At 37.8% G+C, this 72,089-nt stretch overlaps 1 long non-coding RNA gene across 9 annotated transcripts; it reads left to right on the top strand.

Moving 5' to 3' along the window:
* Window positions 1-13,697: 13,697 nt before the first annotated feature.
* LOC137488714 (uncharacterized) lies at window positions 13,698-45,912 on the top strand. Of its 9 annotated transcripts, XR_012396257.1 has the most exons (7): window positions 13,698-13,818; window positions 15,210-15,245; window positions 17,891-17,975; window positions 33,539-33,713; window positions 42,671-42,884; window positions 43,904-43,995; window positions 44,081-45,912. It is a non-coding gene; the product is annotated as an uncharacterized lncRNA (long non-coding RNA). The 9 variants fall into 9 exon arrangements; XR_011007894.2 differs by lacking the exon at window positions 33,539-33,713 and having other exon boundaries at window positions 42,671-42,949; XR_012396256.1 differs by lacking the exon at window positions 33,539-33,713 and having other exon boundaries at window positions 43,866-43,995.
* Window positions 45,913-72,089: the final 26,177 nt, after the last annotated feature.

Here is a 72,089-nt window from a genome sequence, read left to right on the forward strand (position 1 = left end):
TGAGAACCTCACCTTCTTTTTCTAATAGATGGACAAACGACCTCTCTCCCAACAATCTTTATATATATATATATATATATATATATATATATATATATATATATAAGATTTGTTTGTAAATAAAATGTACCTATTGTACCAAATTGGTGAATTATATGGGGGAAATTATGTTTGTAAATGAATTGCCAATATAAAAGAACCTGTTTATCAAATTCTGATCATTTAAGAGGGAGTTTTTGTATTGAAAAATCACAACGTAATAAGAGATCTGTTCCACCTACCCTCTTGAAAATATTCTTTGGGACATAAAACCATGAACTATTATCACTTAGCAAAAGGTTATTAGCCAATTACTCTTAAACATGAGATTCATACAATCAGAATCTATGGCCTGCAGACCCCCATCCTTATAATCCTTCACTATTGTCCCTTTTTAACATAAACTTTCCTCTTCCAAACAAAGTTAACATTCAACTCATTAATTAATTTATTTTTTGTAAAAAATGGGAAGTGAACCTGCAGGGTAAATACATCTAGAAAGAGATTCCCCTTAATAAAACTCTACCAAAAATAGAGATGTCCCTTTGCATCTATCATCTATCCAATCTACTTTTACATTCGGAAATACATTTAGAAATATAAAGAGTATCACTAAGTTCTTATCTTTATAAGATATTACAATGAGTACAATGCCAAGATATTTAATACTAGATTTAACTGGGATCTTGCAAATTTGAGTGAAATCGGAATCTTTTAATGTCATTATTTCACATTTACTTATATTTAGGTTTAAAGCAGAGGCCTTGGAAAAACTACTGATTATTTGGAGAACATTTGGTACCCGATCAGAATTCTTTAAAAACAAAGCTGTATCATCAGCCACCTGACTGATTATTATAGAATCATCAGCAATGTTAAGCTGTTCAACATCAGAAATTTTAATTGCAAGAGCAAGCATTTCAGCAGCTAAAATAAAAAGTAAAGGCGAAATTGGACAGCCTTATTAATGCCTCGGCTTATATTAAATCGTGGGGTGGTCCCTTCAGGTAATGATACAGAGCAATTTGTGTGCTGATATAAGCTACTTATTTTTTTTTTTTTTATTTACCCCAAACCATAAACTTCGGTTTTGGGTGCTCGAGCGTATCGGACACCTTATAAAAATGTAGGAAAAGCATGATTCCAGGATCATTATATTTATAGCTATAATCAGGGATTTACATTAACACCCCCCTAATGCGCGTAGATTTCAGCTTTGCCGGGTTAGACAGTCACTCCCACTAGCCACTTTGGCTGGTTGAAAATAATTTTCAATTTTCGTTTTCTTAAAGCAGGGTTCGACAATAAGAATGACCCAATATGCGTACAGATGTGATCTCAGAATGGAGTGTTGGAATATCAAGCCAATTCCATGCGTGTTCAATAAGAAAAGGTCTGGAGAGTTTTTTCTTCAATGCCAAAAATATTAGTAATTTATTAGATACAAATGAACAATTTGATGACAGAGCTCTGGGTTACATTACCCCAATGCAATACAAGAATTACATTCAAGAGTTTCGCAACTATCATACATTTCCTGACTCCAGCATATATACACAACTGATATTAACAGGTGGAGTTTTGGTGTAACGTCATTTGTCAGTCATTGTTCAGTCCTCCATTGGCCACACCTTCGACATACTTCCTCTTTTTCTACGAATTCTCTGCACAACAACAAAGCATACATCTTTCTGTGTTCAGTTGTAACACCTCTCTTCAGACAGGAAGTTTCTGCAGAGGTGAATTTAATTTTGGACCTGCATCTATCTACTTCTGCAAAAATGCTAATTAGTATGCACAGCACTCACCCACAACATTAGAAGTTCAGTTAATATATGACCCTTACATGACCAATACAAATAATTGTTTGATTAAAAGAAAAAGAGACAAAAATAATAAAAATGATTCCTATTTTACAACAGGAGAAACAGCACGACTAACAAAAAAATTGCAATCACATGATCAGAAGAAAGCAGATGAATAGCGAATGAGAGGATAATCACTTGCGCTAACAGCTGATGTGATGCGCGCGACTGTTTAAAGCGTGTGCGCGCTTGTGTCTCCTTCCTTGAAGCACGCGTGCCTGGAACGCAACTGTGATCGCATCTCTTTCAAATAGTCAAGCAAAAAAGTAATGCTAATGCACACACAGTCTTGCTGCTTTCAAGAGCTCCAAATGTGTCTTTGTAAGCAGCACCGGTTGCTTTCGCTCTGAACAGATTATTAATTGGCCTTAACCGTGTGATCATCCTTCCATTATCACACAGTTTGTTTTTCACCTGCTTTCTTTTGCTTACGGCTATTTTTGCTTATATGGTTTGATTTTTTTTTTTTTACAACATTTGCTTTAATATGAGATTAACTCCATTTATGTGTAGTCTTCTGGTGATCTGAGAGACCTTTAGCGAGGACAGATTACTGTGCATATTTTTGATACATGACAATATTTATTTTTCAAAGTCAATTGTTTTTCTTTGGTTTTTTAAAAGAAATGTTTTGTTAAATAAAAAGTATAGTATACGGCTATATTTAGCTTGTTTGACACATTTAAAATTAGTGGCAAAGAAATAATAATTGTTTGGAGTGGTCAAAGATTAGGTAAATCCTTAATTTTGAGTTCTGAGAAGTGATGTGAAATAAAAACTGATTGCACACTATGAAACCATGACCCATTCGCTCATACACGACACAAAAAATGTAAAAATGCATGTGGACAGAACACAAAATCTAAATCAAGTCATTTTAGCATGTCACAGTCATATTTATGCATATAACAATATTTTCCCAACAACAAAATTGTGGCTAGTGAAAATGCAGAGTGGCTGGTAACGTTGGAAAACTACTAGCCACTGTGGCTGGGGATCAAAAAAGTTAATGTAAAGCCCTGGCTATATTCAATCAAATCTTAAACTAAACGCAAGTTATTATGAATTGAACAACCCCTCATAAAACCTGACTGTGTATTGCAAATAATCTGTGATGAACCATCCTTCAAATGATTGGACAATACATGTGCTAACAGTTTATAATCATTGTTTAAAAGTGTAATGGGTTGCAGATTATCTACATTTTTAGGATCTTTGCTGGGTTTTGGAATGAGGATTATAACTCTTTGCTTCATGTTATTGGAGAGAGAAAATCCTTCACTAATTTCAGTAAAGGCCTTAAATAACAAAGTCTTTATTTAATGCCTTAAAATGTTAAAAGTTGGCCGTAACAATCGGAGCCGGGGGATTTGTCAGAACATAAAGATCGCTAGGACTGGGCGATATGGCAAATAAATAAATCTATGTTTTTCAGAAAGTTTGAGCGATTCACCATTTTGATTTTTTTTAATTGTGAAACTAGTCAACTTAAAACATTACAACAACATGACTGAAGTAACATTCTCTTTATAAGTAACTCGAAAAACCATCTGGTAAAGGAACATTGTATTTTAATGGCCATGTCATGCATAAATTAGTCAGCAAGGTGTAAATAAATGTAAAACAAATTCACAAGTTAAATATCAGTGCAGAAGATTTGAATAAGAAATATTTGTGTAAATATTGCAGTTGCAGGAATACAGAGGGATTTTTGCAAGTTTTGCTGAGTCTAGGACAGATTGGCTGTCAGCTCGGCTTTGACTTTGTCTTCTGATTGAATGTCAGGTTGTAAAGCTGCTGCCTTTTCTTAAACAGATACAGTGGAAGAAAAGCACTGAACATGGAAACTGTAAAGCCTGATTTAACCCAATGTGTGAAGCTGTGGACGTATAGCAGGAGCAAATACAAGCACCAGATGTGTGTCTAATATAAAATATTTAATCTATTTTTCTTTTTCCTCTTTTGAATATCGATCATTTGATGCACTTTACAGCTCTCTCTGTATTATGCTGCCTGCCTGCATGTCTAGGTTTCAACTAGGTCCGCTAAATGACGTCATGGACGCGGCTACTTTCATTTTCACTGCTACAGCTGCTCATGTTCAAACCAAACTAAGATCGGCGCGGTTTTTCACATGGCAGGTTTTTACGTCCTTCATCCATGTTGAGAGATTGAGTTTATCGACTTGATGAGGGAATATGTATTGATAATCCACACAGACATGACTCAGTAATGCGTGAAGTCATGTAGGATTTCACTTGTTGCATTAGTCTGAATGTAAATCCCCTCGTCAGGCAGTGCTGGAGTAGTGTGAGAGTGGACTAGGGTTGTAACAATATACCGGTATGACGGTTTACCACGATTTGAATGTGCACGATTATCATACCATGAACAATTGCATATCAACGGTTTTAACCCTTAAAGACCGAGACAGCCACCCGCGGCTAAAAATAAGTATTGCTCTTAAATGTTTAATAACTTTTGATCCGCTGATCCGATTCATACAATTCAAAGATTGGCATAAAGAAGAGAATCTCAGCTTTCCAGTGCTGTATCACATAACATTCGCGGACTTTCAGAGGCTCCGGAATCAGTGCGGTTACGTCATCAACATTTGACAACGCTGATTTGACAAAGAAACGCTCGTCACTGTTTCTCCGGACAAACCAGACACGATACATTGATGCATTGTCCCTCCTCCATGCCCAGATTGGTTCAAACTCGCTATATCACAACCAATAAGCATAGGTTTCGCTTTTGTTTGTGGACCAACAGTGAGCTTTTTGAACAACACGGAATGAGAGATAGGCATACATTTATGCGCGGCTAAATAAAACGCAAAAAAAAAAAGTTTTGCATGAAATAATTCTCATACTAAGTACTTTTGCATGCACGGCAGCACAGAAACATGACAAAACAGTGACACAGCAAAGACGAAGTGCTGCTCTTGCTGTTTTCAAAAGACGCAAATGAAGATGCAGCTGTTTGTCTGCATTGCAGACAACCATATCCAAATCCATATCCACAGACAACCATATCCATGCTGGCACATAAAACCTAAGGATGTTCCATATTGAATCTAGTTTCGTTATGTAACTATTTATAGTATAGTAAATATTTATATCTATTTTTACTGAGGATTTGCACCATGTTTATTTGGACTTTGACACATTATTTATTATTTTCTTATTTTTTTATTTGTTCATTGTAAGTGGTGTTGTTTATATTAACTGAAAATATATTATTTGGAAAAAGTCAAATTTGCTTCACTGTTCTATTATTTTGTAACATTTGTAACATACCGTATACCGCGAAACCGTCAAACCGTGGTATTGTTTTAGACGATTATCATACCGTGAAAAATTCATACCGTTACAACCCTAGAGTGGACCAAAGCGCGTTTGATGCAAGGGTATTAACAAAAGAAAAATACACACCTGAAGACACTTAGACGCCTGTATTTGTTGTATTTGCACCAGCTCTGCGATGCATGCCAATAACTTCATGCATTGGGTTAAATTAGGCTGTCCGGTCTCTGTGTTCAATTCGTCATTACCATGATTAAAGCAACGCAGTCAAGCAGGTCGCACACCAGAGCGCACATGACAGTTTAAAGTATCACACACCAGACGCGCACATTTGAATGATATTTAAAGGGCCATGACACCCCCCACTTTCAGTTAAAGTCTACTTCAGAATTTTTTCAAAAGATGCATGATTAATGGGCGTGGAGCTCTGCGAGCATAGGCCAGGAGTGGGCGTGGCCAGCAGGGGAGAGAACAACTGTTGTTGTCAGTTAGCTCACAAAATGAGACACAAACCGTGAGGAGACGCTTGAGTTTATAGTTCACAAAGTTAAAATGCAAAGAAATAAACAGTAATTTAATGCCCTGTTACTCGTGCTGCACGATTAATCATATCGCAATCGCGATGTCAGCCTATGCGATTACATTACAGCAAATCTTGCGATTATATTAAATAAACAAAAGCGAAAGCAGTGCGTGAGCAGCGCGTATGGAGAGCAGAAGCTATTCGGCAGCTGCTGCAGAGATCAATCTATCTCTGTCTATTCTATGTAGTTACATATATCTCTCTATATATACAAATACACCTTAAAAAAAACGTTTTATCTGCACTAAGGCCAGCTGCATAGGCAATATAGGCAAATGCTAAGGGCGCTGTACATTTAGGGGATCGCCAGAAATGAACGCAGTTCAGTTGGTTTTGTTTTCAATATTCATGACACATTCAGTGTTAGACGGCAATAACTCAAAAACCTCTTACCCTAAGAAGATCTAAAGTGTGTTTCCTACACAAAGACAAAGCTGGTAAAGCACTGCTCTGTTTAAGCAGTCGCATTATCTGTGTAGCCAGGAGAGCTCGCGCTGAGCGGAGCTCTCAGTAAGGGACCGTCGGAAAAGTGCTTCTTCTTTTTTTTTTTTCTCTCTCCGCTCAGATTCAGGTGTGTGTTTAAACAGACAATACACTTAAAAATATGCAAACATGTCCGTCCTGCGTGTTTTATTTTAAACACAACTAATTTTTTCTTAAATGAGCACAAACAGTTACTAAAGTAGTGGAATGCTTCATTATAGATCTGTGCTTTCTTACATTAACTCATCTGTTATCAAACAAAATAATGAGAGATTCATCTGCTGCTCTTCACTAAATAACTATAGCAACTTTAATCAATGTGCAAATACAATCGAAGATTTTATAGCTTTATTTAATTTCTGGATAGGCCATTGATTTTAATAGGCTAAACCTTTTATTTTATTGTCAATATTTTCTAATGTTTGCTATGTATTCTATCATTTGAAGCTATTTGTTGTCCCATATTTTTTACATCCCAACGTTGACAGATTGCTAATTAATAAATCGCTATAGTGCTATCTGTTAGTTTTAATGTCACTAAGTGTTATGGAAGGGCATAGATGTTATGTAAAATAGTAATAGTAATGTAACTACCCCCATCATTCCTTCCTCAAGCAAATGTGTAAATATTAGATCTATTCAGCAATAATGTGAATTGCATTGGCATGTTTATCTGATGTTTTTCCAGGTTGTAGTAGTCGATCAAAAGTCGATTTAGTTTCTTATGACTATACACTAGCAGTGGAGTTTACTGCGATGGGACGGGGTGCCACCTGAAATCTTGTCTAGAAATTGGTTAGGGCCAGGCCTGCCTGTGCTATCATGTCATTTGGTTTTTGATTGTCAGGATGTTTTAGGCCTAGTTATAATAATATTTATACAATAAAGTTACAATGATATTTATACATGATCAAACTACTGTTACTTTCTCCGCTTCAGTAACATCCAGCAGCAGAGTAACAGCTCGTGCAAAGGATGAGACGGACAAAAGTAATTAATGCATGCACTTATTTTACTTATTTCTTATTTATATACTTATTAACTTGAGTAAACATAAAACAAATCCGAATAAACCTTTCTTCCTCTGCTTCAGCTGCACAGCGAGCTCACATCATCCAGCATGCGTGTCGAACTACACTACCCACAATACACTTCGCTATGGACTACAACTCCCGTAGATATTCTATTCCCCCTCTCCTGCAACACTAGCGTGCAACTTAAGCAAAACTGACACAAATTGTTTTACATTTAGTTTTGTAGTTCGGGCCTAAATAAATGTTTCTTGCAGTTTTTAATCATTTAAGTTTATTTGATTGACTATATACAAGTCAGTTGATATCATTAATACATTTATTGGGTAAAATTGTCACTTTTTTCTGCCATTCAATGTGTTTTGGCCATTATTAATGCACTGTCACTTTAATTGAGCGTGAGCAGTGCAGAAAAAATAGACAGAACGCCAAAACTGCTGCTTCAGTGACGCTCACGCCTCGCTCTGACGCGCTGCTGCTGTGTGCGGTATGAACTTGGACGCCGAAAAACACGCGCTGCTCACGCTGTGCTTGTGGTCACGTGACTTCACGCAGCGCAGTGTGGAGACGGGAGAAAATGTATACAGAACAGACCAACACTGAACTTGTGCCCAGAAAAAATGCTACCTCTGTTATTTGGTGATATTTTGGCTTCAGGATATCGGACGCTGAGCAGAAAGAGGTACAGTGCAAAATTTGACAAACTAATACTGCTTCATCACGTGGCAACACGACAAATTTATATCAGCAGCTGAAGCAGCACAGAGAAAAGTATGATGAACGCATGGCAATAAAAGCCAAGAGTAGTAATGTAAAATATTTTTTAAATGCGTATTTGTTTTATTTATCTGTACATTTGACTTTTTAGTTTTATTTTAAAATTAATTTAATTTATTTCAGTAATGTAAATATGTTATTTATTTCATTTTGTACAACTTTTTTAATTTAAAAACATTTTTAAATTCTAGTTGTTGCTAGATTGCACTGTATACTGTCTCTCAGTTGAAAAATAAAAATTTCAGCATTATTAGTAATCTGTGTGTGCATTTTTCTTAATAACAAGCAAGTTGAGTCATACCACTTGTTTATCGTATCGCAATCACAAATCGCAATTTTTACCTTAATAATCGTAATGTGATATTTTTCTCAAATCGTGCAGCCCTACCTGCTACATTTGTTATTCATAATTTTATATATACAGACAACCACAATTTATATCATTATAAAGATATGTTTGTTGATGTAAACACTATAAATGAGGATTCTCCCTCGATCCCCGGGTCTATTATAGATCTGAATGCAGACTCAGTGCAGCAGGTCTCCTGACCGGTCTATTTTAACCATTAGTCCTGCTGGTAATATAGAGGATTTAGGCGAACACAGCAGCACAGCGATGTGTCTGAATGTGAACAAACTCCTGATAAAAGTCAATGTTCGCCATTCTTCAATTCTCGCACTGCTCTCCCGACAAAAATGCTTTGCTGTATGATCGGCCCTGACAGGATCCCGGGGAAAAAACATGCGACAAACCCCGTAGATCATGGAAACAAACACATACGAGCCTTCATGAACGGCTACGTGCCGTTGGTCTGAGTCTCACAGCTTGCTTGAAACTGGTAGGTCTGTCTTGCCTTCGGAATGCACATGCTCTCATGAATAATTAGGCAGCCGGCTCTTCTCATAGGATAAGAGAACTCCGCTATGAATAATAATGAGAAACCGACGCATCATCATTGCACTTGCAGTACTGCGATACGTCGCCGATTTTGATCCGCCCCAAAAATCATTTTAAACCCGGAAGCTGAAATCAGCAGACAAAAGCTCAACATTATCCAGTTTTCCCCACAATTACAGCTGACATGTGCTAACATCGTCTTCACTGATGCTCAACACACACACATCTGTTAATATAAAAAAAAAAAAAGTTCTCCAGGGTGTCCTGAACCTTTAACATGAAACTAATCAGATGGCGCTCTGTGGCGCGGCTGAAATATGAACAGCGTCCTGAGTCGTGGCTGGGCACCGCCGACCTGCAGCGCCGGTGTGTGTACCCTGACAGAAACCTGTGTTTAGAATTGTAAAATGCATGGTGCAGTGTGCTTCTGCTGTGCGACCTGCTTCATACAGAGAGTGAACCAAAGCCCATTGGTGCATACCTAATACTTTTATAAAATAATCGCGATGCCTTGATTAAATATAAAATTAAATCGTCTTAAAATGTAAATTCAAATTACTTGTAAAAATAAAAAAAACTAATAAAATAAATCGCACAGCCCTAAAGATCGCAAAGCATTTTCTAGTTCTTTTAATAAAATCTTCGCATCACAGCTGTCTTGAAACTCTGAACTGATTAGTGGAATGTGTGATTTAATGCTGTCATAGAAATCAGTAGCGTTAATTTTAGAAAATGTCAAATTCTATAAATTTCTATAAAAGTGGCATTAGCATTGGAAGATTCAGTATCATCAAAAATTTGAGTTTTTCTCTCTAATGTATTTTTATCTTGTCTGCGTTTTGCCAATCTATAAAAATAAGCTGAGTTTCTCTCCCCTTCTTCAAACCTTTTTGCCCTTCAACGAATATAAGCTAATCATTTTAATGTTTTTATTAGATTAAAATAAATTGTGCCTCGTCACAGTATGGATAACCCGCAGTACCTGCCTTTTGGGTGTCTGGTGGTGAAATGAAACTGTTATAGCTGACTGTGAGGGGGCGTCTGAACTAGAGCTGTAATCAGGCTATGATAGGTAGGCCCGATAGAGCCTGAACCCGACAAGAACATTTTGATTGACAGCTTTATAAAAGCCCGAACCCGTTTATAGCCCGACATTATCCAAATGTGCACATGCACACAGCTCTTTTGTCTTTTTTCATGAATGAGTTGTTTATATGTGTTAACAGTACTTATTAATAACATAGACTACAGGCCAAGTTGGAACATAAAAATAAAATAATAAAATAAGCCCTCTGTACCATCTTAACATCTCAACACTCTAAATAGGCCTGGGTACATACACTTAACCTTTAAATTGGCCAACACACCAATAAAAATAAGTCTTTCTTAGCAAATGAATTAAAATAAATGATAAATGATGACGGATATTGGGCAATAATGAAATTAAGATAAAGGCTCTGGGATTTGTTTTGCCACTTCTATTCACAATAGGGCGATGGTGAAGCTGAATAATGAAAGAATAATGCCAGCATTAGCCTGTATACTCTGACTACACTGTGATTTTATTAATATTTAGTTATAATTTGAAATTCTTTCCTCATCAAGATTAGGTTTTGTGTTTTGTGGGTGAACATTATTGAATCCATAGTAAATGGCTTTAGTGCAGTCCTGCGCTCACTGAGCAGCACTGAACACTTTCTCTGCTGCTGCTGCTGGCCGGGATGCACTACTGATCCGGCTAATTTAGCATGTTTTGGGTAGGATTGTTTGTTCATCTTCCACCAGTCAGGAACATTCATTTCATTTTCCATGACAGCGGTTTCAGTGCAGCGAGTGTCCTCGTCATGTCCTGTCAGCTCGCTGGACACTGCTCATAGGTGCTCTACCGTAATACACAGTGTATGAGCGACCGCCAAAATACCTTGATATACCAGCGGCTAGAATGACTGTTCGATTAAAACAGGCGGCTGGCCTGACCGCTGACATAACTCGCTCTTTTTGACATCTCTGTCATCATTTGTTTCACCTTTGCAGGGATTGATTTCAATGTTGTAACAAACAATTTGATTACTTCCTCGCGCTAATCGAAATGCATCACATGACTGTTCATTCACTGCGCAAGCCCGGCACGACCCCGTCTAAAACGATAGAAATAAAGTCCGAACCCAGCAAAGATCTTCAGCTGTAGTCTGAACTAGTAACATTGTTAGGTCGAGCTGCAAACAATGCAGGGATTAACCTGGACCCACTATGACTAGCTGCTGTGTATATATCTATGAGCTGCTGCCACGTCCAGTGGCTGCTTTCCTCCTTTCATGTGATACTCGATGACTTTGAGCCTCATGGTCCCTAACGAAAAGGTCTTTTTGCAGAATTTACACATTGCCTCTTTGCCACGTCGTTAAATTTACATTCTCCCATGTTTGCATTTTGAACCTCACATCAACAACCGCGTAATGACCGCACACAGGTGCAGACCGGCGTCAGCGTCTGTACTCTGTACCCGACCTACCGTAATAAGCTAATACATCACGCAGACTGTCATTTCTCTCCTGTTTCACATACTGAATTAATCAACTATTAGATGTTTTACGGTGGACCACTGTGCTTCCCTATCGTCATTAAGCAGACCGGCTAAATATTTAATACCTACAGCCACTTTACGGTAAAATTTAAGACAATTTAAGACCTTAATTTCCCGGGTTTTAATTTAAGACTTTTTAAGGACCCGCGGGAACCCTGTAGCATGTTTCAGTATAATGATTTACTGAAATATATTTTCTATTTTCTTCTCATCTCCTCCATGGGTCTGCTGTCGTCTGATGCAGCAGCTGAATTTAAACCGTTCGGCAATAATTGAGTTAACTGTATGCATTTGGCAGTGTCTGCTGTTACTTTCTTTGCTTTCTCTGACACTTTCGGCACCACCTTTGCTTGTTATACGGTCCATCTCTGACAATTATCTTGTGTGGCACTTCCTGTTAGTTTGACAATCTTGCCGGACGTCTGGGTAACCTCTGATTGAGTTGGCCCAACTCGAAACCAGCCAGCCGTCGCCGACTGGGCCAAATACTTAACATTTATTCTTCTTATTATTAGTAGTTCAATTATTATCATAATATCACATCTTGCAAAAAATCAAAGCTGCCTGCATGTAAAAACATTACATAGTTAAAAAATTCCAGATGAAACTGGATAGGTCTAATCATTTTTAGACAAAATTAATAAAAACAAAATAAATAATGAGCTGCAGAAAATGTGCTCTGCCCCTGAAACAGCTGTAGGTGCGCTTTTCCAGCCAAAATCCTATTAAAACATGATTACTATAAGCATACAGCTTGTGTTCTAACTATTCAGGCCTGTAGCCAGGGGCCTTCGGAAGAATTTGTCCCATACATGAGCTCATTTGTCCTATTTTGACTGATATGCCATCATAAATAATGAAAATAATCCATCGAAAAAGACCAAAAGAGCCAAACCGAATCTTCTGTCTGCTGTTGCTTTAGTGGGACTTTATAATCTGATGTGAGAGAAGTCTTCTGTCACTACTGGATTGTTTTTAAACAGAAAATGTATTTCAGGTAACTTCATTCTTATTTCTAAAATAAAAATGAGCAATAAAAAGGTGTGATGCCTTGGAAGCAACCATATTAAATTAATTTGAATATATTTATATATTATATTTAATAAATATTGTTTATATCCAGGAATTTTAAAATGTACTTTTTTAACCAAAGGTTAGAAAAATTCTGAAGAATTAGTTATTATTGTATTTATTATTATTATGTTTTAATTATTAATTTTTATTGAAATGGCCAAATTGGCCAGTTTGTTTTTTGTCTGATAAATGACAGTAGGCTACAGTTTTTTACTTTAAACCCCTAACAGATTGCTATTTTTCCTAATGATATAAAATGTGTGGTTATGATGACATCTGACTAGCTAATGCAGCAGAAAAATGTCACTAAAATGCAGCATTTAACCTCATAGATTAGCAGAAACTGAGGCGTATAACTGCAAAAGCTCCAATTTTGGAGGAAAAAAGAACCAGCCCTTTCCCCAGGCTGACTACGGGCCTGCAACAGATCCATTTTCCCCACACTCGCACTCACCTGCTCTGTGCTCTGCCATTAACTGTACAGTTGAGTCCAGTGTGGCCAGCTCTTAGTCTGGATAATACATTCTCCTCTGTCCTTTTCCCACTCGAGTGCCTCCCTTTACCCAGTGGCTGAATATTCTACATATGCCTTACATTTCCTCCTGCTTCCCAGATGTACTGCCATTTCCTCATTATCTGTTTCTTTATTACTGCTTTAACTGCACTTCTACTGTAAGTGTAGGAGAATTTTCCTTTCATAATCCAAAGTAAATAAAGTTATCCAGCATGTGCGGCCGATAGCTCCGCCCCTTCCGCTACGTGGGCAAAGCTGCGGTCGTTGTGTGTGAAGTGTCCAGCAATACACACTTCTGTTTACCGGCTGAATGAGTGCATCATCCGGCTAATTAAAGTGCACTAATTATTATTATTTAGAGTTTTCAGTGTAAACGCAATACTTACACTATTTATACTACAAAATGGCATAGAATAGTGCATAAGTGTACGATTTGAGACGCACCTAAAGAATGAATGAGATGCGCGACCGGAACAAAGCTTTCCCTACTTCCGGTCTCGATCGCCATTTTGTGAAATAGACCCGCCTGCCTCGCGCATGCGTGCCGTGGGGGGAACATGTTCAGACTTGTCGAGCGCGCTGTAACGGAGCTCTCCTCACACTGTCTATTCCTTCAACATCCGTCCTGTCTTCATGTGGAGTTGCTGTGCGTCAATCACTCAGTAAGTAGCCAAGTTCCTTATCATCGTAGATGTGTTTGATAGTGTCATTGTGTCTTGCTTTAAATCGCCTCAGGACAAATATAACATGCGCAAACATCACAGCAGAGTCGCACGCGCGCTGAACTACTCGCCGGGCTGATTGTCCTCTAATATGATCATTTGTTTTATCAACGCGTCGCTGCCGTGTGTTGTTGATGTGAGATTGTGTTCAGTTTGATCGGCAGTTTCATATCGATTAATAACGAGCGCGCGTGAGGGCTATCACCACACACACACACACACACACAGCGGCAGCACAGGGGAGAGGTGCTCAGTCACTGAATCCAGCATAGGGATTCTCCACTCACCGCCAGTCTGTCTTTATATTGTGCTCTGTGTCTGTCCTGGAGTCAGTTTATTGTTTCTCTATGGGACTCCGGGGGCAAACCTGGCTCCGCTTCGTGTGCACGCGCGTGACGTGTTACTCAGCCGCTGCAGGTACAGTTTGAAACTCCGCGGTTCATCTTAAACCTTTCATCGATCATTTCCTCGCATTTGACAGCAAGAATGACCACAGAAGCGTTGTCTGATCGACAGGCAGCAGCTACATTTGTTCCACAGAGTCTAAAAGGCCAAATATGATGAATTTATGCCGCATTTTCTGAAGTAATGCTAGCGTTAACTGTATTTAGCTGTTAGCTGTAGTTACTGTGGCTGTGATCCGTCAAAACATCTCCTAAAACGGGTTTTCGTTGTATTGTTTCGTTGTACAGGTTTGCATCACTGTAACACGTTATTTAAGAACATTTGAGCTGGTTTCAGCCCTTAGCTCTTGCATTTTTACTTTATGAAATATTTACTCGCTTTTAACACTCAGGATAAACAAATCATCAACTTTATGAAAGAGCGTGTGGTCGAGTAGAATAAAGAAATGCTAATACATTGTGTTTTACATTATTATATAAAAAAATTAATTATTTTCTGGCCTGATCCGAGACTCGCTGTTCAAGAGCCGATTCACGAACCGAATCACAGAGCCGAGCAGACTCGTTTTCAAACGACACCGTCACGAGGCCGCGCGCGAGTTTTATCGGTCATCAAACGGATTCGGTTGGTGTTGATGTCAAAATACGCCAGTTATATGATCATGTTCATATATTTATGATCACTGTATGTCATTTGAAAGTGTTCACCACATAACTGTCTGTGGTGCATTTGTCAGGCTATTTGTGGTTAGCCGAGTGTTTGCGCGCCATTTTAAGCTAACGTTAGAACTGAACGGACGGTGCCTGTAGTGCTAAGCGGGAGACTTTACAGACGCGGCGTGTTTTGAGCTTCGTTACGAAATAAAAAGGTCATATTGTCTTAATTATTTTACTCGATGTCAACTAACCGCGTCTGTTTTGCCACAGCATTGAAGTGAAGTGACGACTGACGGACAAAGTAAGGTAAGCTCAGTCCTTCACGTACATTTAGCATAATGGCCGTCATCGCCTGATAAATCATATAATCGAAATTACGAGAAATGCACTGTAGATTAACCACACTTATCATGTAGACTTTTAAAGAGTCTTTCGAATTACTGTAGTGATGTCCATTAGAGTATCAAATGCTTAAATTCCGGTTTATTTTCAAGCATTGATGTTTTCAGGTTAATCTGGCCTGCTACATGCGCGAGATGTAGATTTATAATGTTGTTTATTGGCCATGTTTATGTTTAACACTGTACAATCAGGCCAAGTTTGTTAGCTTTATTCAATTACCAAGAAAAACAACTTTTATTAAATAGTTTGTTATAAAATGCAGTTGTATTTGAACTCTTATCAGTAATTTAAAATGGTCTATTTTTCACTGTTAATTTCAGAGGATTAACTAACGTTAATGTGAGATCTTTATTGTTTGTGTGTTAATATTTTCTGTGCATGGGCACACACATGTACTGATTGTTATACCTGAAGTGCTGGGTGAATTTACATCCTCCTCATGTCAAATGTCTTAAAATATGTTAACCATACTACTAGGGTTCCTCGATTATGGGAAAATCTTAATCATGATTAATTTGATCTTGATTGTAATCACGATTATTCAAAACTATTATCAGTTGAAGTCAAAATTATTAGCGCTTTTGTGAAATGTATTTTTTTTAATATTTTCTTAATGATTTGCCTAATTACGCCTTTGAATTACACTTTGAATCTGAATGCTTGTATTTTGAAAAAATCTTTTGTAAAATATCATGTGCTGTCATCAAGGCAAAGATAAAAGAAATCAGTTAATAGAAATGAGTTATCAAAACTATTATGTTTAGAAATGTGAAAAAAATCTTCTTTCCATTAAACAGAAATTGGGGTAAAGAGTTGCTAATAATTGATGAGGGCTACTAATTCTGACTTCACCTGCATATATGCAGTTATTTTCCTCCCTGTAAATAAGGAAAGGGAAATAAACACAATAAAATAAAAATATGAAACAAACTGCTTTAAGCATCTTCACTGTAAGAATAAAGCTATCTACAAAAGTCCTTCAGTTGAGCAGTGAGGGGTTTTCTCCTTTTGTTTGATTAGTAATGATGAAAACAGGCGGCAGCAGGAATATTGCGCACTGTCACTTTAATTTTTTCTCTTTCGCGTGTCTTTTGATCTCAACTCGTTTATTACACAAATGAGGGTTAATATGAATAATCAATAAACACCGCGTTTTGACACCTATTTGAACATTAAAGAGCCCATATTATACATGAAATAGGGTCATATCTTGGTTGTAAAGGTCTCCAACAACAGTCTATTATGCATGCAAGGTCAAAAACACTTTCGTGGTCTTATAATCTGCATTTATTTTTACCTAATTATCCCAGCGACTCCTGTGTGAATCGTCCAGTGATTCATTTGTTCCCAAACCCCTCCTTAGTGCGAAGCTAATCTGCGCTGATTGGACCGATGACAGTCTGTCGCGATTGGTCGACTGCCTTCAGTCAGAGAATGAAATGCCCAACAGCTAATCAGCAATATAGAAAGTAATCACAGTTCATACACGCTCGATAGTGTAGGCGTGGATTTTAGCTGCCACACACACACAAAAACACACACACACCTCCAGACGACAACGCTCCCGCGCGCACCCGCCAGGTTTTCACTAACACACACAAGCACCAAGCAGACACACAGGCAAAGCTCTCTATTTCTCATTAGCATAGCAATATTCGTGATATTGCTAGCCAGCTCGCTCCCGTCCCAAATTAAACCCGTTACCGACCGCTCCCGCGATTTATTCGCAAATTTATTCACGCACCGCAGAAATCTGGCGTGGGGACAGCCGCGGGAATGCAGACCTCTACCACGGAGCTCCATAAACAAAGAAGCACGCGTCACGTTTTTAACGTGACTTTGCACGCGATAAGAGAATATAGCCAGTTAACCTGATACAGTACACTCGGTTACAAGTAATAAATCACAACTAAATACATTTGCAAGCTCGAATCAACGAGGCAACAACTTTAATCGCGTACTTACACTTGAGAAATGGAGGAAGAAACCCATCCTGACGTCCATCAGTAAGTTACTCTTTACTGATCCTTCCTTTAACAAACGCAGATGAAGTATTCTTTGTAGCATGTAGCTTCCAGAAGTTTCCAGTAGTTTCCAACTGCTTGGTTATAATGCTGAGGTTTCATCTTTGGGTAGAGACTCGATAATATCCATCTGCGGTGTGACTTTAATCGACCGGCATGTTTGTGTGCGTGTGTTTGTGGGTGTGTGTGTCTGGGTTTCTGCGTCAGAGATGCGCATCCCACTCTGCAGACGTTACATTACAGCACATGCTTTCAGCCATTTTCATGTGAATCTGAGATTTGTAGAGCAGCAGATGTGTACAACTGGAAAGAGGGCGATGGAATAATCGATTATCACCATTAATGATTTTCATAATTGATAGAAGCTGAAATCTAATTTTCGATTAATTGCACAGTGCTACATACTACCTACTGTAAGAAAATAGATGGGGAAAGAGATGATTTGTGCACAGACCTTGACTCCATGCAGATTGGTATGACAGTGCAAGATGTACAGATTGTGACAGTTTTATTTTCTCTCTTTAGTGTTCTGCCTTTGCTGTCTTGTGCCACAACCACTGATGGTGAAAACCCTGTGAGCTACCCAACACCTGTCGCTCCATTCTCTAAGGTAGCGTTGATGTCTTCCTCATGTTTAATGTGTTTTTATGGACATGTTTACACCTGCTCACTTCATTAGTTTTTTCTGATCATGTAGCTCTCTGATTTCAGAAAACTTTACATTGACCACATGCATGAATCTCTGTTAAACAGATATGATTCTGATCTTCAAATCCTGCACTTTATGCAGATGTAACTACTTTACATTAGAGCTGCACAATTAATGCTTAAAAGATTGCTATCTCGATTCGACCCCCTAGACGATCTTAATCCAGCATTTCTACAATTCTGTCAACCATATTTTCAAGTTCAGGAGAGAAGAAAAGGCGGCTGCGCGAGTCTGTTTATTGTTTCACATACGTTGCTCAGTGACATTGACACCTCCAAATGATGTTGAATGAGTCGCATACTGTATTTATAAGTTATAATTCACCTAAAAATGTCATTTTTGTGACGTGAAGTGAGCTGCTGGCCGTGAGCTGTTTTCACAAAGAGGGCGTGCGCTCTATTTAATGATAGACGCGCGCGCATCTACTTTAGTGAACAGAACCTGCATATGTTGCGAGTAACAGGTAATACAGTTGTAAATAATGTTCTGTTTGTGGCACAGAGTGATCATTTGGGAGCCGCGCGAAGTATGAACAAGCACTTAGCAGTCAAAATAAAACCGAAAGTGTGCACTTCATTTAAATGATCATGTCGCATTTTAGAATTACGATTGCGTCAATCATTTGATGTTTTTTTCTTTCATAGTGAACTCACAGTTGTGCATGAAAATAAATGTTTACACTGTCAGTTTAACTACTCTAGCCTATATATTGTTGTTGAATATAATCTGATAATGGCAAATGTCTGATTTTTTAATGACAGATTGCAAGCATGTCTCAAACATAATAATTCAACATCATAATTATTATAAGTAGAATAAAATTAAAACCAGTAGACCACACAATATTATTATCGATGTTGTGCCATATGTTTGTTTTTACCATACTTTTATTTCACATATACAAAATCGTGAGAAAATCCAGATTTTTATTTTAAGCAAAACAATCGTGATTCTCATTTTAGCCAGAATCGTGCAGTTCTACTTTACATCGACTAAAGCCTCAGATTTACCACATTTTATTTCATTAGTATTGTTATTTCAGTGTTTCCTCCAAGATATTTTTCCAGCTGTGACGGCAGGCCTTTTACACAGATCCTCCAACTACTGATGGTGTTATTTCAATGACAAATGTCGTGAGCACAGAATTACAAGTTGAGATTGCATTTATGTAATACGAGCTTGTGAACAGGAGCAAAGAATTTAATTGGTTTGAAACCGAATGTCTAATGAATATCAAACATCAAACTAACTTTAGCGTGGTCGTTTACCCAACGAGGATGTCTCCAACAGTTATTAGATTTGATAGAAATGTTTATGAATGTCTCCAACAGACCTTCAATACGGCATTAATGCACCCTACAGTAAAGTGAAACGGCTATAAACTCCAGCAAGATAAAGTCCTTGTATGCAGAACAATAGACTTTTATCTATAAAGTATAATTATGGAGACTGTTCAACTTGACTATAAGCTACGTTGTGTTTGCTGGCATCGCGCACCTGTCAGTCAGTCATCATGTCGCCTTGCAGGGTTAAACAAATAATTCACAGCACTACTACGGTTACAGGAAAGTTTGCTCTGTTATTATTCACTTACCTTTTAATAGGTTTTGCTGCAAATATAACCCGCTTATAAAAAACAACAGAGACGGAATGTTTTGAATGAGAAGCTGTATTGTAGCTGTGGCGGTACGGCTGCACGATTCTGACTAAAATGAGAATCACAATTTATTTTTGCTTAATTAAAAATCAGGATTTTCTCTGGATTCTGTCAGTCAAATACAGGTAAATATGAGTGAGTTATTACTATTGTTATTTCTCAAACATGGTAAAACAACAACAATAAAATTAGGCGTATGTGTACTGTTGGTTAAAATGCTAAATTTTGTGTATACTTGCCATGGTGGATTTTAATAGACTTTAAAAATGTCTTAGTTATTAATTCACAGTAAAGTGATGACATTAAAATATAACTGTTCATTATTCTGAAGTTGTGTTTGAGACATGTGCTTGTCATTTGCCATTGACATTATTAGACCATTTCTTTCCACTGGTAAAATAAGACATTTGTCATTGTCAGTATGTCCTGTTTGTTAATTCACAGTAAAATGAAGAAATCAGAATATAAGTATTCATAATTATTAAGTTGATTTATTATGTTTAAGACATGTGCTTGTCATCTGTCATTGACAACATTAGTAGACCATTTGTTTTCACTGGTACAATATAAAGTTTCCACATTATCAGATTCTGCTGACTGCGAGGCTGTTTGTTTACTGCCGAGAACGCACGCACATGAGTGCACACAGCACGCCAATGACAGCTACTTTAGTGAACAGAACCTGCATAGGCTGTGAATAACAGGTAATAAAGTTGCACATAATGTTCAGTTTGTTGCAGAGCGATCGTTTGAGGGCCGTGCGGGAGGTTTGATTTGCATGTGTTGTGTGTGTTTTCTCACAGTGACAGCACTCGGAAGTGAAAGTCAAACCTGTGCGCACATCATTTAAATGACCATATCGCATTTCACAGTTTTGATTACAACAAGCATTAGTTAACATGTTTTTTCTTTCATAGCGAACAAAAAGTGTTGTGCATGAGAATAAATGTTTAACAGTGTCAGTATAACTATTCTAGCTTATGTAATGTTAAATATAATACAAGAAGGAATCTGATAATGACGAAATTTTAAATTGTACCAGTGTAAACAAACGGTCTAATAATGTTGTCAATTACAGATGACAAGCACATGTCTTAAACATAATAAATCAACTTTATAGTTATGAATATTTATATTCTGATGTCTTCATTTTAATGTGAATTAACAAACAGGACATATTGAAAGTCTGTTAAAGTCCACCATAATGACTGTACAAGATTGAGCATTTTAAGCAACAGTAGAGCTACACATAGGCCTGATGTTATTGTTGTTTTACTATATTTTCACTTTAGAATTATAAGGTTCTATCTCACATATTTTGTCAAAATTGAGTTATTGACATTAATAAAAGACAGCTTATTGTTTACATTAAAACTTTTTTTTTAAAAAGCAAATGTTGCACACGCTATTTGCTATATGGATTGCACAAACCTTGAAGCTCAATATCTGAAAATCATTCAGAACGCGGAGAGAACCTTATAACTCCAGGCTCTTATAACTTTTTTATTTTTATTAAGTAAAAAAAAACAATGTTCACTTTTTTATTTGTATTTAGTCTTTACAAACAGATGAGTATATTCATAGTTTTGGTTACTTTTCCCCTTGAACATCCTTTAAGGGTTCTATCTGTCTGTTTATATTTGTGTATGTAATTGCCTAATTAAATTAAGGTTTAACATGAAATAGTTCTTATATATGTTATATATTCCATTTACAGGGGTGATAGCGTTCCGGCACCACGCCGGATTTCCGGCGTACTGTGACTGCGGGGGGAAAAAAAATCAGGTTCAAGGATATTGAGCTGTCATTTCTCTAGATTCACAGAATTCACTCACTGCTGAAAGCGCCGGATTGGTTTTTATTAAGTGCCATTTTGTGTGCTCGTGAATCATCTTTTGAGGGTAGACGCCATGTAAATAAAAGATTAATTGTGTAATTTAGAGAGCTTTATAAATTATAACGGATCTTTGTGAGATCTCTATGAACTAAGATTAGTGACGCTTTTTAGTGATAATAAGAGGAGCTGCTTTGCACTTTCCAGGCTATAATCCATTCAGAATTTGTATGAAACTTTCGTTTTCGGCACATATACGCTGATATGTTTTGGGAATGACATCTGCATATTTACGCTGGGTTTATTCTCGAAATAACGGTGAAGCAATAGACGGGACAAAAATATATTTCCCCCTTATCCTTAAACAACTTAAAAAACTTAAATTATAACTGTTTCAGCTATGAAATAGTTCAGTTTTGTATGTAGCCTAATGGCAAAGTGTTTATCCTTAGTTTCGTTTTTTAATCAGCTTATTTAGAAAAACGTTTGGAGCATTTTTTTATTCGTTAAAAATAAGTTTTTTTTTTTTAACGAACAGCGCCCAGCGGAAGACCATCATTGTCTGTTTGATCAGTTTGCCTTCTCAGATCATCACGACTTGCCTAAAATAAAAGATATAAAACAGTTCAAGTATAAAACAATGGTAGCTTAAACGTTAAAGAATGTGTGCTATTAGGCGCATAGTTTGCTTATAAAAAGCTTGCAGGACATCGAGGCGCCAGAGCAATCACTTGCATTTTTTCAGTGGGAGCAATTTAAAGTTATCCGTCATTTTTGCTCACAAAGTACGAGTAACACATCAAAAAACGTTACAGCGTTTTTATAAAATAAAGAAAACCAAAATTATGCGCTTTCTGTCGTCTGGTTTTTGAACAGGAGCGCTTAACAAAATGAAGCAAAATGTATATGCCTCACAGACATAATAAATATATTTATAGAAAGCTTTAAATTATTACTTAACGAAATAAAACTAATCGAAAACAAAAAAAGTCCTTCATGTAATCCGTAAAGATGAATTTCTAAAGGCGAGTCCAAGAGGAGGTTGCCAGTCAGGATCTTTGCGACACTGACTCAGAATAAGTTTATTAATAAATAATTAAGATATGTCCTTACTCTTTCCTCGACACATTCATTGTTATTTGTTTTTGCCGGTGCTTGGGGCGAGTTTTAGCTTATTGTGTGCGTTTGAACGCGGATTCACAGTAGCAGTTTTAACATAGTGACACGACATCTGACGTACAGATGACACTGGCACATGCCACTGAGTGTAGTGACACTTCCGGTGGCACGTCCGGTTTTCCACTGTCATGTGTCACTCGCTAGTGGCATGTGTAGTGACCTGTGTCACTCAGTGTCGCGCTGCATGTCACTGCAGTGACATCGACACCCGGCGAAGCTTATGACATTAATTAACACGAGCAAAACCATATTTAATCATTACGCGACTTTTAACCTAATTTATCGCGTCGCAAGTTAGTTTATTTGCTGAGCTACTCCACGATGTTTTAATTTAAACGCATTTATTTTATGTATTCGTAGTCATACTTCCGTACGTAATATAGTCATTTGACAGTACATGTCAGTCAAATTTATTGTGGCATGCTTATGTATGGGAGGGGTTACACTTATCTGTTGTACTGTATATTATTGCATCCTGGCAGTTCCTTTGTTCCCTACAATATGGACTTCTCTATGTTTTTAATTCATTCATTTATTTTATTATTTAACTTATTTTCAGTTTAAGGTATTTTAAATAATATCCTTTAAAAAGTTATAATAAAATGCATGTTGAAAACTCATAACATATATGCATGTAAGATAACAGGTGTCATTTGCCTAATGATTTTTAAATATTAAAGCAGAGACTTATAAGATTAATGTGCTTATAACGTGCTTATACTGACACCTACTGGCAAATGTCACAAGATCACTGACACTGGCATGTGTCTCTGACATTACTGGCATGTGTCTAAAAAGAGCCACTTGACAATAATGATGATCAGGGTTACACATAGGCTGTTAATATATTTGGGCCCAGGGGCCCACAAGTTATGTGTTAAAAGTGCGTTGCATACATAGTACCCCCACCCCTACTCACCTCAGGGGCAAGGAAAAAAAGTTCAGGCTCAGGAATTTTTTCCACTATCAGCCCTGCATTTATGTATACTAAAATTTTATATAACACATTTTCATTATTTAACAGATTTAATAACTATTTATCACATTCTTTCTATTTCATTCGCTTTGCGATAACCAGATTCCTGATGAATATGTTTGAATTTTATTTTGTAAGTTTGCTCAAGTGCTATACCAGCATGCAGTGAGTGTTAATTTGGGTGTTTATGCGAGGATCGAGTATATATGTATGTGCATATGTTAATGTGTAAGTATATGTGACGACCGATTTTATATGTATGTGGGTATATGCATGCATCAAGTTTGTATGTATATGCGCAAGTTTCATACATGTTTTGAACATAGTATAGGTTTATATGCGAGTAATTTATAGGTGTATATGCACATGTTGATAAGCGAAGTTTGATTTAAATCCTACACGGCGCCTTATAGCCATCTGTTTTGCTTTATTGCCTTCTCTTCTGACACCGCTGGTTTTAGTGTCGGAAGGTTTGCCTAAACTTTTATGATGCCTCATCTTCTGACTGTCAGTATGTTCTGTCACAGGGGTCGGGAACTTTTTTTCATCAAAGAGCCATTTTTAGGGATTTTTAGCAAATGCAGTTTTTTAAAGAGCCACGTGACAAATATATATACACACACACACACACAGTGTTGGTAGCATAATCTGATGGGTAATGTTAGTTACTATTATATACCAAGCAAAAATAGCTCACTCTGTGTAAACTTTAAGATAAGCCTCATGTACCTCTACCTTTTTCTGGCTGACTTGACTGAGCTTTGCTGCCGTCTCAAAATATCCAGATCCAGGGTGCAGTTTAATCTTCTCTTGATCAGGCTCATTATCTGATTTGCTCATGGTTTAATATATGTGTATGTATGGTTGACTGCCTCTGGCATTTTTGAAATGTTATTTAGTAGGCCACTATGTCATTATTTATTTTCACTGCGCACTAAACGATAATCACCAACCAATGAGAGTGATTGTAATCGTAGGAAAACTGATTAGACAAAAGTGACTACCTTTATGCGTGTGCGCGTGTACACAATGCGCTCAGGCTGTTTTGAATTTGATTGGGCGGTTGTTTTTGCATTTAGGTTTTGGATAGTTTTTGGGCTGGAATCAGTCAGCAACATCTGGCAACACTGCACACAGCTTTGCTAGCTCATTCACAGTCTCTCTCTCACATACATGCAGGTATTTACCACGCACAAGTTAATGCCGGATCAATTAATAAATATCGGAATGCAAAACACAAATATCTGACATTTACCGGAGCAAGATCAGGCTCAGATTAAGCAGTGCCACAAACAGTTAATTTGTTGTACTTATTCGCCATTTGTGAAAGGTTTGCAGTTGATCCTGGAGTTCCTCCAGGGTTTCCACGGGGTCTTTGTCTAAAAAGGCCTCAAAGTCTTAAATTGGCTGTTCTAGGTCTTAAATATTTTGCACAGGTCTTATTTTTCTGATGTCCATGTAACGCTACATCTAATGCTCATTTTACATGTTTCGTGGTGTTGTAGTTCTTTATTTCACTAGTCCAATTGTAATTTGCGGTATTATAACTACAAATGAGGTCAACATGCAATAGCCAATCATCTCTCTGTTATTGAACTCTGTGCGCGCGGTGAATGTGACATCGCTCTGTTTGCGGAGGTTCGCTGTGGGTGCGTGCGACATGACCTTGTTTCAGTGACAAATGTCGTAATCATAGTATTACAAGTCGAGAGCGCAATCATGTAATACAAGAGATGGAATTTCGTTGCTCACACACCGGTTTCCTCAAAACTGGTTGCAAGCTCCCAAAACTAGCTGATCACATGCACTTGATCTGCTCTCGCTCCGTCAGACTCAATTTGTGCCTTGTGTTTCCTCCTCTTCATGCTTTTGCTCTCCAGAGATTGTTCTGGTGATTAGGTTATTCCAAGAATGTTGATGTGGTTTATATATTGCTACGCTGTTTATTAACAATCCATAAAAAACTAGAATGTTAAGGTAAATCCTATAATAAATTCTAGTGTTTTTAAGTGTTGGGTACACTGCCTATGTTTTAGGCTATTATTATTTAATTTGTTTATGAATGCTTCAGCATACTGTAGTATTAAGAGTAGTAAACTGATAAAATGAAATGGTGTAGTTTTACTACAGTAAAGTGAGTTGAATTGTAGGATGATATACCCTATGTTGTAAAATAAATGAATACAACGCTATATAAATAAAGTTTGTTTATATTGCACTTGTTGTTACCATAGAAACTATAGTATTACCACAACAGAGTAGGGCTGCAAGGTTGAATAAGGATCATTATTGAAAGGATTATAATCACGATAACGATTTTTATGGCTAACGATCAATAATTAAATATTGTCACGATTCTACAGTTTGAAGATCAAGCTGTTATTTTAATGGGAGTTTAAAGGTTTTACCGCATCATAAGCATGAGGTTACTGTGTCTACATTCCTCGAAACAAACTCTTGCAATCTAATGTTGATCAGATAGTCTTTGCTCCTGTTCAGTCCAAACCTTCCATGGTAAAACAACAAACCTCATTGACCACCTTAAAAGCTATCACAAAGTGGCTTTCATCAGTGGGTTAATGACCTCAGGAGAATTCTGCTTTGCATTTTTCTATGCATTACTAACATCACTAAACCTGGCAACGTTTGTTTTATAAGCTAACCAAATATTTGCAGAGATTAGCAATTTTTTTCTGACGTGTTTGACAGTTGTAGACAGACGACACTGTATCATTGTTTTAATGTAAAAAAAAAAGTGTGGCCCTGTTCACGCGGGTATTTAGGGTCAATTTTATCAATCTGATGCAACTATTATTTACAGGAAATAAAACTGCAATTAAATGTTTCAGATCAATTAAAACTTAATTTAAAAAGGCTAGCCTACTTTATGCATTAAATAATGAAATAGACAACTAATTTCCTTTATTTCCAAATAGACCGTACACTTGTCTGTTTTAAATTTTACTTTTGTTTATATTTTATATTTTAAATACTTTATATTTAACATACCATTCATTTAACAAATATTTTAGCACATCGTAAGTAATTAAATTACCTGTCTTTTAATTAAAACCTTTATGCAAAAGGATCAGGAATTGATCACACACAGGAAAAAAGGCAATCATCCAACACACAGCGCTCTCACGCCACGTTTTCAAGGATAAATTTGCATCTAAGTGCTGCTTTGACAATAATAAAACAATTAAAAATCACATTAAAGACTTTACTCATAAAAATAAGCATTCATAAAGGTGTACCTTATGGAAAAACACCAATTGACAAGCTCTTCTTCTGGTTTTGAAATAATCAAGGAGCTTTAAAAAAATCTTAATTTGCTGAAGAGAAATGACAAGAAAAAAGAAAAAGATTAAACGTATTGGCGCTGTGTAAAGAACATTCTACTTTAATATATTTATTAGACCATAATACAAAAGATTATGAATGACTGAGTGTGAAGCCTGTGTGCTTCAGCAGCGCGTGCCGCTGTTTGTCAATGAGGAGGCGGAGAGAATGCGCTGTTTAGTTTCAGCTCAATATATTTAAATAAAAACTATTACCAAACTGCTCATCACACTCAAAGTTAAGCTAAAATTCACACCTCTTGTTGGTTGAACCCACGGGATGCACAGTGAACCTAACACGCCATTCTTTTAATTCAATATTCGTGAAGAACGAGCCAACCGCAGATGCTTTGTCATGTTGGTCGCAACACTCTTCTTTATAACTTAGTTTATTACAATAATTACACTTAGCTTTGCCATTGTTCTTCACCACATGTAGCCACTCTTTTGAGCACATCTTGCGGTCCATCTCTAAACAAATGTTTAGATTATTAAGTTCCTGGCAGAGTAGCAAGTGGAAAAATGTGCATGCAGGAATTGGACGAGAAATCAAAAATTTAATTATGAAACAAGTTTCGGATTCTTAGTACCTAATACCTCAGTACTACCCGCCCAGTTTTATTACAAGTGTGTTCTTTATATTTGTGGCTGTGAAGTTTAATAAGATATATATATATATATATATATACAGGGCTCGAAATTAACTTTTTTACTTGGTAGCGCCGGTGCTCCCAACTTCAAATATTTAGGAGCACCAAAATAAATTTAGGAGCATCAGAAAAAAATTAGGAGCACCCACCAAAAATGAATGAGCACCGCTGCAAATTGCTTTTTAAGGGATTTATTGTATTTTAAAACAACATCAATAGGACTGACAAAAACCAGAAACAACTATCTAACTAATGCTGCGAAGACATTGATATTTGTGTGCAATAATTCCAAAAGGAATGTCTAATAATTAGGCCATAGAATATTAATGATGATGAAAATGACAATAATAGTAACAATGAATTACATTTCTCATTATGATACTGCCTTGAATGTGCATGAATGTAGGTTATCTGCTATAAAAAGTCTGTTACTTTATGAAAAATAATTGTATAGTTTGCATCAAACAAAAAGCATTGCAGTAAGAAATATTGATTTTTGTACTGCTTTTTATATATGCATGTCAACTTAATAAATAATATTTCTGCTACAAAACAAACAAAAGATTATAATAAATCATTCAATTCAATGATGAAAGCTGCAAAGCAGTCATCAGTAAATGAATAAAAAATAATATACACCTCAAAAAAGAATAGACAAAAGAAAGAAAGTAAAGTCTCACTTTTATCACTCTTTAAAAGATTTGGTTTCAGTTTGTGTCAATTTAAAGGTTCAGTCTGAGCTGATCTTCATTTTTCTGTGTTAGTGGAAAAGCAGGCGAGTCAGCCGACCCAATTTATGAGCAGGCAGAGCAGGAATCTTGCGCTAACCATCAGCGCAATACCGGTCTTTGTTATGAGCCGCAGTTTCAGTGTAAACTTAGTAAAGGCGAGCTTCTTTGGCGATGATGTGTACAGTATTAGATTTGACTTTTAGCGGACATTTGCGCTGAACACGCAGTGAATGCGACGCATGGACATTCGGGCGCCTTCTCCAAGAAGCGCGTACTCGATTGATCTCAGCTGGCGGATCATTATTCACCACGTGACGTGTCATGATCGCTTTCATCTGCGCCTTAACTTTAGGTGGGGTTTGCAAACCTGTGTGCTTTAAGTTTTTACTCTTCAGCCGTTTGCATTTCCCGTGGTCATAAAAGCTCCTTCCCTGTCATCTGACAGCTGAATACCGTGAGTGATTGACAGCTAATATGAACCAATATAGCGGCAGGGAAGAGCGATTCAGCACGTTTTTACAAAAAAACAAAACAGGTCGCACTACAACCATTATCTGCAGTCGCACTAATGCTCCCAGATATATTACGAGGTCGCATAGATTAATTTTCGGGCGCATATGCGACCAAAATGGTCGCAATTTCGAGCCCTGTATATATATATATATATATATATATATATATATATATATATATATATATATATATATATATATATACACACACACACACACATACATATATATGTATGTGTGTATATATATATATTTAAATCCTGCACGGCGCTATTATTAATCATGATTAACATTTTGGGCAAAATAATTTGCTTTTTATTTCCGTTATCGTGCAGCCCTACAAGTAATTGCCTACGAGTAATTGAAGTACTTTACTATAGTACTGTTCAAAACACTGTACATGCCAATATATGTGTTCAGGGGCCCAGTGGAACAGCTTTTACTTAAAATGAAGAGGATGATGGGGAAAATTTACTCCACAATCTCATCATCAATGTTAAAGACAGCAGACACTAGTTCAGGGGTTTTCAAACTGTGGGTCGCGACCCACTAGTGGGTTGCACAGTGAACAAAGGTGGGTCGCGTAACGTCACATAGCTGCAGCTATATTTACATTGCGGTGAATCAAAACGAGTACGATTGAACGCAATAACTCAAAAACCTCTTACCCTAAAAATATCTATAGTGTGTTTCCTACAAAAAGACAAAGCTGGTTATGTTTCACAGCTGTCTTTTTCTTTTCGCTCGACATTACGAGCACTGCTCAGTTTGAGCCCTCGCAATCTGCGTTTAGCCGGTAGAGCTCGCGCTGAGTGGAGCTCTCAGTAAGGGACCATCAGAAAAGTGCTTATTTTTTTTCCCGTTTTTTTTTTCTTCTCCGTCCTGTGTTTTATTTGAAACAACTAATTTTCTCTTAAATGAGCACAGTTACTAAAGTAGTCGAATGCTTTATTATAGATCTGTGCATTCTTACATTAACTCATCTGTTATCAAACAAAACACAATGAGAGATTAATTTGCTGCTCTTCACTAAATAACAATAGTAACTTTAATCAATATGCAAAAACAATAAAAAGTGAAATAGATTTTATAGCTTTATTTAATTTCTGGATAGGCCATGATTTTAATAGGCTAAACCTTTTATTTTTTTGTCAATATTTTTTGTCAATAATGTTTGCTATGTGTTCTATCATTTGAAGCTATTTGTTGTCCCATATTTTTTACATCCCAACGTTGACAGATTGCTAATTAATAAATCGCTATAGTGCTATCTGTTAGTTTTAATGTCACTAAGTGTTATGGAAGGGCATAGATGTTATGTAAAATAGTAATAGTAATGTAACTACCCCCATCATTCCTTCCTCAAGCAAATGTGTAAATATTAGATCTATTTAGCAATAATGTTAATTGCATTGGCATGTTTATCTGACTTTTTCCCAGCTTGTAGTAGTCGATCATAAAGCGATTTAGTTTCTTATGACTATACACTAGCAGTGGAGTTTACTGAGATGTGTCGGGGCTTGATCAAAGGTTGATCATATTCTCTTCTGAAAAAAAAGAGTTACAGCCAGCATTCCACAAAAAGCACTTCGAGCCTCATTTTGTGCATATCAAATCGCAAAATCCAAAAAGCTGCACACCATATATTTTTGACTGCTTTGAATGGAGACATTTTTTTTTACCCATTTTTCCATATTAAAGTATTATGGAGGGTCTTAATTTTGAATTACTTGCCTAGGTGGGTCCCGGATTAAAAAAGTTTGGGAATCCCTGCACTAGTTCACTTTATTTTAGTTGCCATGATGAAATGAGAGTGATTAGTGAGATTTATTTGAAGAGTGAATAGTACAGTAGACTGTAATACCTCATCAAGTGTTTCCCTATTTTCTATCAGTTCCATTTCTGCTTGCATGAGTTATATTTAAATGTTCTTATTTTATTAGTATGGTGCACCTTTTATATGTTTAATAAATGTTTTTAAATTAAAACTATTCTCTGTGTCATTAAGTGTTAAAAATAGAAATATTTCGTCATATAACATACAAGCAAAAATGTGATGGTGTATTAGATTAAAAATGTAATATGTAGGTCTATTTTAGTATTTTGGTTATTGTTAATAAATAGTGTACTAATATAAATCATCAAAAAGCACAAGAGAAAGAAGGAACAAGTGTTGTGGAAAGTTGCGCTGGATCTCGACAAACATCTTCTAAGTTTCAAAAAAGAGGCTGAGGTCTTCGAAGTTCTCAAGTTGAAGCAGTTTATTGTTACAGCAGAGTTGGTCGATCGATCTCTCTCCTCCCAATGTTCAAAAACCCACAGTTTATATACAGTTTTTTCCCATAGTCATCCTGACATGTCGTATAGCATCACGCAATTTCCCGGCTCCAATAGTATCCTAGCTTTTTAATTAATGGCTGTATGTTTTTCTGTTTTTACATATCTTAAGGTCATATAGCATGTGCTTACAATCATGTGTTTGCACATGATCATGTTGTTTCCATACTTTCTAAATGATTCTCCTTATGTATGCTATTTTGTCGAGGGTTGTTTTTGTCTTGGTCAATACATACTTTTGTCTAAATGTATTGCATACGCTCTATCTGAATGTTCTCATTTAGGCGCATGACGTGCTGTGCTTCAATTGTGAGGCCCTCAATTATAAGGCCCTGTATGCCTGTGTGTGTTTTCGTCAATTATAAGGCCCTGCATGTCTGTGTGTTATTCTCTGCATCACTTGAATGTATTTCTATATGTTTTAACAGTGTATTTCTATATTTTAATAGTGGCAGATTATATAGTGATTGCATAATAAAAGTTCCTCTATATGCATCAGAAATTCTCCTATACAAGACGCACATTGTGAGTCTGCATATCTCACTGAGCGAGCAGCGTACAGTTTACTTATATGCAGTGCATATTTGAGAGTGAGAAAATTTTCAGTTTTGTCCACAAACAGGAAATCGGTGCACAAGCAAACAGATTGGCTCGCTTGTATTACATGAATGCGCTCTTGACTTGTAATACTGCACTCATGACATTTTTCAGTGAAAAAACGCTCAGGTGAACAGTTTGCGCGGCTCCGCATTTGAGTTGAGTTGAATATGAAACGGTTTGAAAAGATTTTGTCTGAAACAAGAACGTCTGTACAGACATCTTAATGATCGGTCCATGCGTGCTCATAGGGAGAACCAGATAACCTATAATTCTTGGTTAGAAATTGCAACAGCAGTGGGAAAGGAGGAAAGTTTTTGTAAAAGTTTAGAAAAACCTGAGAGATAAGTTTGTTAAAACAAAAAAAAGAGGCCCCAAAAACATCTTCAGTGATATTAATGATATGACCTAGTTCCGGAAACTTTCTTCTCTTTTTATTTGTCTGATTTTACTGTGTTTCTTTTGACTGCCCTCCGTCTTAAAAAAAGTATCTCAATGGTGAACGCATCAAGTATGAAAGCCTTGTCCATTTCGTGAGGTGCGCGATGTGGTGCCAAGCGAAAGTGTAAATCAGCATTAAGATGTTTTTTTTCTGTAGCTCAATAGTCCATCTAACCTGTCTTTAGTAGTTCAATTTTTATACATTTATTTAACCACTATTTTTGTGATTTTAGCATTTTCTCTTTGTGTATGCATGCTTTTGATAATCTGATATAGGCCTTAAATATAATACTTAATGGTCAATGGTCTTAAAAAGGTCTTAAAGTCTTAAATTTTACATTATATCTGCAGAAACCCTGTAATATCTTGAAGTTTGATTACAGGCCAGTGATTTAGTGCTCATTTTTACTACTCGCATACAGTTTATGTGAATTAAGGTCATGCAACACCAGATCACTTCTGTCACTGAAATGTAAGAACTATCCATTAGTCAATACAACCGAAATTCTACATGTTGAGCAGAAGTTTTTGTCTTTTTATTTATTTATTCAAAGGCATTTCACTAGTTGTTTAAATACTCCAACTAAGGCATTGACCTAGCTCAAGCTAAGCCCTGTCTGTAAAACCATGCCTTGGTGTAAGAGTGAAGCTTTGCTTCTCTGCCACTGTTTGCAGATCTCAGTGCATTCTCTTTACATAAACTAATCTAAAATAAATTCAGATTTGCACTGTTGTGCTACTGATAAACATTTTAAATCTGCTTTGGTCGTTATGAAATGCTTTTTAAGGGCAAATTGACATGCACTCTGACATTCATTGATGTACATGCCTATTATTGGCAAAATACATTGATTTGCAGAGTCCCCCACATGTCAAAAAGGAATGCATGTTCCCAGAATCCCCACAAATCATAAAGAAGCGTAATGTGTATTATGCAGATAATATGCATCTGAGGTCCCTGTATGTGACATTCATCCGTTTTTTTTCTAAGTCCCTATAAACGATTATCAAATCACTACTTCATAAATTCAGCTATTTGAAGTCATGTATAGGCTAAACAAGCTTAAATTAATCTTCCTGATTTCTTTCACACCTCTGAAACCTTTAGAAAGGGTGGTCCCCACAGGTGATGACTGTAAAGTTGGTCCTCATAAAGCATATAAACCTGTGTGTCTGTCTATTTTATTCATTTGTGGATCTGTATTACAGGTCTGGGGTCTGCCCTGAATACCACAGTTGGCTGTGTGATTTTGTATGTGACGCCTGAGTAATCATTGGAAGATATTGTTTGGAATTAGGCTGTCACACAGAGGCGTTGTTGATGGGTAGATGTGTGAAACAGGGAAAAATGATTGCTCAGCCAACGGAGCACTATAGTGCAAAGGTGCGTATATTCATAGTGCAAAATTGTCCAATCCAAAAATACCAAAAATAAAGTAGAGAAAATATTTATATAAAATAAAGCAGCAGGGGGCCTCAGCGAGCTTTGTGGGGGGTCGCGTCATATTTTTAAAAAAAAATTAGCAGTGAACAATTAGAAGAACGGTCAAGTTGCCTTAGTTCATTTTATCCTCTAGCTTAGTGGTCCTCAGCCACCAGTCCGTGGATAATTTAGTACCAGTACCAGTGATTAATAATCATTAATTATTTCAATTTTATTTATTATTTATTATAAAGTCTTTTATTTTGAAAAATGACCGTGTTCTCTCACTTGCGTCTGTAGGGGCGTAGTGGACATTTTAAAAGTGGGGGACAGCTGTAAAAGGGGGGGACAGCTGTATAAAATCCAAAGGTTTACTTTCTTAATCACCTGTTTCTAAATGGTCTGTCTCTAACATTGTTTCTAATGGTCTGCCCCTGCGCTTTAGTCACTTGAGCACTGCGAGTCACGTGGCAAGAATTGGCCTATCAGCTTCAGCTTGTATGGAATATTCAAATTTCGGTAAGACTAATTTTCTTGGACAAACACAGAACACAACCAACACTGCAGTGTTTTATATTTTTCTCCATAAATAAAACTTTTATCAGAGCGACAGCAATGTTTTGTCAGTTTGTCATCCTCTGAGAAAACATCTGATGGTTGCATAGCAACCTACAAAACACCCACTGCCCTAGCTGACCAAAATTTGACAAATTTGTAATCCGTCCTCCACAAAAAAGACAGTCTCACTGATTCGCCTCGCAGCAATCCTCACACTGATTGATAAAGTATAACAAATACCATGCAAGTAGTAAATGTAATAGTCTTTGTATGTAATAGTATTTTTGTTATTGATTTTCAAATAGGGCCAATTGAAAGGCCAAAGGCTTATGTTTTTCAGTTACAAATGGCCTACTGATGTTTTGCTTTTATATTTATACGTTAGACTATTATTCCCAAACCCATCTCAGGGAAACAGGCTATTACTTGTGCATAAACATATTTAGATTTAGTAATAACCATACCGTTTGTTTGTAAGCAGTAACTTTTGTCATCATTACTGCAAACCTATACGAGCGATCATATCATTAAATGTGGAGGGGGGTCCTTGCAATATTTTCAGGGGAAAAGGGGGTCTCAGGCAAAAAAAAATAAAAGGTTGGAAACCACTGGCCTAAGCCCTGTGAAATGCAAGTTTAAGGCAAGTATGGACATAAACATTTAAAACATAAATCGTTCAGGTAAGCATCTCACCTTTTTTACACATTTGTATTACTAGACACTTTAAACAAATAATTAATTTGCATTCTTCACCAAAACTCATTTTTCCATTTTCCCCAGTCTTTTCAACCCCTCACATAAAACAAATAGGATCTCCGGTTGGCCGACACTTCTGCACATGCGCAGTGCACTCTTGTGCATAAAATGACCTCAATAGACATTTTGGCCCCTTTGGCCTTCAGTAGTCATCATGGCGCAGCCTGGAAGATCCGCAAGACGACACAAACACAACTGGACAACAGGTAAGGAATATGCTTGATCTAAGTGTTATGCATGCTTTGTAATAATGGAGATATAGCAGGATTAGTAACTTGAAATGACTCCAGTCTGCACCCTGTGATTGGCTGACTTAACTGTATGCATGTCGTGTTTGTGCGATATGAAATCGTTATGAGCAGTTCTGCCGCAGGCCAGTGACAATCTTCTTTGTCACATTTCCTCCCACCTCTCCTGGATTGTTAACATCTGTCAATCGTGACCAGTAATCTGCGGTGACATGATGCTATCCAGCCTTAAAGCGAATGTGGAACTTGAAGGGCTGTAGTGACAAGTACCATCTGGTCACCCACGTAATTCTGATCCTTCATAGTGTTGATCCAGGTTGGTGCCCTGTGATCCATTTACAGGATAAATTCTCTACCCATCAGGTAGTAGTGAAGCCTTTCTAGTGCTCACTTGATAGCCAACCCTTTTCGATGGTGAAATATCGTGTTTCTCATGGCAAAAGCTTCCGATTCAGATATAGAATGGGGTGTTCCTGTCCTCTATCCTCCTGCAACAATACTGCTCCAATCCCTCTAGCTGAAGCATCCACCTGCACAAGGTATATCCTGGTGAAGTCTGAGCTTCGCAAATTGGGAAAGGTGCACATTAGTTCCTTTAAGTGTAAAAGCTTTTTAACAATACTCTGTCCAAGGCACTAGATTTCTCACTGCCTTAGCAGTTAGATTTGTCAAAGGTACAGCTTTTTCAGAGAGAATAAAACTGCGATACCATCCATACATTACGAGAAAAGATTGTACCTCCTCCTTGGTACATCTTCTCCAGTGGCACCTGACGATAGCCTCTACAGAGGTCCAAGGTGGTTACATACTTAACCCGCCTTATCCTCTCGACCAACTCATCAATGCGTGGCATCGGGTTGGCGTTGAATTTGTACACTGCATTCAGCTTCCTAAAGTCCAAGCATAACCTCAATGTACCAACCTTCTAGGGCACAAGGACTATTGGGCTACTCCAGGCACTAGTTGATGCTTCAATCACGCCCATGTCCAACATCACCTCAATCTCCTTTGTCAATGGTGTTACCAGCCTCTTAGGCACAAGATATGGTCTGACGAATTGGTGTTGGGTCAGTCAAATTTTGTGCTCTACAATGTTTGTCCTCAGGTTGTTCCCTTAGCAACTCAGGGTACCTGTTTTACACCATTTCATCTCTACCTGTACAGCTGTTTGTTTTCCTTCAAGATGATCCAGGTTCATTGACTGGGAATGTTCCACAGTCTCAACATCAACTTTGTCTTCATCCTTCTCTTCTGGTGTTTCCACCCTGTGTCTCCAACAGAACCTTCTTCAATTTAGGTTACCGTTCCTGCCATTCTTTCAAGAGGTTGACATGGTATGTTTGACTTCCCTTTGTCGGAGTGACATACCTTTTGGGTAACAAGACCCTTCTTGATGATCTCAAATAGACCCTGCCAATTTGCAAAGAGCTTGTTGTAAAATGTTAATAGTAACACCTTCTGTCCTGGTTGATGTTCTCTGCACTGGGACCACTGGTCCTACTACAGCTTTTGGTTCTTCTGGGCATTCTCCAGATTCTCTGAGCCTGTTCATGATACTTGTCAAGGAGGTCTTTCATCTGTAAGACAAACCTTATGATATTAGTCTCTTCTTCCGCTGCAGTGCTTGGTGCTTTACAACTCCTTTTCACTAGGTCCAGGGGACCTTGCACCTGCCATCCCTAGAGAACTTCAAATGGTGGGAAGCCTGTTGATGCTTGTGGCACCTCTCTGTATGCCATTTTTCCCAATCCTTGCTGTTTTCACTCACGAACTTCAACATACTTTTGGAGGTTTGATTTAATCTTTCCACCAATCCATCAGTCTGTGTATGGTAAGGTCTTATGCAGATTGAACAGATACCCAGCTGCTGGTGTAGTAAAGGCATCAATCCAGATGTGAATTTGGTCCCCTGATCAGTGATGATCTCCTCTTCAAATCTAACTCTAGAAAACAGTTAAAGCAATGCAGTGATTTCTTTAACAGTTGTGGTGCTGTGTAGAAGGAAGGCTTTAGGGTAGCGTGTTGCATAGTTGCAGATGACTAGGATTTATTTGTTGCCTGTGCTGCTTTGCTCCAGCAGCCCAACAATGTCTATTGCAATTTGCTTGAATGGAGTAGCGATGACAGGTAATGGTTAAAATGGAGCTCATGATGACCTGTGAACAGAACTGGTTTTCTGCAAAACCGCATATGCGGAGCATATGTGTGTCAATTTGCTTATTCCCTTCACACACTTTGGCAAACAAAGGTTGCAGTGTTTCATCTTCAGCCTGTAATTGTGCTAAATTTTCATTAATGTCCCATTTAGTTACCATCAACCCCTCAGTTGACACTTACAATGGCTGAACCTAATTGTTTCTCTAGGCAGCCCTGTCATCTTGACTTTCTAGGTTTACTCCCTCACCTTGCATCAGACTATCATCCATGGTAGGTAAGGGTTCTAAACCCACTCTGGATTGTGTGTTAGCACAGGACATGACATAACAGCATTCATATTGGTACATTCAACAGTATGGTTTGACAGTTCCTTCAACACGGGTAGGTCCCATCCCAAAACCATACCCACAGGTAATGCATCCACCATCCCCACTGACATCAAGTATGGTTGATAATTGATCACAAGTCACCTCAGTGGTAGGATAGTATTTTTTGGTGTAGCCCGTGCATGCATCTGACCTCCTCTATGCATTTATGTACTGCGTTGCCGGTCTTGCTGTGTTCAGTCTGTCAGTTGGCTCATGCTCTCTCTCACCCAGGTCCGCACCTCATGCGGAAGCACTCGTAGTAGTTGCTCCAGTACGCTAGCCTCTCCTGTCTGCACTTTAGTGCACTAATCTGGTCATACCCAGTGTTTGTAGAGCCCCTTGAGTCATTTGTATGTCTCTGTCTGTGTCTCTCCAGCAGGTATTTGCATCTGCCGGAATCTTTGTCGGTAGGTTTCTGGTAAGAAGTTGAACTTCGCCATCAGCGCATCTCGAAGATTTTCATCGACTTTCGCCTAATCTTTGTCCATCGCGAGGTACTCCTCCAGCACTATTCCAGTGAGAAGGGGGACCAGTCGACACTCCCATTTCTCCTCCAGCAGAACCCTAAGTCTTTGCCAGATGCTCAAAGTGACATATGTAGCTCTCCACGTCCCCTCTTTCTTCAAATGCTGGCATCTGTGACTGGTCGTGTTGGTGGTAGGTCTGCCACCCTCAATGTCGACAGTGTCTGGTTTTGCGTGGCTGACACTCCCTAAATTGGTGAAGCTGCATGTGTGGGTAGATTGAGGCATAGGCTTTGGCTTGGTAAAGTGTCTGGTGTAGCTGAACGTTACAGTGATCCTCGCAACCCCAGCAGCTCATAGATGAGGCCTTCCTCCCTTTTCGACTGAGCTGTCAGAAAAGTCCTTAACAATGCCAACACATCGCTCTCCATACCCTACGATGCAGGTTTGACTCGAGGGGATCTAGTTTCCTCTGCACTGGCTGACTCCTCTTCATCCATAGTGTCCCATTCCATCTCCTCCCGCACAGGTTTTTGTGACCGCAAACACATCTGTTTTCCGTAAGTCACCTTTCTACAAAAGGCCATCCCACTTCTGACACCACTTATAACACTTAGGCGTTGTTAATGGGTAGAAGTATAAAATAAAAATTAAGGCTCCCAGCAGCAACAAAAGGGACCTAACAACCAGGCTCACCGCCGCCTGGTGGCCTTACAATGACAATAATAATTTACACAGATATATAAATATATATCCTTCTGCCAGCAGGTGGCACTATGACTGTGACTCAATGTTGGCGTGTAGATTTTTCAGAAGATTAATCTTATCGCGCGTGAACTTTTAGGCAGGTAAGACATTGTGTGGCTGAGTTATAAGCCAAAATTCCCTCTGTTAGCAGGTGGCGCTATGACTGACTCTATTGGCATGTAGATTTCTTCAGGAGAGGAATTTTATCAACCATGTGAAGTTTCAGGCAGATCATACATTGTGTAGGTGAGTTATAAGTGCTCCCCGTTTCATGGCAAATCACTGAGGTTTGTCATGCCGCCACGGACATGCCCTAAGGCAAAAATTTAAGATGTTCACAATACATCATCGCTAGAGCTTTCAGATAACGCCACCCAAATTTTGTGTTTATAGCATATGTAGGGTCCAGCCAGTTGGTCCAATGACGGTATCCAATGGTGGATGAAGGTTCACTGCATGGTCGGTCTTTCCAGTGCACAATGTTGATTTATATTAAACTTAACTCATATCTGACTCCAATTTAGTATGAGGTGGTTTAGAATATTAATGTATTTATCCTCGTTTTATCTGACTCCAATTATAAAACATTGATAAGATTATTTTGTTTCCTTTCACATTATTTTAGATTATGATTGAATATTCTTTTGATTTGTTATTATACCTTATTCTCATTTACTCAGATTCCGATAGCATCTCGAGTCTTGCACCGGCCGGGTATACAATCTCTTAATACAAGCTTGTCAGTCTTGGTCATTAAACATAGGCGATTAACCACTCTCCTTAAAAGGCAGAACCCTACTTACTCAATTTAGGAGATTTTTATGTGGTCCCCATGGATCTGTTATCTACTTAATCAGGACAAAGTATTTTAATAATAATCGCGCAGGATTATACTATTGTAGATGAAGGCCTAAATATCCACATTTAAAGTAGTTTCAACAATATTTTGTTGTTCTAAATAGTTGGCCTTTTACAGTCCAAGTATACATGAATAAATGCCAATTTGCTAGTCGGATCTCTACCAACATTGTATAGCGTGCCACGCTGCTCCGTCTAACATGTTTTAGTCCGTTACTAACCTGTACAGTGGCTTGTAGTGCTATGGACAACAACATTTATCAGTGATAATAACACGAGGTTTGAATAATTCAAAACATAATTTATTAGTCAGGTAAATGTATTATGCCAAATTCAATCAGTCAATTCATAAACGATCAATACAAAACATCAAATTATCAAAGATAAATCCAAGATTAAAAGATGCATTCCTGACTTTTACATAACGTGTACATTTTACATAACGTGGAGCCTGGGAGCCTGAGAGTTTTTCTCAACCCTTACCTTAAATAATCCAAGAATTCCCTCAAGGAAGGGGGTGTGAATGTATAACAAAAGGAAAAAGTCACACCCTTCACAGTGGTTCAAAAGATGCCTGAAGTTATATATTTATTGTGTTGATTATGTCTGTTTCTGAGAGAATGAGACCATTGTACCAATCGCACTGAGACATTTCAAATGATATCAAACATGATAGTTAAAGTCAGTTTGGTTAATCTAGAACGTTCAAACATTGAAATGACCATATGCGTGAGTTGGGGGGATGAAGCTGAGTTTCAGCATACTCAGATGCAAATGCAGCAGGAACTGGTTTTTCCCGCATACCCCCCTGGTGGGTTGTGGAGTCCATTGGCCCTGTTTTCAGCTCATGTTTTGAATTGTCAAAGACATCAAAAATATTGGTAATATTTCAATTCTTACACATAAAATTTCTGGGAAAAGTTGGTTATACTGTAAAATGTCATTTCCTTTTGCCAGCAGGTGGCACTATAACTAACTGGATATTGGCAAGTAAACGTGTTCAGGTCAGGGCTTTGATCAAATGTGAATTGAGGGAAATCAGACAATGGCATGCCTGAGTTTTAACAACTTCCTGTTTCGTGGCGAATTGTCAAAGTTGGAGAGGCCGCCATGGACACACCTTTTAACAAAATCTCTAGATCTTAGCAATTTAACAAAGTCTTTAATTGACAAAACCCAAGTTTGGCATTGATTGGCTAAAATCCCTAGGAGGAGTTTGTTAAAATAAAATGCCTGGAAATGGCGAAAAAAAAATGGCACTTTTTCAGCTCAAGTTCAAAATATCGGACTTTCTGTTGGGTTTGAAAATATGCTTCAAAAAACTTTTTTTTGTAGGTTTTGGCATGTTTGACGTGTGCATAAATCGTAGCTTGGGGGCCAGTCTGTCAAATGTGCATAGGTGGTGCTGTCGAGTCATTTTGCCAAACTCGCTTCATAAACGCATAACAAACGTAAACTTTAGCCATTTCTGGTCATGTGCAAAGTTTTGTAAGTTTTTGGCCATATCTAGACACAAAATCGTGAATCATTCTGGAGAAAAAGAGTAAATTGACTAATTCCCTTAGGGCCTATGTACTATTCAGACGCTCAGTGCCCAGCCGTTGTATCTCCATGGTGCAAAAGTGCGTTTATTTACAGTGTTAAATCCCAAAATCCCAAAAATATAGACTCTCTCTCTCTCTCTCTCTCTCTCTCTCTCTCTCTCTCTCTCTCTCTCTCTCTCTATATATATATATATATATATATATATATATATATATATGTGCATCGAATAAAAAAATAAGGACAATTAGGTTACAAAATGCATATATACAAAATATTCACTATTCAGACTTAATACCTCAACTAACCTTTACGCCACTACTCACACTTCAAACTCCCACACTGAACGGATCACTAGTCACTATTTATAGTAAGTGACTCCGCCCACTATGGCTTAAATCGTGGCGAAGGTAAGCATAGACAAACATTTAAAAAATAAGTCGATCAGGTTAGAAATCTCACTTTTCACCCCTCACATACAACAAATAGGATCTCCTGCTGGCCGACCCTTCTGCACATGTGCAGTGCACGTTTGTACATAAAATGACCACAATAGGCAATTTGGCCTCTGCGGCCTTCAACACAAACACAACTGGACAACAGGTAAGAAATATGCTTGAAGGAAGTGTTATGCATGCTTTGTAATGGATATATAGCAGGATTACTAACTTGAAATAATAAGTATGAGCTCCGGTAGCAGCGCGACTCCAGTGTTCACCCTGTGATTGGCTGACGTTACTGTATGCCTGTTAGGTTTGTGCAAAATGAAGTTATGAACTTTATTTCGAAATGCATCTGCAAATGCAAATGATCTTGATGTAGTAACCAGCAGTATGGATGCCATCTTTCCTAGCACACTAAATTCTGTGGCACCCATCAAATTAAAAAAGGCTAGAGCGAATAAAACTACACCAAGGTATAATAGTCATACTCGCGCTTTCAAAACAGCAGCCCGTGTCCGTTAAGATCTCATTACTCAGGGCTTCTAAACTCTAGAATAACCTTCCTGTTAATGTCTGAGGCTCAGACACACTCAATTTAAAACTGAAGTAAAGACCTATCTGTTTTTATAAAGCATACACTTAGTGCATCACTTTGCGGTATGATACAGGAATGTGCTTCACACAGGTTTCTGCATCTCATTTATATACACTATGAACTGCAGCTACGCTAATTATTCTCTTTATTCTCTATTTCCACCTGGGTATACTCATCCCCAGGCCCTTAGACTATGCACCGCCACTGATTCAATCCAACACCAGCGAAGAGATGATCCTAAGGTTTCCATAATCCTGGAACAGGCCGTATACTGAGCACCTGCTGTGGTGTTCTTGGAGGAGTGGAGAGCATGTGACTGATTCCTATGAGACTCCAGGGACAGACAAGTCTTGGCTGACATCCAGCATTCTCCAGCCTTCGACGCCTAGACAGCAGGTTTGCACAAGATGTTTGGCCAGAGGAGAAATGGTTGTGCCCAACTGAGCCTGGCTTCTCTCAAGGTTTTTAAAAATGTTTGGACTCTCAGTAGTGATTATAAAAGGTGCTTTCACACTAGTACTTTTGGTCCGCATCCGGGTTCGCTTGATGTCACTGTATGGTACGTTTAGCTAGTGTGAACTTATCTTCTGAACTCGGGTGCGCACCCGTGAACCGTACCAGAGTCTACCTGAAGGAGGTGGTCTGGGGTACGGTCCAGGCAAATGAACCAAGTGTGAAAGCACCCTAAATCACAGTAAACTGATCTGACACTTTCAATTTACTTAAATCTTCTATGTGAATCTGCTTTGATGCAATCTATATTGTAAAAGTGCTATACAAAAATAGGTCAATTGAAATGAGCACACACACACACACACACTTACAAATTGTATAATTTTTTTAGCCACTCCGGTTAAAACACTCTGTATGACTCAGTTAATGCTATGTGACAGTAGTATTGTTGTTTTGAGATGGTAAGCAGAGCAGAGTGAGTGCTGAAAAACCACAAACTCTTCAGTAAACTTTCTCTTGAGTTTCTGACTCCGGCTCTTGTTCATCTGGCAGACTGGTGTCTTTGGGTTAAACTGGTGGTTTTCCTACACGTGGAGAACCGTTTTTACCCCTCTGCCAGATGGAAAGCGAAGTTGCAATCATTGCTGATTCTGTCATTCGTCATGCCCAGGGGCGTCGCTAGACCCAATTTACTGGGGCACGAGCAGCAGTAAAAATCGCCAGTGCCCCAGTAAATGCTTTGAGATGATTTACTTTATGCAAGTGTATTATTCAAGAGTGGTAATCCCAGAATAAAGACGTTATTCTTTATCTGCAACCAAACCAACGCTGATGAAAGCAATGTTTAATCAAAAAGCAAACTGACGCATCTCTGTATGTGCGCAAAAAACCATAGCCGTACTTCTCACACACCCCTCCTGCTAGACCCTGACGCGCTGTTCTTCTCCTGTTGTGAATCCCAGCTGTGAACATGCACGACGAAAAAAAGCACTTACTGCATTTGCGTTGTGATACCAACGCAACAGCCTATTTTATGCAGAGGTGACGGCACACAGTGAGTATTTCAAATCGACATAGCTAAAATAGCTAAAAGCTAACAATGTATGCACTCACTGCTTTTTCCATTGATTTGTTTTAAGGGACGCTCTATCCTGAGCGCTAGCAAGAGCATCGAAACTGTCGTCCTCCACACGGGGGCAAAAGACACCGGGCTGTGGCAGGCGGAGATCCTGAAAAGAGATACCAAGAGCCTGATTGAGACTGTTCGATGCGCCTCAACCGACACGCAGATCAGTGTTTGTGGACCGCTTCCTACTTGCTGCCGAAGAAATGAAAGGTTCAGTAGACTTTTTGCTCTGAATAAATGGCTAATAACATGATTTAAAGAACAGAAGCTTTTCTAGAGACTGTGTCTGTTCCTCGTATTATTAGATCAAGAAGTAAATTCACTATGTGCTCTGGAAAAAAATCTATTAAGAATCAAATCAGAAAAAACGTTTTTAAAGCTTGATCTCCTAAACATCAGGCCACTCGCACCTAAAGCTCTTTTGTAAATAAAATAAGAACCCAATAACCTTAATGCACTCTGTCCCACTAAAACCTGGCTTTAACAGAATGACTATATTAGTTTAAATGAAGCTACTCCTCCAGGATTCTTATATGTGCCTCAGGTTTCTCAGACTGGTCGTGGTGGAGTTTCATCAATCTTTAGTGATACTCAATGTTAATCAGAGAAACAGATTTACGTTTAACTATACCACTGTAACGCTCTCACGGACTTGTTTAACAGTTTTATATAGTGTATAAACAGTTGAAGTCAGAATTATTAGCCCCCCTGAATTATTAGCCCCCATTTATTTTTTTCCCCAATTTCTGTTTAACGGAGAGAAGATTTTTCAACACATCTCTAATCATAATAGATAACTCATCTCTAATAACTGATTTAATTTGTCTTTGCCTTGATGACAGTTAATAATAATTTACTAGATATTTTTCAAGACACTTCTATGCAGCTTAAAATGACATTTAAACGCTTCACTAGGGTAATTAGGCAGGTGAGGGTTATTTCAAGTTCTTGTATAACAATTTGTTCTGTAGATTATCGAGAAAAAAATACAGCTTAAAGGGGCTAATAATTTTTACCTTAATGTTTGTTTAAAATTAAAAACTGCTTTTATTCTAGCCAAATTAAAACAAATAAGACTTTCCCCAGAAGAAAAAATATTATCAGACATGCTGTGAACATTTCCTTGCTCTGCCAAACATCATTTGCAAATATTTAAAAAAGAAATAAAAGGGGGTCTTAATAATTTATGCCCATACATTTATTTTGTAACAGGTCTAGTTTTCCCAGTAAGAGCAGTTCATGGCATATGTGAATCCCGCCATCGTGCTTGAGTCCGTGTCAAATCAATGGGTCTGAGATCGCCAGAATGAACTGGTCTTTTCTCGATTGAGCAGATCAATTGTAGTGAAATAAAACAATCAAAGGAAGCAGGCTATATCACAGTGGATTATGGTTGTGTAATGGCCATATATACGGCTAAATGAAGACAGAATGATCGGTTGGGCAGCATGTCATTTCTTTCATCAAATGTGCAATTCATGTTTAATTGAAAGTGAAAGCATGCTGAAATATTACCACGTGCTGTTTATCTGTTGACTGAAAATAATTGCTCAATTACCATCTGATAATGTTTGTATTTTAGTCATATATTTTGTATTAGGCCAATTGTTTTGTTCATTTGTTTTGTTCATTTCGACTGCGGCCCCGGTGTTGTGACGAGAAATGCACCCCTGCACGGACCCCCTTTCTTTAGCATTCTTAGTCTACATTTAAAAAAAAAAAAAAAACTCAGACCATAATTGATTAAAACATAGGCTAATATGATTATTATGATGACTGATCAAGCAAGAACAAGAAGTGAAAAGCATTTTAAATCTAGGTTTACAAGAAAATGAAAAATAAAAATGTAGACAGTATTATAGACTGATGTAATGAGCCGTTTTCTAAAATTAGGCATTTTGGTGGGTTAAACAAACCAAAAACATAAAATTGTTGTAGTTTTCAACTAAACCATTCACTTGACTTAATCAGTATTGTGTTTAAATTAAATCATTTTTAAATTGTCAAAGAAAAGTTATGCTGAATAACTAAATGGATAACTTTTTTTGGTGGGGCTAGAGAAAATTTTGTCAGAGCAAGTAAAAATCTGAACCACTGGCCCGATTGGGCCAGTAGTAAATATTCCTAGCGTTGAACCCTGATGTACACAGTTCATTATCAAAGGTAAATGCTGTGAGAGCTCTGCTCTCAGGCCCTAACGGCACAGACCAAAATTCATTTGCAACATCTTTTTTTTAACATTTTTACTCCGGGGCTGCTCCTGTAGCATCTCGTGCATTTAAGAGAAATCTTCTCTGTAATTGTTTGTTTAATGCCTTATAATGTGTTTCTAACCTCCACCCTCCATCTGGTTTTGTAACCGTTTGTGTAGGGGAATATTTTTGTGCATTAACAACTTCTATTATACCTTTTTGCTGTAATTCCTCTATTGAAATAATATTTCTGACAGAACTCTTTTATTAATAGGGTATTGTCTCTGCTGTGCTGGATTACCACCTTTGATTTCACACTGCCATTTATCAGTTTATTTTCAATCATGTTTACTTCTAGCAGCATTCATTTGATATTTTGCTCATATCTTAGTGACTTTAATAGGCTCTGCTCTACTGGTTTCAGTCTCTTTATTTCCTGCTCAAAGCTTACTCGTTTTAACCAGTCTATTTCTCAGCTTTACAATATTGTGCCTTGTGCCTGCATATTTTGTTGTGATTAAGTTATTAGAATCTTGATTAAATTTACAAATTATTAAATCATAAACTGTATGTCTTTCCACATTACCTCTGAAGCCTTTAACATTAAACGCAGTTTCTGCTGATTTACCACCGTAACATCTGCTCCTGTGTCAATGTCAAACATTATTCCTTCATAATATATGCAGGGCTTGAAATTAACCTTTTTGCTTGGTTATGTGGTTTACTTTAAAAATTTAGGCGCATCAGCCAAAATTTAGTCGCTCTTATAAGCACCGTTTACTACAAGTGTTATACAAACATGTATTGCGTTTGAAATCAGCAGTAATCAAACTAACAAGCCAAAAAATATTTATGCAAGCGTGAAGAAAATATGTCTCAACGAAATCCCTTTATCATAAGAAAATGATTTTTTTTAACATAACTGAGTGACCAAAAGGTACACAGAGCGCTCACCGGCCCTGCACACACTGCTGGACATGACTAAATCTGTTAAGGATATAACTGTGCTGTTCTCACGGGTGCTGTCTGATATTGCACGGATGTTTTTGACATGTACTGTACCTTATTATATGCATACATGTTAATAGCAATAGTTTTCATGAGTAGCGATGTTAGTTTAGTCAGTGTAAGGCCGTTTGCGATGGTGTACGTGGTGTTACATTTGACATATAGCTGCCAGTTGCACGGCGGACAGCATCTGGCGATTATATGAAGGATTAAACAGAAGCTCTCATGTTAGATGTGGCAAACAGTTACCTGAAAACTCCATCCCACAGACTTTACATAGCAGAGTTGAAGCCAACGGAAGTCTTTTATCCACTCCTGGAAAAGTGTAGATGGTGGATTAACATTCAGCACATGATCACTAGTAAGATGTGTCATTATTTGTAACTGTAGATGTCATGGTTTCTAAAACAAAATCTGTCAGTGTTATCTTCATTCTCATCTTCAGCGCTTTACAATGTTTCGCGGTAGTAGCTTTCTGTCATCCCAAGCCAGAAGGCATTGACTGAGTGATTGACAGCTGATATTTCAGTGCTAGAGCAGTGGGCCAATAAGAAGAGCGTGTAGGTGGGGCAAGCATTGTGAACTTGGCTTTGTTTACTTCAGTAAGTTGACACGACAACTGTTTTAACCCATTCCTGAGCGCTGCGTTTCACGTTTCAAGTGCAGAGATGCATTCTGCGTAAATGTCTCCCAAATCTGGGCATGTGGTGAACATTTTGCAGTAAAAACTGGTCGCAATTTTATGGTCGCAATTTCGAGCCCTGATATGTTCAGATTCACACACACACACACACACACACACACACACAGACAGAGAGACACACAGCACTTACACTCTCGCTTTCTCTTTCACACACACACACACACAGAGAGAGACACAGCACTTACACTCTCTCTTTCACACACACACACACACACACACACACACACACACACACAGAGAGAGACAGCACTTAAGCTCTCTCTCTTTTTCTCTTATTCTTACACACACACACACACACAGAGAGAGACGCACAGCACTATGCTCTCTTTCTTATTAAAACACACAAAAGCAGCATCCATGTGGATGTGCGCATGCTTGTTGGCTCGGGAGTGATATTGTTTGACTGTGAGCCCGATCCCTTTCAAATTGCACCAGTTACCGACCGCTGCTGCGTTTTTTTCGGAAATTCATTCATGCACCGCAAGAAATCTGGTCGGCTCTCGCAATACGGCAGCAAGAATGTAGACCTCTAGATTGTGTTTCCCACGTCTCCCTTCTCGTCCGGTCAAAACCGGAAATACTGGCAAACTGCTGGTCAGTTGGTGCACGTCTCTCTCTCTCTCAATTCAATTCAATAATTGCTTTATTGGCATGACAATTGTTACAAATGTATTGCCAAAGCAGTTATAAAGTTAACAAAGTAACATACATATAATATAAAAAAGCAGTACACAGAAAATAATTGTAGGAAAAAAAAATAAAAAAAGATATTTATATAAAATAATTAAATAAAATATCAACAATACGTCATATTAGCAACAAGAATCAGTCCAAGGCACTCGAATAAAGTGAAAAAATTAAAAAGCCTTTATTCACATGGCTAAATCTCTAAAAACCTACGCGTTTCGGCAGAAGTCTGCCTTCATCAGGGTAACAGTGATCAAGTGCGTCTAGAGTCTCTTTTGAGTACTACGGTCACATGACTCATTTAAACATCTACAATGGCATTCAAATAATTTAACAAACAAACTCTACTACCATCATAAATTCGGCATAGATACACAAACACCCACTTGCATATATGGGAAAAGAGAGAGAAAATTAATATATATATGGTAAATACATTTATATATATATATATATATATATATATATATATATATATATACACACACAAACACATACATCAATGTATAATGACAATCTGTAAAGCATCTATAGAAAAATTTATTCATTCATTTTCTTATCGGCTTAGTCCCTTTATTAATCCGGGGTCACCACAGCGGAATGAACCGCCAACCCATCCAGCAACTTCCCACGCAGCGGATGCCCCTCCAGCTGCAACCCATCTCTGGGAAACTATAGAAAAACTGTTTTGCAAAAAAGAAGAGAAATCTAATTCACCATTCAAACCTGGAAATCTGGTTGCTTTAAATGTATATATCCAAAAAGTCTCTCTCTGAGTCTCTGGTTGCTTTTAATGTATATATCCATACAGTCTCTCTCTGAGTCTCTCAGACTGAGAGCATACTTTGGCATCTGTGCCTGAGCAAGATTATCCCCTCTGGGCAGCTCTGATGCAGGAGATACACTGCCATCTTCAGCACTGTTTGATGTTTGCTCATCTTCACTTTGTGTCATAAGCCGCATTTCCACTATCGGGCCAGTGCGAGCCAGGGCTTTTATCGGGCCGTGCCAATCGCCCGGAAGATGAGTAATGAGGCCAAAATTATGTTGAGTTTCCACTGTCGGGCTAGTAGCTCGCAGCGCGTCACGCAAACATCGCCCCCAGAATGACCCCCGAATAAAACGTCACACAACCCGCCCACTTTAGCGGGAATCAGCCAGATAAAGCACACCATGGAATCATCACGAAAAGAAACCATTAAAATGAAGACAACCGAAACAAACAAATGACCCGTTACTGTACAGCAGTACATTGTCTATACGCACAGACCTGTGTATTTCCATTCATTACATTTGTTTTACTCACCGACTGACTGTTGGCATTGTGCATCGAGTGCTCTCGCCACTAACGGAGGGACCCAGCACAGTGAGCGCACCTTCCATAATATAAAGCCACAGAAATTCTCAGTTTTAACTAGGTATGAAATGTATTTTATGACATCCTTGTTTTGATAGACGTCGTGTTAAGTGTTTCAGCACATAAGAGCAAGTAGCCTAAAAAAATATAGCCATATTTGTTGCGCTCAGCAGGTATTCACTAAAGCTCTACATTTAAAGTTTCATTTATTAATTAGCCCATATCATATAAAAACATAAACACTTGTGTGAGGATATGGAACTCATTTTGTATTTGCAGTTTTCCCCGATGCGTTTAAAGCCGCGTTGCGCAGGACTGGGTGACAGAAAAAAAAGTAGGCTAGATTCTGCTTTCACTCACCCCAAAAATGCTCTGTTTGCACGATTTGATTAATATCATCGTATCCAAATACTTAATAAATAATATTTCAAACCTCTCCGGTGTTTATTGTTGTTAGAAAATATCTAAAATCCCTAAATAGGAAAAATGTCTAAAGCCTTTGTAAAATGAAAGTTTTGTGGCTTTAAAACTAACGGTTTGATTTATGTATTGTATATAGGCTACCTACATTGTTCTAGCTAGCTTTTGTTTATTTTCTATTGGTTTATTTATTTAATGCAATATTACTATATACGATATTTGTAATTCTTTAAATTTTATTTCAAAACAGTTTAGGCTATATTAACAAGGTATGACACTATATTGTTTTAAGGCTACGAAAGTGGGCACGTAATTTGTTCAGTTTTATGTTTTTCTGTTGTATTCATGTTGTGTATTATCTCCAAAATAAAAGAAATGTAAAAAGCCGCGCAGCATCAACACAGCTGTAAAGATAGCGCTCTTTTTCTCGGTCTCACACACACATACAGGCATTCAAACATGCACAAATACACCTTCTAAACTTGACAAAAGGTCTCGAAAACCTTTAGTGTCTGCTGTGTTTTTAATACGGTGTAAAGATTGTTATGCGTTATTGAAACATCAATGAGGACGCAGAAATGTCACTATAAATTAAAAATATTTTATGCAACACCCTTGCATTTAAAAGGGAAACATAAGGGTGATCATACGCAAAAATACCCCATAAGGCTAGATGTTTTCTTTCCCTTATTTATTTATTTATTTGTTTGGCGCATGTACTTGTGTGCGATCAGAAAACTGTGCCCGCCTCTCCTTTTACTCTGCCCCCAAGCCCCAGCTGGCACTCTTTAGCCCAAGGTATTTGGCGGGATGAAAAAGGCCGGCCGCTGACCCCAAGAAAGCCCCGGAAGTGACAGTGGAAACGTGTCTGGCCTTGGCTCGCTCTCTTTAGGCGCGATAGTGGAAACACGGCTATTGAGATCTGCTGCTGGTCTTCCTCTGGAAGTTTCTTTTGTTTGCATTTCTGTCTCCTCCAGTTCTGCTAGTTGTTCATCCACCTTTCTTAGTCTATTATGATGCACCTGCACATAGATTCCACCATGCCTGACAAATACAACCACACCATCTTGGCCTAACACCACACCTGGACCTTTCCTCTCACAGCAGTCAATTCTCTTGTAATATACTTTGTCCCCCGTCTCCTCTATGTCATGAACAGGTCGCAGTTGCTTACGAAGTGCTCTTCTGAATCTTTCTGAGCATTTGGCTTCTGTTAATGCTACTTGTACTTGTTTCCAGAGTTGGTGGCTTACTAATGAGCACTGAAGGTAAATTCAGGTTTTGTCCAAGCACTAGCTTGTTAGGGCTGAAACAGTGCACATTATGCATAGCGTTCTTAGCCATCAATGCCCAGTCAGGGGCTGTTTTCCAGTAACAGTTGTCCTTTTTCACCTTCAGCAAAATTTCATTGAGGGTCTGATTATGCTTTTCTAAAAAGCCATTGCTCCATGGGCATGTAGGCTGCAGTTTTTTTTTACTTCAATGTTAAAATGCTCAGCCAAATACCTGATTTCTTCATTATTCACCTCCGTTGTCACTAAACAGTCTGCATCAAGGACCATGAACACTTATCCAACAGTGAATCAAGTGCTTCTCTATCTCTCTTGGGTTTTTTGAGGTGACGATACTCCCTGCACTGAAGCGTGTGAAGTGGTCAATATAATGCAAATACCATATTCCAGGCCCAAGCTGATGCAAGTCCACTGCCAGTCTCATATGTTGATGCCATAGGCAAACCTGCAACAGGTTTATGTTTTGGCTTACTGTATCTACTGCATGTATCACAGTTCTTCACAATGTTCTTGAGAATAGTGTTGCTTTCATCAGCATGATCAGCTGAGCAGGCCAGTAATGTTTTTAGTCTATCGGCTGAAGCATGTCTAAATTTCCTGTGTATTTTCAACAGTAGCATATTTTGTTCTTCTGTCATATTTATTAAGGGGATTTGTACCTGAGCTTAGTTCCCCGTTTGCCTGACTATCTTATGTAGTAAGCATCATCTGCGTTCTGCAAAGTACTGGCGCCCTCTTGTGGTGAATTAATGCTATTTCCATTAAATCTTTTTAAGGTTGATTTTATGTTGGTGAAAGAAATAGTGGGTCAAGCTGTTAGCGACAATTGTTTCTCTTTAACAATAAGACTGGCAGTATCGAGTAATTTCAAATCTAGTACAGCATCTAGGAGCTCAATTTTGAACTTTAGTAGCCTGTTGTATCGACGTTCGAGCTCAACAATGTAGTCCACCTTGGAAACGCTGCTTTCTTTTGTAATCCGGTCAAACTCTGTGCGCGCTTCGTACTGTCGATCTTTTTCTTCTTTTAAAAACACAGTCTAATTTTTCTATTAATGTTTGTTTACCGTTGTCAGCATTCTAATCATCCGCTGGTATTTCCAGTGCGCTGTTTCTTGCTCTAGCTGTTAGTGACAAGGTAACTGCAAAGTAGGGTTGGGTATCATTTGTGTTTTTTTTTTTTTTTTTTATACCAGTGCTTAATCGATTCTTTTAAAACGATACCGGTGACAAAACACTCAAAATAATCTTCCATGTTCGTTTATTGGACAAGTTGTACTGGTGTAGGAGAACACATTTCTAACATTCACGTACATCAAGGCACATTGTTGCACCTGTTCACTTTAACAGACAGGCCTACTGCTGTGGTCAATTTATTTTGCCCTCCCATTGCTTTACAATCATGTTTCTGAAAATTTTTACAGTGTTTCCTAAAAAAACAATGATTCTGGAGTCATAATAAGTTCTATTTATTGTTTATTTCATGAATAAAAGCTGCTTTTAATTTAAATAAAAATAAGGTCAGTATTATTAGCCTCCTTAAGAACATTTACTGTATATTTTTGATTTCCACAACAAATCTGTTACAAAATCAATTGACTATTTATTTCAACTTCCGTAGTTAACTGATTAAGTCTAAACTTTAACCTGACTAAAAGACTATAAAATACTTGAAGGGGCTTTGTCTGAATACAACGGTCATGCAAAATAACTAGTAAAATGTTCTGCACTGACTGTCAGCATGGGGAAGACAAAACAGTAGATATTAGAAACGAGTTGGTTAAACTATTATGTTTAAAAATGTGTTGTAAATAAATCATGTGTTGTAGACGCCAATCAGAAATGAATGAAGGCGAAACTAAACCAGTTGAATATGACTGACATGAGCTGACTGAAAACTACATTTGATCAATGTCTTACATCTGTTCATTGGTACTTGCTGACTATTTGTAAATTCAAGACTGCATTTCCTAACGTAAAACTATGTGCACTAGATTTTTGATTAAAAATGGTCTCTGCATAGTTGAGCGCTAACTATATATAAAAAGTGTTAAAACCGCTATTTGAAAACTGAAGTCTAATATCATCAACAGTGGACATTTTGATAGTGTTTCACAACATGAACATGACTGAAGTTTAATCTTTTATTTATGTGTCAATTTGGGTGTCAAATTCTGACGAATGTGGGGAACTGATGCGTGCAGCACTGTCAGAAAGAAAAGTGCCACGAAAGCAGAGGAAGTGCCCGAGGGAGCGATTGCTCGTGACACCTAGAGCACAAGAGAGAGGCATTCCTCTGCCTTTGAGCCGTCAAATGTGTCACTCTTCATTCAGGTCAACACGCTTGATCGCGTTTATCCAATTTGCTTAAACTAAGCATTCTAAAGTGTATTTTACACGCAAGGATTCTTACACAGCAACTGTCTTTACAAAAGTTGCATGTAATGCCGAGTTCAGACTGCATGATTTTCATCGCTGCTTTGTTCACACTGCAAGATGGATCGGCGACAGGGACATTCACATTTCATGACTACTATAGGAAGAATCACCGATAACTTCGTCCAACTACGTCTCACAGCCAAAAACACGTAGTATGTCTTTTTTTATTAACAACATAACGAGAAAGAAGCCTTTATTGGGGTAGAACATGTACATGTTTGCTCACCTGGGTTTAAAGGGAATTAGCCATTTCTCCTCAACGTTGATAATAAACTAATTTCTTTCTGTATGAAACGTCAAACAGACACGGTTGCTCCTGAGTCCTGTCAAACCTCCACTAGTTTTTCCTCCATTTCGTGGGTCCAAATAAACCGAAAAAGAGCGCTTTACCTTCTCCCCCAGCCTCCCGCTGGCCTGCAGCAGGTATACTCACACGCAAGTGAATGCTGCTCTCCTATTGGCTGTAGGAGATCGCTGATGTTATTTTCAGTCATAACTCAATTCACACGGCATGATTTGAATCGCTGACAGCTCTAGATATTTAGCATGCCAAATATCTCGCGGGCATCGGCGACTCATCTGCGATTCTCTCAGATCGCGCCTTTGATTGTTCAAACTGTGTGATTGTCACTCACGTGCACGAGCAGCGATTTGCCTGTGATTTCAGGCATGTCAGCGATTTCTCAAAACCTGTCGGCGAGCCAAAATCGGGGCTAAAATCACGCAGTCTAAACTCGGCATAAGGGGGAAACATGTCAAACTTAATGACACATTTGACGGCTCGGTTAGGAAATGCAGTCTTGAATTTACAAATAGTCAGCAAGTACCAATGAACAGATGTAAGACATTGATCAAATGTAGTTTTCAGTCAGCTCATGTCAGTCATATTCAACTGGTTTAGTTTCGCCTTCATTCATTTCTGATTGGCGTCTACAACACATGATTTATTTACAACACATTTTTAAACATAATAGTTTAACCAACTCGTTTCTAATATCTACTGTTTTGTCTTCCCCATGCTGACAGTCAGTGCAGAACATTTTACTAGTTATTTTGCATGACCGTTGTATTCAGACAAAGCCCCTTCAAGTATTTTATAGTCTTTTAGTCAGGTTAAAGTTTAGACTTAATCAGTTAACTACGGAAGTTGAAATAAATAGTCAATTGATTTTGTAACAGATTTGTTGTGGAAATCAAAAATATACAGTAAATGTTCTTAAGGAGGCTAATAATACTGACCTTATTTTTATTTAAATTAAAAGCAGCTTTTATTCATGAAATAAACAATAAATAGAACTTATTATGACTCCAGAATCATTGTTTTTTTAGGAAACACTGTAAAAATTTTCAGAAACATGATTGTAAAGCAATGGGAGGGCAAAATAAATTGACCACAGCAGTAGGCCTGTCTGTTAAAGTGAACAGGTGCAACAATGTGCCTTGATGTACGTGAATGTTAGAAATGTGTTCTCCTACACCAGTACAACTTGTCCAATAAACGAACATGGAAGATTATTTTGAGTTTAAGTTATTTAATTATCTTGTTTATGAAGACAGCAGACTGATGCAAGAAAACAAATGACATCGAACAATTGTTTAAGTATTTTGACATGTATATGTTAAAATGTGCTTCTAAAAGTATGCAGCCCCTGCCCGCCCCACACAGGTTACTAGTAAGCTAATGTTATCTCATAATGCAAATCTTAAATTTGCGCTAACCGACAAATAATCGAAGAAAATATAAAAAGATATATATTTACATTTGTGCGTATATATATATATATATATATATATATATATATATATATATATATATATATATATATATATATATATATATATATATGTATGTATGTATATATATATATATATATGTATGTATGTGTGTATGTATATATATATATATATATATATATATATATATATATATATATATATATATATTTTTTTTTTTTTTTCAATAGCTTACAATATTTTTATTGTTGTAACTGACTCTTCACAGCAACCATCATGTAATGTGTATGCTTTAAATAACAAAGGAGAAGACTCAAGCTACTGTAGGAGGCCCAACTGTTTTCACATGATGGCAAAATGAGTTGGAGTTTAATCAGCGATTTTTAAAGGCAAGTTCACCCTAAAGTGAAGATTATTGACACCAAGTTTTTAAAACCTGTATAAGTGTCTTTTTTCTGTGGACATTCTTTGCATACAATTTTTAAAATAAAAAGAAATTTTTAAAATAAATTGTAATGAATTGGAGAAGCACATTAGCAACGAGACCAACATCGTGTAAGTACATTTATACTTGTTTTCAGTTGTTGTGTATGGTTTGAGGACACTTAGAGTTGTTTTAGGTTGTAGGACATTTAAAATTGTTTTCAGCTCTGTGTATGGTATTAGTAAAGTTTTCCCACTGTTTCCTTGGTTACTGTAAGAGCTTGTGTGTCGAGTGCGGACTGTTTCGCGCCCCCCACCGCAGTTTCAGGTGTTTTTACTCTCGGTGTGTGTCACGCTGAATCCAATCATCAAAGCGCTCAGGAGTGTATAAGCAGCTAGTCTCACCGCGGCAGCAGTTGCGGCAGGCTTGTGTGAAGACTGAGTGTAAAGACCATCGACTCTACCTTCGCCATCGACGCTACCTGCGCGACTCCACCAAGCAAAGACACCGACAAAGCACCTGAGTACTTACTTATTTTGCGTTATTTTTGCACTTATTATTGTTTTCATTGCACTTTTATTATGTTTACTAATTCCTGTTGTTACTAACATTTGCAAAGCACAGGAGGTACGCTGCAAGTGTAATCCTCACAACCTTCGTTCAATACATGTATTTGCTATTTCACAACTCTCTCTCCGTGGGCCTCTGGAATTGTCAATCTGCTTCTAACAAAGCAGATTTTATTACCTCCATAGCTTCGCATTCTGACTATAATTTCATGGCTCTGAGACCTGGTTTGAGACCGGAGGACACTGCTACACATGCAGCTCCTTTTGCTAATTTCTCTTTTTCCCAAACTCCTTGTCAGACAGGGAGAGGGGGTGGGACTGGACTACTGATTTCCAATGGAAATTCATTGAGACCGTCCCTGCCAACAATCAGCTCCTTTGAATTCCATGCAGTATCCATTATCCACCCCTTCTACATAAATGTGGTTGTCATCTACCGCCCACCGGGTACATTAGGGTCCTTCTTAGATGAACTGGATGTTCTTCTCTCATCTTTTTCTGATTATGACACTCCCTTGTTGGTGCTAGGTGATTTGAACATTCACATTAAAAGACCTGAAGCTGCTGACTTCAGGACTCTGCTTGCCTCTTGACCTCAAAAGAGCACTTCTGCTACTCACAAATCAGCATCGCTGATCAAACACTAGTAACTCCTCTATACACATCAGATCTGAAGGATTCGGATTTCTGCTTTCCAATCCGTCTCATCATGGACCAACGTTTATCCTTTTCATCATTCTGTTTCTCAGTATTTAACTGTGAATTGATTTTAACTAATGAATAAGTTAAAACTGCTTACTGCAAGAATGTTCTATGTCCTTGTTTCTCTTTTTGCCTGTCTATTTTAACTTTGTTTTCAGGAGACACACAAACCAGGTCATAGGTCATGGAGATCTCTCTCTCTCTCTCCCAATACAGGGAAGAAGACACCTGTTCTAGTTGTCCTGATATTGCCTATAATATTATAGCTGTTTGATTGATCTGTTTTTGAGTATAATTAATTTTAATGTAACTCCTTTTTGTGTGGAGATAGACTGTGTGTAGTAAAGATATTGCAGCAGACTGTTGATGGAAACAGTCTTGAACCAGCCTGATAACACAGCTGAACGTACAAGAAACATCCTTGAGTCTTTAACACAGATGGTCTTTTGTGTCTATTGTGTTCCTGGTTTAGCTTTTTACAGGTCGGAGATCAGCTCCTAATAACTTAGGGCGACCTCACCTCTAGGCAACAGGTCGCCATCCATATCTGGAGACAGATACAATGCTTTCTTTGACGCATGCATTAAGGCCATCCATATCTGGAAGTAGATACTATGTTTCTTTGACGCATGTATTTAGAATTGTCTATTTCTGTTGTAACCAATGAGAACTGTTTACCTGGATCCCACCCTTTCTGGACTTATGTAAAGAGTTTAATTGTTCGATTGTTGAAACTGTAAGCAGAGCGGCCTAGGAACTCATTGCGAGTGTTGAAGCTGGCTTCTGCGAATGAAACTGCAAACTATCTTCAGTAAACTTAATTAATTTTTTTAAAATCTCTGACTCCGGCTCTTCTTCATCTACCAGACTGGTCATTTTTTGGGTTAAACTGTAAACTATCCCTACAGATCATTTCCTATTGTCTCTCAACATCCACATTACTCCTGAGCCGCCACACACTCCAACACTAGTTGCCCTTCGCAGAAACCTATGCTCTCTCTCACCCAATAGACTATTCACCATTGTTTCAGACTCTCTTCCTCCATCTTGCAAACTCTACACTTGATATGAACAGTGCCACTGATACACTCTGCTCCACACTAGCATCATGTCTAGACAGACTATGTCCTGTTACATCCAGGCCAGCCCGTGCCAGTCCTCCTGCACCCTGGCTTTCTGTTCTCCATGAGCTTCGCTCAAAACTTTGCGCTGCAGAGAGAATTTGGCGGAAAACTAAACATCCTGCACAGCTCAAAACATACAAAACTCTTCTGTCCTCTTTCTCAGCTGATGTTACTTTTGCAAAACAGACATACTTCCGTCAGAAAATCAACAATGCCACCAATTCTCGCTTACTTTTTAAAACATTTTCCTCCCTCCTCTATCCTCCTCCTCCACCCGAATCCTCCACACTTACTACTGATGACTTTGCTACATTCTTTTGCACCAAAACGGTAAAAATCAGTAACAAAAAGGCAAGATATACCACTATCACTACACACACTAACCTTTTTTTCTCAGCTCTCTTAGTCAGAGGTGACCAAACTCGTGCTATCTAGCCATGCAACCACCTGTCCGCTTGATCCCAATCCCACTCATCTATTGCAAGCCATCTCCCTTGCAGTCATACCAACACTGACTGGCATAATCTACACATCTCTTGACTCTGGTTTATTCCCCACTTCATTTAAGCAGGCAAGGGTAACCCCACTGCTAAAGAAACCCAACCTGGATCAAACGCTACTTGAAAACCACAGACTGGTATTCCTGCTTCCATTTAGGGCCAAGACATTGGAGAAAGTAGTGTTCAATCAAGTCCTGGACTTTCTAAAGGCTGATTTATACTTCTGTGTCAATCGCACGCGTATGCTACGGCATTGACGCATAGCCCTTCGCCGTGGCTGTCGGTGTCACTGACGTGCTTTCTCAAAAAAATGTAACTACACGTCGCAACCGCGTAGTGAAAGCTTTGTGATTGGTCGGCTTGGTAGCGCTGACGAGTCTGGGCGGGACCAAAAGCCGTGCGAATGGCACGATTACTTGACCCAGGCTTTACTTAAAACAACCTCATGGACAACAAGCAATCCGGCTTTAAGAAAGGCCACTCAATTGAGACTGCCCTGCTCTCTGTGGTGGAGGATCTCAGACTGGCTAAAGCAGACTCTAAATCATTAGTCCTCATCTTGCTGGATTTATCAGCTGCTTTTGACACTATAAACCACCAGATCCTGCTATCTACGCTTGAGTCACTGGGCGTTGCAGGCACTGTTATTCAATGGTTCAGATCTTACCTCTCTGACAGGTCATTCATGGTGTCTTAGAGGGGAGAGGTGTCCAACCTACAGCATCTAAACACTGGGGTACCTTAGGGCTCTGTTCTTGGGCCACTTCTCTTCTCCATCAACACAACATCTTTAGGATCAGTCATCCAGAAACATGGATTCTCCTACCACTGCTATGCTGATGATACCCAGCTATACCTCTCTTTTCACCCTGATGATCCCGCGGTTCCCGCTTGCATCTCAGCCTGCCTGTTGGACTTTTCACGCTGGATGAAAGATCATCATTTTCAGCTTAACCTCATGAAAAAAGAAGTGCTTGAAGTTTCTGCCAACCCGACTCTACACCATAACTTTTCAATCCAGATGGATTGGGAAACCATTACTGCATCCAAAATGGTGAAAAGCCTTGGAGTAATGATTGATGACCAACTAAACTTCTCTGAGCACATCTCTAGAACTGCTCGATCTTGCAGATTCGCACTCTACAACATCAGAAAGATCCGACCCTTCCTATCTGAACATGCAGCTCAACTCCTTGTTCAAGCTCTTGTTCTCTCCAGACTGGACTATTGCAACTCTCTACTAGCCGGGCTCCCAGCTAACTATCAAACCTCCTCAGCTGCTTCAGAATGCAGCAGCATGAGTGGTCTTAAATTAACCTAAAAGAGCACATGTCGCTTCGCTACTCATCCGTTTGCACTGGCTGCCTGTTGCTGCTCGCATCAAATTCAAAGCTCTGATGTTTGCTTATAATGCGACCTCTGGCTTTGATCCTTATCTGCTCTCCTTTCTGCAAATGTATGTGCCCTCCAGAAACTTGCGTTCAGTGAATAATCGTCGCCTCGTGGTTCCAACCCCAAAGAATGAAGAAATCACTTTCCCGAACTCTCGCATTCAATCTACCCAGTTGGAATGAACTCCCTAACTGCATCAGAACGGCAGTCACTCGCTGTCTTCAAGAAACAACTAAAAACTCAACTATTTAGTCTCCACTTTCCTTCCTGATCTGCAATTGCCTCTCTGGCTATACCACTAACTGTTCTCAAAAGAAAGAAAAAACTTGCATTACTAATGCTTTGCTTCTTAGACTTTACACAACTGAATCTTGCCTACAGCACTTATTCATTGTTGCTCTTATAGTTGTGTAAATTGCTTCTTTGTCCTCATTTTCAAGTCGCTTTGGTTAAAAGCGTCTGCTACATGACTAAATGTAAATGTAAACAGGGCTTGAAATTATGACCATTTTGGTTGCTTATGCGGCCGAAAATTAGCTTATGCGACCTCGTAATATATTTTGGAGCAATAGTGTGACTGCAGATAATGGTTGTAGTGCGACCTGTTTTGATTTTTTCTAAAAACGTGCTGAATCGCTCTTCCCTGCCGCTATATTGGTTCATATTAGCTGTCAATCACTCAAAGTATTCCGCTGTCAGATGACAGGGAAGGAGCTTTTATGACCATGGGAAATGCAAACGGCTGAAGAGTGATAACTGAAAGCACACAGGTTTGCAAACCCCACCTAAAGTTGAGGCACAGATGAGAGCAATCATGACATGTGGTAAATATTGATCTGCCAGCTGAGATCAATCGAGTACGTGCTTTTTGGAGAAGGCACCCGAATCTCGATGCCTTGCATTCACTGCATGTTCAGCGCAATGGTCCGCTAAACGTCAAATTAATACTGTACATATCATCGCCAAAGAAGCTCGCCTTTACTAAGTTTACACTGAAACTGCGGCTCATAATTGCGCTGGTGGTCATCGCAAGAATTCTGTTCAACCTGCTCATAAATTGGGTCGGCTGACTCGCCTGCTTTTACACAAACACAGAAAAATGAAAATCAGCTCAGACTGAACATTTAAATTGATGCAAACTGAAACCCAAACTTTTAAATAGTTAATGGGAATGTTTATGATTTTTTATTAACACTTTCACATGAGTTAACAGTGTTTTGGGAGTTAACCATGTTTTTCCTATACACTTTAAGATCATCTTTCAATGTAAAATTAAGTTGTTTTTTTATTATTCCTTAATAAGCATAGTTTATTATTAGGCTATTCATAGGCTATATTTGTAAATGCAGCTGATGTAAAAACATTTCAATGTTTATGTTTTTTTTTTTTTTTACCTAAACATTGAAATATATACATACATATATATGTATGTGTATGAGTGTGTATGTATATATATATATATATATATATATATATATATATATATATATATATATATATATAGTATGTATGTATATATGTATATGTGTATGTATATATATGTATATGTGTGTATATGTGTGTGTATGTATATATATTAGCGTTGTCAAAATTAACGCGTTAGCGCATGCGATTAACTTGAAATAATTAACGCGTTAAAAAAATTTACGTAATTAACGCAGTTTTTTTTTTTTTTTTTTTTCTGTTGTGGCCAGGGCAGGCGCCCGCAAGTTTCCCGCTGTTTCGACGTACTTTTTGGGCCGGGCTGATCATCTTCTTATGATCTGATCGGCCCATAAAACACTCAGCAGACTGTCATATCTTTCTGCCTCAATGATTGACGGTTCTGCGAGCTGTCACACTCTGAAAGTATGATGTTTCTTTTCCGGACAGAGCGCCTGTGTGATATAATCTGCAGCCCATTGGTTCTTTTCTTTATCGACATTGGGCTGACCCAATCACAATCTTCCATATTGGGCTCTGTGTAACTTAGGTGTGTATTCGTCAAAATATGCAAGAGTCACGCCTGTTTGTCACGCGCGGGTCCGCCCCGCCCCGCGGGAGATTAGCAGCGGGGCACAGATCAATATATTCCTGTCTATTCTATCTAGTTACCTATCTGTCCTTATACATATACTTTTTTTTTTACTTTTAATCTGCACCACGGCCGCGGCAACTTCCTCCTGCTGTTTCCTGAACCTGCAAGTCTTTATTTTACAAATTATAAAGAATGTCTGCTTCTCAATTTCTGAGGAATGTCATTCATGTATTTTAAGATGCACTCGGTCAGAAGACAATTGCATGAGATATCATGACACAGTGTTTTTGATCGTCAGCATGATTTAGGCTTATAGTGACTAATATTTATACAATATGTTTTATATAATGATATTTATACATGATCAAACTAGTGTGCAACTTAAGCAACTTTTTTTTACATTTATTTTTGTAGCTCTGCCTAAACAAATATTTGTTGCATTTTTTAATTGTTTAAGTTCATTTGATTGATAATGTAAAAGCTGTTAGCTACGTTTCATGTTTTATTGTTGAGTTAAACATGTTTTTTAAGGGTCTCTGATACATTGCTTTTATTATTTATCTTTATTTTATTATTCAACATTAACTGTGTGCGTCAGCAGGCAGTTTTTGTTATGCTCAGTATTTTCTAGGCGCCCTCAAAACACACAGGCACCCACATTTCCAGTGTGGATTATAATTTTATTTTAATAATAAATTTTAAAAATGTAGTTTTTTAATTTGTCAACTCTCGTTATTTCCTTTATATGGCTTTTGTGCTTTTATAGAATGGGAGTGGGTAAACCTATTCAAGGGCATGCACAGATTTTCAATACTTTATTATTATTATAATTTTCCATATTTGCAATATCTGTATTTTGGCATTTTTTTGCAGTCCACTTAGAATCCAATATGGAAATCAATGTTTTCTTTATTGTCATTGATTGTTTTGAAATTCAAATGGCATTACCATGCCTGTGTTTTTATTTCTGTAATAAATATGGCTGTCAAGCAGGATCTTGATGGTTTATTGTGGGTGTGTTGTTTACATGAAGAAATCTGTGTTACAAGTAAACAAAAAATTCTTATAATGAATTTTATTTTGAATTTAAATAGTATTTGTCTTGCGTTCACATTAATTTTACACTCAAATAGACAAAATTACAAGTTTTAGTCTTTTAAATGCGATTTAATCGCGATTATTTTTTTTTAGAAGTGCGATTAATTAGTTAGTCTTTTTTAATCGATTGACAGCACTAATATATATATGTATATGTATGTGTGTGTGTGTATATATATGTATATGTATATATGTATGTGTATGTGTGTGTATATATGTATATGTATACGTGTATATATATGTATATTTATGTATGTGTGTGTATATATATATATATATATATATATATATATATATATATATATATATATATATATATATATATTAGGGATGTGCTGATCAGCCAGTATTTGTATCTGTATTTGTATTTGTTGAGGGGGAAAAAGTATTTGTATTTCTATTCGAGTAAAATTCAAAATGGCGTAAAAGTATATATTTTTTCCATTACACCTCAAATTTATGTTAAAGTGTACATATTGTTTAATTATATTCATTATAATAATTAAGGAAATGCAATATTGGTTGATTTTCTTTTTGAACATTTAACAAGAAATGTCATTGAAAAGAAAATAACAACATAACAGCCATTACAACATTTTGAACCCCACCACCACCGTTATTGTTGAAGGACACCGAATAGACAATAAAAACAAATAATAATTAAAACTGTTTTTCTCCTAAAATAACTTTTTTTTTAATGCACATAATTACAAAAACTAAAATTAACTAATAAAAACTAAATAAACCCCTGACTGGGACATCTGGCAGATATAATACTAAAAGATACAGCCTGCTATTGTCATCTGCCTGCCACAAAACACACAAAAAAATTTTTTTTTGTGTTTATTTAATAATATTTTTTTTTCTCATTTTTAGTTTTTTTTATGTTTAAAACTGACTTGCAGGGGCAGAACGTAGCTGTGTTGATGGTCTGGTGCTTGTGGAGGATTTAGCAGAACATGACTGTGCTGTTGAGGGGATTAATGCTTATGGGGAGGTTGAGAGACAGTACCAGGAGAGGAAGTGCATGTGATTATGCATTACATAGAGGGTGGCACAGTGGGTAGCACTTTCGCCTCAGCAAGAAGGTCGCTGGTTTGAGCCTCGGTTGGGTCTGTTGGCATTTGTGTGTGGAGTTTGCATGTTCTCCCCATGTTGGCTTGAATTTTCTCCAGGTGCTCCAGTTTCCCCCATGGTCCAAACAAATGCAAAATAGGTGAATTGGGTAAGCTAAATTGTCCGTAGTGTATGTGTGTGAAAGAGAGTGTATGGATGTTTCCCAGTGCTGGGCATCCACTGCGTAAAACATATGCTGGATAAATTGGTGGTTCATTCCACTGTGGCAACCCCAGATTAATAAAGGGACTAAGCTGAAAATAAAAAAAAATGAATGATTATGCATAAAAGATGTTGGTAGATATTTGATATCTATGCCTCTGCTGATTTCACTTTTGCACACATTACTTACAGTATCACTTTGTTTTATCTGCAGCAGCACTCACTGTAAAATGGTTCCACACAGAACTTGAAGGTTTTTTGGGCTAATGGGGGACCATGAAATGCCTCAGCAGCAGCTTTACTCTTTTTTTATTTGGGTATATCCGAATTTATGTGAGGAGTTTCAAATTAGTGACAGGAAGATATGCTAAGGTTAACTAGCCTATAGCAAATATCTTGCTGTCTGCAAAAGACAGTGATTTAAACGTACCATATAACTCCCATACGTGCATACAATTCGACAAAACTACACAAGCATTGTTTTAACCTTTAACCAAACGTTAACGTTACTCTGCCAACAGCCTATTGTTTAAATTACCGCGCTAAAAGCTACGTAAACAAAGAGCAGCCTACCCAACTGCAGACGCCAATAATGCAGAGTAATGGAATAATATCCCGATCCAACTCCGCTTTAACTACGCTACAAGTTTATAAACTGCCTCTGGAACCCAGTTAAGGTACAGAAATCTATTTAACAAAAATAGTGATGCAGTGAAGTTTTTTTCGCTCAGCCGAACCTTCTCCGTTGCTGAGGGATCAGCAGCCTGTGTCAGTCACTTTTTACCCCCACCCCGCCCCCTGAACGTCTCTCTCACTCGCGCGGGCATGCACTGCGGTCTCATGAGGAAACGTAGCTTTTTGATACAATGTTTTTTTTGTTCTGAATACAAAGAATTTTTCAAGTATTTGTTCAAAATAAGTATTTTTAAAAAAACACGCTATTCGTGTCTTTATGAATACCGTATTCGGGTTCGGCTCCACCCATAATATATATAAATATATATGTCTGTTTTCATTGTAACCGAATGTGTGTTTATTTAACTATTAATAGAGATGTGATTGACTGCTGGTATAACTATGTGGATGATGTAACGTTACCGTTAGTAGCTAGGCGGTTCAAAAATTTTAATTTGTCTCTTTGCACTTTTGAAAGACACTTTCTCTTAGCCAGGTTGCTTGTGTTTCCGCTTATACAACAAAATTACTTGTTGCGTTTTTTGTGACGGGCATTGTCGCTTTCCAATTGGGAAACAAAACCTGTCTGGTTCTCTCCGCAAGCTTACAAGCGGTGTGTGTGCGCGAGTCTGTCGTGAGCTTTCTGTGTGCTCCTTTGAGTGCGCGTGCGCAGATGAGAACTGTGAAGGCTTTTATACTAGACGTGCTCGCCGGAAGCATAAGTATTTCTCATGTGAGATTTGCAACTGTGCAGACGAATATCAAGTATTGCAAATTAAAAAAGGGTGGTCAGTTAATGATGCTGCTGTAATTAATGTTTATTCAGCAATAATTGTTCTGTACCGGTAGCAGAACCGTTAGCGTCTGAGCTTATCAATACTTCTATCTTTTATAATATAGCACTAATACCTACAAAGCACAGAGTTTCAGTAGCCATCACCACACTACAAATCACCTTTCAGGTCAGCTGCAACTTCACTCAGCAATTTTCACTGCACAACCAGCAGGTGAGTGTCACTTTTCCCCCTCTGACATTTCGGATGTTTCATGCTATTTGCAGGTTTTGTAAGGGTTTGCAGCACGTTCTCTATTCATGTTATTGTGAGGGTGTGCAACACGTGCTGTCAAACTGATAAAGATGTTATCTGAAGTTCCAGCACATGCAGCTCGCTCGGCCACTGTAAATTTCATTTTCTGAATACTTTTTGATTGTAAATATTATTTAGGATTATATAAGTTTTTAAATTAATCAGGTCTTGTCTCTAAATGTACTGAAACTGAAGCGCATTGTGACTTAATGATTGTGCATTTTGTGTACCAACTCTAATCAATGTTCACTCAAGTATAACACTTTGTGTGTGTGTGTGTGTGTGTGTGTGTGTGTGTGTGTGTGTGTACACATGTATTATAAGGACCTTGTTTTACCAAAACATATATTCTTAACAAGGTGTCATCTGGAACATGTTATGATGGTCCCCATAAAGCAAGGTTGACATGATACAGGTGTAAACATCCGCACTGATATGACATACCAAAATGAGCAAGTGTGCAATGTAATCAGTAAAAGGTCATGAACATTACTGAAATACTGACACATTCTTGAAATCATAAGACATTTTATAAGAACATTTTTGTCAGTCCATTAGGAAAGTGCCAGCGGATCTGAATTTGTGAATTTTTTGTATGATCAAACTTCTTTTGCTTAAATATCTCATTCATGACATTCACATACCTTTATTTTTATTTGTTTGCCAGCATGTTTTTAGCTGTCAGTGTTCGTGGACTCAAGTGTTGTCTGGTAGAATATTACATATTTTGTTTTCTTAATGTCAGTGACTCTGGAGAAACGCCGTTTAACACTGGATGAGAAAAACGTGCTTTATTTGGTGTCTTCAATATGAGATCATCTCAGACCGGTTCCAGGAGTTGAGCTTGTAAAGGGTTCGATGTCCATCAGTGAATGATTTTACACATTTTATTTATTGAACATCCTTTTTTCATTTTTTACAAGATTATCAAACCAAATCAATAACGAGATTGCCAAAATGACAGATTGTCTCTTATTTATTTAATTCTTTTGCAAACTAACGGTGAGATATTAGCATCAACTACTTCCACAACCATTGAGATTTCCGCTCTCATTTGGTTCTTGATTTAGATTTTTAGCTGCAAAAGCTGTTCGTTTCACTGCTTGATTTTCTTTTAATGTTAACTTATAAACCCATCTGTTTGTAGAGCAAGTAGTTTGATTTTATTGTGCCATGTGTTATTCCTAGTAATTCCTAGAAAATACTAAAGCAAATCACATTATTCGGTTTACTTCTGCATTGCAGAAGGGCAATACCAGTTTGCAATTATGGAAAAAAAAAGGCAAAGTCATAGTACAGGGTGTCCGTGGGCTCTTAAAAGTATTAAAAATTGATATAACAAATCTGAGAAAATTAAAGCCCTTAAAAGTTAAAAGTAAACTTATGGTTGTTATGATTTTACGAGGTCTTACATTCTGTTCAAAGTGTTGTCCACATTGTTTGACTCAAAAATAATTAATATATATATATTTTCCTCAATGTGATGTAATTTTGGACAAACATAGGAAAGTTGTGTGGTGCTCTCCACATAGAGCAAAACAGACAGCCAAATATGCGAATGTAAGTTTGCCTTCTCTTGGTGGGGGAAACACAAGTTTACACAGTGGCTGAAGAGTAATTTATTCTATCAAGCTTTTTTTCTTCTCAGCTGTAACTATTTATTACAACTATTACAACTGCTTCTGGTGTTAAATGCTTGAAGATGATAAGGACTTGAAGTGGCGCCATGATCTTAAAATATTCAGAGCTCTTTAAAAGATATTGAAATTACGTTTAGTATTCCCGCATATACCTTGTAGTGAAATCATCACAGTAAAGTGTTGAATTAAGCTGATTTCATGAGTTTCCTGATCATTAAATGCCGGATTTTCACCAGATGTTCAGAAGATGCCCATCAACAGTTTTGTTTTTTCTTGGACAAAAGCAGGTCCACTACGTTGATCCTCTCGCCGGCAATGGTTTAATGCTATGTAAAAAAAGCAGATTGTCAAAGTAACTTAATGATGAACAGAAATAAACTCCAGATAATACAAAGATTTGACATTTTCAAAATATTAAACATTTGATTCATTCATGGTCTGTTTATTTATTGTCTGAATTGATGTTTGAACTTAATGTTTGAATTGATGATTGAACTTATTGTTTGTATGCATCAATTTCAAGTTTGAAAGCATGGTTAAAACATGTAATGTGTAAGATTCGTTAGCATTTTTATCATTTTAGCATATTGCTAGTATTTTAAGCATGTCGTTAACCTTTTGGAGCTTGTTGCTATCATTTGTAATGTCACTCATTTTAGCATGTTGCTAACATTTTAGCGTGTCACTATCATTTTTAATATGTCGCTATAATTTTTAGCATGTCAATATCACTTCTAGCATGTTGCTATTGTTTTTGTCGTGTCGTTAGCATGATGCTACCATTCTTAGCACGTTGCTATCATTTTTTACGTTTTTTAGCATGACGCTATCGTTTTTAGCATGTCGTTAGCATGCTATCGTTTTTAGCGTGATGCTGTCGTTTTTAGCGATGTTAGCATGTGGCTAGCATTTTTAATGTATCATTAGCATGATGCTATCGTTTTAAGTGTGATGCTATCGTTTTCAGCATGATGCTATAGTTTTTAGCATGATGCTATCGTTTTTAGCATGTCGTTAGCATGATGCTAGCATTTTTAGCGTGTTTTTAGCATTATGCTATCGTTTTTAGCATGATGCTATGGTTTTTTTGCATGTCGTTAGCATAATGCTAGCATTTTAGCATTATGCTATCGTTTTTAGCATGTCGTTAGCATGATTCTATCGTTTTTTAGCGTGATGCTATCGTTTTTAGCGTGATACTGTCGTTTTTAGCATGATGCTAGAATTTTTAGCGTATCATTAGCATGATGCTATTGTTTTTAGCATGTCGTTAGCATGACGGTATCGTTTTTAGCTTGTCATTAGCATGACGCTATCGTTTTTAGCATGTCGTTAGCATAATGCTAGCATTTCTTGCGTGTTTTTAGCATTATGCTATCGTTTTTAGCGTGATGCTGTCGTTTTTAACGTGATGTTAGCATGATGCTATCGTTTTTAGCTGGTCTTTAGCAAGACGCTATTTTTTTTAGCATGTCGTTAGCATGACGCTATCGTTTGTAGCATGTCGTTAGCATAATGTTAACATTTTTAGCGTGTTTTTAGCATTATGCTATCGTTTTTAGCGTGTCGTTAGCATGATGCTATCGTTTTTAGCGTGTTGTTAGCATAATGCTATCGTTTTTAGCGTGTTGTTAGCATAATGTTAGCATTTTTAACGTGTTTTTAGCATGATGCTAGCATTTTAGCATGTCGTTTGCACGACGCTATCATTTTTAGCGTGTCGTTAGCATGATGCTATCGTCTTTAGCGTGATGCTATCGTTTTTAGCATGTCGTTAGCATGATGCTATCGTTTTTAGCGTGTCGTTAGCACGAGGCTATCGTTTTTAGCGTGTTGTTAGCATGATGCTAGCACTTTAGCATGTCGTTAGCATGATGCTAGCACTTTAGCATGTCGTTAGCACGACGCTATCATTTTTAGCATGATGCTAGCATTTTAGCATGTCGTTAGCACGAGGCTATTGTTTTTAGCGTGATGCTATCGTTTTTAACGTGTTGTTAGCATAATGTTAGCATTTTTAGCGTGATGCTATCAATATTAGCGTGATGCTATCGATATTAGCATGATGCTATCGTTTTTTAGCGTGATGCTATCGTTTTTAATGTGTTGTTAGCATAATGTTAGCATTTTTAACGTGTTTTTAGCATGATGCTATCGTATGCTAGCATTTTAGCATGTCGTTTGCACAACGCTATCATTTTTAGCGTGTCGTTAGCATGATGCTATCGTCTTTAGCGTGATGCTATCGTTTTTAGCATGTCGTTAGCGTGATGCTATCTTTTTTAACGTGTTGTTAGCATAATGTTAGCATTTTTAACGTGTTTTTAGCGTGATGCTATCGTTTTTAACGTGTTGTTAGCATGATGCTAGCATTTTAGCATGTCGTTTGCACGACGCTATCATTTTTAGCGTGTCGTTAGCATGATGCTATCGTCTTTAGCGTGATGCTATCGTTTTTAGCATGTCGTTAGCATAATGCTATCGTTTTTAGCGTGTCGTTAGCATAATGCTATCGTTTTTAGCGTGTCGTTAGCACGACGCTATCGTTTTTAGCATGTCGTTAGCACGACGCTATCGTTTTAAGCATGTCGTTAGCATGATGCTAGCACTTTAGCATGTCGTTAGCACGACGCTATCATTTTTAGCATGATGCTAGCATTTTAGCATGTCGTTAGCACGAGGCTATTGTTTTTAGCGTGATGCTATCGTTTTTAACGTGTTGTTAGCATAATGTTAGCATTTTTAGTGTGATGCTATCAATATTAGCGTGATGCTATCGATATTAGCATGATGCTATCGCTTTTAGCGTGATGCTATCGTTTTTAACGTGTTGTTAGCATAATGTTAGCATTTTTAACGTGTTTTTAGCGTGATGCTATCGTTTTTAGCGTGATGCTATCGTTTTTAACGTGTTGTTAGCATGATGCTAGCATTTTAGCATGTCGTTTGCACAACGCTATCATTTTTAGCATGTCGTTAGCATGATGCTATCGTCTTTAGCGTGATGCTATCGTTTTTAGCATGTCGTTAGCATGATGCTAGCATTTTAGCATGTCGTTAGCACGAGGCTATCGTTTTTAGCGTGTTGTTAGCATGATGCTAGCACTTTAGCATGTCGTTAGCACGACGCTATTGTTTTTAGCGTGATGCTATCGTTTTTAATGTGTTGTTAGCATAATGTTAGCATTTTTAACGTGTTTTTAACGTGATGCTATCAATATTAGCGTGATGCTATCGATATTAGCGTGTTGTTAGCATGATGCTATCGTTTTTAGCATGTGGTTAGCATGATGTTAGCATTTTAGCATGTCGTTTGCACGATGCTATCGTTTTTAGCGTGTCGTTAGCATGATGCTATCGTCTTTAGCGTGATGCTATCGTTTTTAGCATGTCATTAGCATGATGCTATCGTTTTTAACGTGTCATTAGCATTATGCTATCGTTTTTAAGCATGTCGTTAGCTATCACTATCGTATGCTAGCATTTTTAGCGTAACTTTAGCATGTGGTTAGCTAAACTTTAGCATGACTTAAGCATGTTGTTAGCGTGACTTTAGCCTAACTTTGGCATGTTGTTAGCATGACTTTAGCATGTTAGCGTGACTTTAGCATAACTTTAGCATGTTGTTAGCATAACTTTAGCATGTTGTTAGCGTGACTTTAGCATAACTTTAGCATGTTGTTA

Source organism: Danio rerio, chromosome 20, assembly GCF_049306965.1.
Source record: "Danio rerio strain Tuebingen ecotype United States chromosome 20, GRCz12tu, whole genome shotgun sequence".
NCBI classification, from domain to species: Eukaryota; Metazoa; Chordata; class Actinopteri; order Cypriniformes; family Danionidae; genus Danio; species Danio rerio.